Source organism: Hippocampus bargibanti, linkage group LG13 (genome assembly GCF_051943395.1).
Source record: "Hippocampus bargibanti isolate YZ-2025 linkage group LG13, ASM5194339v1, whole genome shotgun sequence".
Taxonomy (NCBI): domain Eukaryota; kingdom Metazoa; phylum Chordata; class Actinopteri; order Syngnathiformes; family Syngnathidae; genus Hippocampus; species Hippocampus bargibanti.
Genome location: NC_142746.1, coordinates 9,222,675 through 9,277,039, shown reverse-complemented (window position 1 = coordinate 9,277,039; position 54,365 = coordinate 9,222,675). Strand labels below are relative to the sequence as shown.

Sequence of the window (54,365 nt, the reverse complement as noted above, 5' to 3'; positions counted from 1 at the left end):
GGTGATAAAATAGCTGTTTTATGGCCCATGTAGTAATAATTAGTTCAGTGCAAAAATAAGTTAACCCCTATTCATGAAGTTGGTTAAAAAAAGAATAGTATTAAATAAAGTCGATGAATGGGTGATACAGTCCAGTTAAAAAGTTAGCAATGTTAATTGGTTTTGGTTGTAAAAAAAAGTGTAAAAATAAGTTAACATGTAAAAGAAACACTAAAAAAGCAATGTTAATTGGGTTTGGGCGGATAAAATGTCAGCAGTGATGAGTAGAATTTGACAAATTGGAAAAAACAATAAAATTATCATATTTTAACAGCACCTTCACCATCCAGCCATTTTCCAGACCGCTTTATCCTCATTAGGGCCGCGGAGGGTGCTGGATCCTATCCTAGCCATTTTCAGGCACGAGGCAGGGGGCACGTTGAATTGGTTGCCAGCCAATCGCATGGCACACAGAGACGAACAATCATCTGTGCGCACACTTACACCTAGGGACAATTAGGAATGTTCAATAAGCCTGCCATGCATGTTTTTGGAATGTGGGAGGAAACCGGAGGAACCGGATAAAACCCACACGGGGGGTCGAACGGGCCGGGTCTTGAACCCACACCTTCTGCACACTGTGAAGCCAGCGTGCTAACCACTCCAATACCGGGCCCCGTAACACCTTTACCTCCTCCCCTAAAAAAAGCTTGCCAAAATTCCAAAGAAAAGGCACACCTTGGATTGAAGTCTGGATTTTGTCTAAATGTAAGCTAATTTGTTGTGTAAGACTCTCAACTATGCATCTCCAGTATTTCTAGAATCACATATTGTATTATCCCCTCGTTCGTGACATCATCAGATTTGAAATGATTTGGTTCGTTTAAAAAACACAAAATGAGACAATATTTGGATGTAAGGTAGAAGAATTATTATTTTTTTTCTATTCACTTGGGTCTTCACATTCTTTACTGGACAAGCTGTGACTTTAAAGGCCTCGCCTGTTGAATGATATGTGTGCCAGTTCTTTGCTCAGCTCAGTCAGTCTAGCTCACGGGTACTGCTGCGCTACACCTTATCTACCTTACCTCCATACCTTTGTAGATGTAAAACAACCCAATTTTGGACATTCTCTGCCATTTACGGAGTATTGCCTTATGGCTTACCACCATAGCGGCAATATTTTTTGTATAAATAAAATAACATTTATCTGTGTGGAAAAATTGTTTTTGATGCTTATGTTTTTTTCACAGAATTTTATTCGAGCTCCACTTCATAGTGGGAAGAGAACTAAATTACAATCCAGTGATGTAGCGATTCAAATCCCCTTCAGTTTTGTGACGCTTTCGAAATTCCCCCCAAAATGCAAGAATTTAGAATTTTAAAAGCATGTGTCCCACCGTGCCATCTGCTCTGATGTGGATACTTGCAAATCAGGAAGTGTCTAACGTTCAACTTCCTGTCTTTTTTTGGGGGGGGAAACAGAAATTCAAGATCCGCATTGAGGACCCTCCCAGGCGGAAGCACATGGTCTTCCTTGGCGGGGCTGTACTAGCCGACATCATGAAGGACAAGGACACCTTCTGGCTCACCCGCGAGGAGTACCAAGAGAAGGGGGTGCGTGTTCTGCAAAAGCTGGGTGTCACTGTCAGATAAAAAACAAACAAACACACACACCAACACACAGGAAAACATACACTCACAAAAAATATATATCTATTTATCCTTCTTCTCTATCCCACTGTCGCCGTTCCCCTTTCCCGCTTTAACCTTTCCTAGCAAACGGTTCCATCTTTTTTTTTTTTGCACAATTCCCATATAGCGTAAAAAAGGTTGTCACTGTCAATTCACAGAGAAAGTCGGAGACATCTTGAAGGGAAGCCTACAAGTTTTTTTTATATATATATATATATCACAATCAGGGTCCACCCAGCAATTTTTTTTCCTGTAACTAATCACATTTTTATAAGCAACTTGTCTATTTTCTTTCGAGGGAGAGGAATGACTTTATTTTCTGTCATTACGTTTTTGCATTTTTTTTAGCCTCTCCTTTGTTGCAGTGCACTACTACCATTTTAAATGGAGTGTAACCTTGGTAACAGATGTTTGGTTTGAATGAAGTTGAACTGTCATCAAAGCAGCGTCCCCCCACCCCCCCGCAAGTTTGGGTCCTCTCTCAACCCAAATTTTATATGCAAGAACACACCCGTTGGAATTCCAAAAATGTATCTTGACATCATATGTTAAGACAAGAAAATGAAGTTGTCAGTATGTTGTATTGGATTAGTTCATCTGCCGCCATTCTTAACTTTGAAATATCCTGTTGTCGGACAGTCGTATATTGAGAAAGTCAATTCACCAATGAATTGATAATTTATGAATAACAGCAATAATAATACCACTACTAACAATTATAAATGAAAACTGAAGCTCTTGTCAGTGATTTGTTCAAAGCCTTTTGTTCACAGCACCATGCTTGTCGAGACTTAGATCATGAAAACTTCATCCTGAGTCTTGTTGACAAAGCAAATTAAATTACAGGTGCTGTGGTCTAAAATCATAATAATATTAAACAATAACAACGAAAGGATGTATGTACATGTTAATGGATCCCCAGTTACGACATTTTCGACATACAAGGCTTCGAGGTTACGCCTGTGCAACAAGCCACTGGTGGGCAACCATATTTAACCAAGCTATGCTAGTGCAGTTTTAAAGATGGCAATACAGTCTTGGTATAAATATACTTCTAGACCATAAACATCAAATCAAAAACTGTGTTGTTTCCATGTTGTTCATTGAGCAGTCATTCACCATCTCGGAACAACATTGACAGACTGCAATTTGTAGTATTCTTGCTAATTAACCATCAATTTTAACCATTCTACGACTGTCCTGACATCCAACATTTCGAGGTTAGAAATGAATATGCAGCGAAATAGTAGTGACCAACCAATGTAAAGATCCGAATTTGTAGGATCGGGCTGAAGTTTATCGCTCTGTTCTGCGAATGCAAGTAAATATTAGTACAGAAGCCGAGGGAGCTCCCGGAAAAAATAAAAGTCATATTCTTAACCTGCTGTGCTAACAAATCCTTTGACATGCCATTTAAATTACTACAGTCGGAAACCTAGAGCCCTCTGTACATTTTTTGAGCCAGCCTGCTTGAAAAATGTCTTGTTTGTATTTCCGTCACTGAAACAGGGCATTATGTTGTAGGCGGACAATAAGCAGAGCTGCATTGTTATTGGATGCACAGCTTGGTCACATAAACGCTACGGTGAGCCCTCGGTTTATAGTACCTTGAAGTGGTTTGCAAACCAGAACGTGGAGTCGTCTATCGTAGGACACCTTAATGCAGCTTTAGTGGCGGAACAAGAAGTACGGTTGTAACTGAGCATTCAGGCGGCCCTAGTTAGTTCCTCCTCCAATGAAATAAGATTGCGTTTCGGGAAACTATTGTCTTAAAGGAGCACACACACATAATGAAAGACAACAGAGAAGCTTGATTTGATTTATTTTGTGTGATGGTACTTTTCAGCGTGAGGGGGTTGTTAATTATGCCTTAGTGTTGATCAAAAAGGCCTGGTGTTGTATATTTCCTCGAAACACGGGAGGTGTAAATGGAAATGGCTTTTTTTCTTTCTTCGAGTCCCTTGGCGTGACCTAGAGGCACTTGACCATGTTATTTTTTTGAAATAATGATTTTTGGATTGTATATTTTTCTGTTCCTCCTTTTCCGTGGATGTCTTATCCAGTGCCAAGTGCAGTTCATGTTTTATTGTAAGTCTATGCTCTTTTTTTTCTTTTGTCGCCACCATTTTGTTTGGACACTTGTTCATAGCATAACTGCCTAACGCTGATTTAAATAAAGAAAAGTGATTTATAAGGATGCCTGGCTTGTTTATTAGCCCTCGTACGACTTTCCCCTTTTCCATCTGTCCACCATTCCTCTCTTCCAATTTTTACATGCACCCCCACCTTACAACAACATGTTTCATCCATCCTTCATCCACTCATTCACTTTCATCCCATCTGTGCCTGATTTGTTCTGATTGTCCTTCATCCACCTTTCTGTTCATCCACCAATCCCCTTTATTGCTCTATCTATCCTTCAGTCATCTATCATTCTATCCACCCATCCCTTCTGTTGTTGCATTATAAATGTAATGTTATATTTTTCCCGTTCTATTGATCCATCCAACCGTTATGCATCTATCCCTTGTAAATGTTTCATCCATAATCCATTTCGACATCTTCCTTATCTTTTGTTGTGGCCACCTTTCATCCAATCATCCGGTGATCCGTCTATGTATGTATGTACCTGTGTATATATCCACCCATTTCTTGCTAAATATTGAAAGTAAATAGGAGGAGGACGAACTGGAAGAGTGGCGCCACCAGAGGAAGAGGGTGTCTTTTCCGTGTCTGTAACAAAATAAAAAAAAACCCTCTCCGACCTTGGTTCCATTTTAATCCTTCCACTCCTACCGGCCACTTCCCCCAGCGGCCATGACCTCTTACCTCCCGTTTGAAGTTTTTTCTCTCCTCACAGACAGGAAGCTTGGAAGGTCATTTTGCAATGGAGCGAATTGACATCTATTTTCATTCTGCATGGCATCTTTTTTTCCCTTCCCAAAATCTGCAACACAAAAAGTCATAGCTGCGGGTAAGTGTTCCTCATTCAAGTTCAACAGAGCAAAGAAGAGAAAAAAACACTTTAAAAAAATATGGACGAATTCCGTGTTGCTAAAGCACATGACACGCTCCACTAACCTCAGAAACAAGTGACTCAATACTCGCTTGTCTTTATTTTTGTATCTTTATTTATTTATTAATTAAATAAATGCTTGCCGCAATGAGGCACATACAAGACATTTTTGTTTATAAAGCAGTGGTTCAAAAACTCCAAAAATGACGGTGGAGTGAACGTAACTTGCTAAAAAGCTGCGGCAGTGCATATGTATTTATTTATTCCAAAGAGGCCATCAGTATGAAAAACACGACATATACATAACATTAGGTAATGATTTAATATTTGGACAAAAAATGGTTCATTTCACGCTTCCACGAAAGCTCTTCAAAAACCAATGACGTCATGAATACGATGGAGAAAAAAAGGATTCCAGTATTTTTTGTTTTTTTTTTTTTTTCCTTAACCCTCCCTTCAAAACATGATAATGTTCATGAACAGTCGTCTTCACTAGGGTTGACATTTAAATGTAAAATGTAATTTATTTATTCCAATTTAGCTTTGTGGTATGACGCCATTTTACTTATTTGCGTCAGGTGACGTCCCTGATTGAGAAGTCTGGGCGATCAAAATTGAGAGTTCGTTTGTATAATATACACAAATAATTTACCCCGGTCACAGTTTAATTAACGAGTCACGTATTTCACAACTAATCCGGATTATTTCGGAGTCAATCCCTGGATGTCAAATTGCGGAATAAATGCCAATGAAGGAGAAAGGACGTCGACTTTACTTGAAGACATAAGCCTCTCCTCTGGTACGTTTGAGTTCAAACGGTCTCAGTGGCACTTTTTAGACATTTAAACCTCAGAAAAATACCTATTTTCTTTTGTATGTGTTTGTATGTATGCATTTTGATTTTTTTGTTTGCACTGTATTTCTCTTTCTACAATAACAAGTAGGTCCACTCATTTCCAATTACATGTCGTTTGTCGTTTTCCAACTGGTTCATTTATTCGTTGTCCTAATTTTAAATGGCTATTCCCCGTCTGCCCCCCACACATAGTATTGAGAACGTAAGGTAAAACACCATAAACTTTCATGAACGGCAATCAATTGAATATTCAAAATAACTACAATTAAGAAGATAAGGAAACCCTTATTTGTCCCACAATGAAGAAATTCGCAAACTGGAGGTGTCGTTGAATGCTCTTTAGTGAAAAATAACTGAGTTTACAAGGCTAAACAAAAAATATCTCGTGTTTTCTATTTTCGATTACATATAGATTGAACATGATTTTAAAAGCATTATATTCAGCTTCTTATACGAGCTTAAGACAATGTCTCAACTGCATTCAAATTGGGTTTTACAACAATAAAGTAAAACTACTCGTGCATTCACTCATTAAACGCAGACACACATTTTACCTGGTGTCATTCTCACCTTTTGCGTGTTAGGTCACAATGCTACATCCAACTTCACAGATGGCAAAATATTCTTTGTGCCTGTTGAAACTGCTGAAACTCCTGTAAAGTGGATTGTCCTTATATATTTGTATAAGTAATTATCTTTTAAAATGATCACATCTTGGCATGTAGTCAGATGGAATAATTGACAACGGTGTAAACCGAACGGGGCTTTTTAATCGCACACCTGGCGATGAAAATAAAAGATAGCGATGGAAGGAATGGTAGACCTCAAAGTACATGAGGATTTGTCACTATATTTTAAGGGGTTATGAAATAAATATAACCACTGTCATCCATTCCCCACTAAAATAAATATAATTGGCATAATCCATTCCATTCCGGCCTGCATTAAAACAATATTTAACAATCTGCAAAATTGTACTGTATAAACACATACAGTAATAGTTTAATGAAATACAGTAAAGTCTCGTTTTATCGATATTCTCGGGAGTCGGAAAAATATCGATGTAACCGGAGTATCGATATATCCGATCCTGCAGCATGTAAATTTTCTCCTTGCGTTCATAGAAATAGTATCGTAATAAGCAGTACTATCGATATAACCGATATCGATATAATGAGACTTTACTGTATGTCATAAAGAATTAAACAGCGTGTGTATCATGGGTTTATGCTTCAATACATTTTGTGGCTTCTTGTGATGTGTGTGTCCCAGTATAATGGCATTGTTTTTGGGTGGAAACATCCTATGTCCAAATTTGGTCATATTCATTTCTGGATTTGAATTTGGGTAGTAAACTCAGATCAGTCCTTCTCATCCTGTTTCGGCCAACAGAGAAGGCTTGAAAGCAGACTTAAGTCTTGTCTTGCTGATTTTAAAGTGTATTTTAAGGCACTGCCTATCTTTGGACATGCGGCAACGTGACGGAGAAACAAAGCGCTCGCAGAGGGGCCACGTTGACCCTGTTCTGAGTGCAGCTATCTTAAATGTTTGCACATGTGCGCCGCTGTTACTTTTTTTTTTGCATCCTCCAAGCTGGAGCAGGCCCACCAAAAGCCCTGTGGGACCTTGGCTACCCCCCCCCCCCTTCTCTTTTCTCTCTCCAGAGCCTCCTCACTCCGTCATTATCGCCCACATGCTTTTTGCAGAGACATCCTGAGTTTGAATGGCCTCTCGATGGCTATCACATGTTCCTACAAGAGGAGAGGAGGCAGCTGGGAAGGAGATTTTTTTTTTGGAGGGGGGGGGGGGGGTGGACACACAAAGAGTTATAGGAACTTGAACCTTCTTGAAACCTTTGGAAGAATAGTTTACTCCAGATTCGACATATAAAATTAAATCAATAAGACGTCTCCATTTACAGTGGTGCATTGAGTGTAGTTTTAGAGACCACACTTGAACATCAAATCACCTTTCCTAATTGAAGTGAATACAAATAGTGTTATTCTGTCCCAGGACTCTACTGTGCTTCACACCTGGAGATGGTCACAGCCCTTCGTAAAATGCAATATTAGTCATTCTTTACAGCTGACAAATATTGTATATACCTGTGAGTGGCGTTGTTGCACCATTTGTTTCATAATCCAAAAGAGTTATGACAATACGCTGACTGCTATTCCGCCTTTGCATTTTGTGCACTAAGCATTAAGAAATCCATACCAAAATGATTGCCACCTTGTTGGATTATCTGCCTTGTTTCATAACGTACCATAGACTTCAGCCCCTAGTTGAACGAGGAACCTTCTCGCACTAGGAGGTCAATGTTCTTTGAGTACTGATCCTGTAGTGCAACCTTATGATCCTCTTTCTCTTTTTAGCACCTAAGAGGAAGTAAGTACCTTCCGATTGACAATCAGCAGACAGTTAAGATGTGCTTTCAACGTTTTCTTTTCTTTTATTGTTTGCGGTTAGGCAAACACACACACACACACACACACACACACACACACACACACACACACATATATATATATATATATATATATATATATATATATATATATATATATATATATATATATATATATGTGTATATATATATATATATATATATATATATGTATATATATATATATATGTGTGTGTGTTATATTATATACATGTTTAATATAATGCTTTTATGTTTCTGTTTTTATTGATGTCAAAATACGAAGCGTATACAAATGAGTCTGATTCAAATACAGGGAGTCATTTGTTTTCTAATAACTTTTCAACTTTAATATGCGGCAGAAGAAACGATGTGTTCAGGCACTTGTAAATTGGCTCTGAAAGGACACACAAAAGAGTGGACGGAGAGTGGGAAAAAAAAGACAAATGCACACTTTCCTATTCTGATTGTCTCTCTCCCTGATGTGTGACACCACAAAGGGGAAATTTTTTTTAAATCACCGCAGATGCAATGTCAGGAGGTAAAAAAAAACACACCAAGGACGCAAAAACACAGGACGTGCGAGACGGACTCAAGGAAAAAGGACATCCTCAGCCGTTCTGGACTTCAACTATGGTAGGTGACATTTCCTTGGCACCACAATTGGGATGGGGGCTTTACTTCCTAGATTTTAGTTGAGTCGGAAAAAACACCACCCCCAAAATAAAACAACATCCATGTCCTTTTAAACACTATAGATATATACTATACTAAATATATTTAGGTGAAGCCTTTATGTCAAATTGATTCCAGCGTTATGTGTAAAAAATATTGCAATATCAATACAGTATAGGTATACCAATATCAGATATCAAATACAGTATCAATATACCAATATTGGCGCAGTACAGAAACACCAATACTACTGTATATCAGCGCTAAATTTAAACACCATTATCAGATATCGGTAGAGTAAATATCAGATACCAGTAAAATGAAGCTATGCCAACATTATGTATCAATTCAGTATGGATATGTAATATCAGATATTGTCCAGTATGGATCTCAGGCACCGGATTTTAATAAATATCAATACTGTATCGATGTATCAGTCAGGCATCCTACTGTATCTATATGCTCATGTCAAATTAGTCCAAATATGGCAAATACGCTAACAATAGTTATCAGTACTGCATCGACGTCGCCTAATAACACAGTATTCATACACAGCTCTCGGGACTGTGTTGGTAGGCCAATAATAGTAATGTTGTACGTGATTATTTTTTTCTGACACCAAGTGTCTTTTTTGTAATGGATGAAGTTAAAAATATGCTTTATTTTAATCAATATTTTTGGGGGATGTCTTCATGTGTTTCTGTAGCTTAAGTCACATAAGTGGCCAACGCAATTTATTCTTCCAATATGTTGATGAGTGCAGAATTGTGATGTGTATTTCATAATGGATGAAATTAAATCGCAATGGTTTGATATAATTTGGTAGCCTCAGTATTGCCTCTCTGCTTTTTGCAAACAATAGGGTGCTGTTCATTTTTTCAAGGTGCAATCTCCAACTATTGCAGCAGTATGTGGACACCATATACTTTTTTATGTACACTGAAAGCAATGCTAACACCTGACATAAATATTTCAATATTTTGCCACCTCCCAAGGTAAGTGGTGAAAATATACAGTATAAGTTAAGTTTGTTGGGATTTGTGGTTTTAAGTCGGTGCCATTCTCATCTGACCAGAGCCGATTGTACGTCGCAGATGATTCTTATTTTTCTAGATCAAAAATTGTTTTGACCAAGTTTGGCACCTCGTGTTACGACTTCTGCGAAGGATATCAGAAATATGCTCCGGATTGTTAAGGCAAGTGGCAGCAAAAAAAAGCCACACATTTCTAATGCTGAATTCCCAAGAATGGCAGAATTTCCAGATTTTGGTGGTTATATTTGAGGCACCTTTTGAAATAATAATCCGAACAATAATCGGCAAGTGTGACTGGAGGCACCACAAGTGAACCACAAAGCCAAATCCTCAATTTTTGTTCTGCTGGTGGATCAGTATCATGAGAACATAAATAAAATCTTTGGGATATTTTCAGTGGTAAAATATAGACTCGCATGTGAGGTGTAGTGTCTCGATCGCAACAGGGTTACCGGAATAGGGATGTAAATAATAGAACAAAGAGAGTACAGTATTCCCCCGCATGTCTTTGTTTTTGGAACCAATCATCTGTTGAAAAACTCACAATCATTGTTTTTGTGCTCAGGCCAAAGCCACGTTCGTTTCATATAAAAAATATTGCTTTGGTGCTAAAGAACTATGTTGAAGTGACGGGAAGCTTTATGTAGTCAAGCTATAGCCCTGTCTAATCAACAAGTAGTGCTTTAACGCCACCTCGTGGCATCAATAGGCGATTCTAAAGCTTTTTAGGGGTAAGTCAATTACTACGGACGTCAGCTTATTTGCAGCGGGGCTCGGTCCTCGTATCCACGGGGGAACACAACATTTCAAATATTCGGATGCCAAAGTCAGTGTACAAAGTATAAAGTACCTGCATATGTGATACATATATGTTCAGCTATAAAACAAAAACAGGAAATAAAAGGCCCCCTTGAAAAGGAGTACTGTCTCTCGCCCGGAAATAGAGCACGGAGAGACAAGACGAGTGTCTGCCTTTCGGGGGAGCTTATCTTCCCAGGCCTCTTAAAAAATGCACCAGTTTTTTCTTGACTTTTTGGCTTATTTCATTTTCTGGAATTGTCAGGTGATCAAGCAAAATCTCAGCGCTTTGTCCCCATCCTTCCCTGTGCTTGCGTTGGTTTGTTTTATGACATTCGTCCTTTCAGCTGAGGGCCTTGTGTCGGCCCCCGCAGCAACCGCACGCTAAGCCCGCCCGGTGACAGGCATTCAGCGGCGGATACAAGCAGAGGCAGGGTGCCACCAGAGACAAACCCAGCAGGGCCATCCAGCGCGTACCCAGCCGGCCTCCTTCACCCCCATCGCAGGAGCACGGATCCGAGTAGTCTCCTTCCGGGTCAGACATGCAGTGGTAGAGCATTGTGTCCGCCAGCCACATGCAGCTGACCCGCCGGACGCAGCCCCGCACAGGGTCCGGAGCGTCCTGGCACCGGCCCCGCCTATTCTCGGCCACCAAGAAGGCCTCGCCGCAGTGCTCGCAGTGGGCCCGCTGCGAACCGTCCTCCTTCCGGCCCTTCACTCCGTTGGTGGACAAGGACGAACTGGGCAGGAAGGACCGAGGCTGTGTGGAGACCACGGAAAAGCCCTGGCGGTAGGACCCACCGTGGTGGCCCTTCACGGCGAAAGGTCCGAGAGCCGGGTCCGAGTCTGAGGGCACCAGAGCGGGCGCCAGCGGGTACGTGTAGTCGTGCTTCTGTGCGTCTGTCTTGGCAAAGTGGACGTAGGATTCCGTGTCATCCACCTGGATGAACTTGTCACGCATGGTGGCGTGGCGGTAGTCCTCGTAGCCCGTGAGCCAGGAGCGGTCTGACGGACGCGCGTGAAGCCGCTCGCTGACGCGGTCACTCGAACGCTCCCAACTGCGCTCGCGCGGGTTAATGCGCACGATTTCCTCGTCCTCCTGAAAGGTGACATGGGGGAGCCGGGACAGAGGCTGTGGAAAGAGGCAATATTTCAACACGCTGATTCTCAACCGTTTGATCAAGACCCCAAATTGGGCCTTGGACAGAAGTCTAAAACAAGCTCTTCACTTTGTTCTGTTGAGGATTAACCCAAATTCCAACCTGGTCGAGCAGGTAGTGGTCCGAGAGCCGGTATGATTCATGGAGGTTGTGGTGATATCCCAGCATGCACCTGTGCCTGTGCGGAAGAGGTGAGGACTCGAGCGGCGGCAGGCAGCTTTCCAGCTTCTGGGAAGAGGAGTTGGACGAGCTGTCGGTGGTGTTCTAAGGAGGGGAGTGGTGGGGGGACATACAAACACAGGATTCGTCTGAGAAAAGCGGTGTCATTGGATGCAAAAAAAAAAAAACAACAACAAAAAACACAGTTGCTGGGTGGGAGGATGTCGCGATTTGACAAGCAAAAACAGGAAGGCTCCACTCTGATTGGGGAAAAACAGGAAAGGAGAGCTTTTGTTTTTCAGTCTTTGGCTTCCTCATTTGGAAACGGGGGCAAACTCTTCAACGCATCTGCCCACGAACAGAACCACGAAACCAAGGAGGTAGTTCTTAACGGCTCAGGGGGAGGACGGATGCACAACACTGATGGATGTGGTTACCATGGAGATTCAATTGTTTTTGTCCCTACCCTTTTGTCCTCACTCAGGTTGCATGTTAATAACTCGAAGAGTGACGTTCAACTAACGTTCCTTCACGCAGCACGAGCTGGCATTTATTTAAACCCCAGGTGTCAAGGGCCGAGGGCCAAATCTGGTCCATCACGTCATTTTATTCAGCCCGCAGTCATAAACTGTAGCAAACTATGGAATCTGTCCACAACTAGCAGCTACTTGAGGCTGAGTGGTGAGAATCCTCTCCTCGAATAAACTAATGCTTGCCAAATAAGACATACAAATAGCACTGTAACGAAATTGCAAATTCTGAATGAAAGGTGAACGGCTAGCAAAAACACCAAGTCACACCAAGCGCGAAACATAGACAGAGGAATGTAAATATAATTTTATTACCACGAGTCCTTTTTGCAAATTATTTTTGTATTTTTATAATTCTCGCAATCGCAAAATATTAGCGGCAAATTTAGTGTTTTGCCTTACACTTTTCTTTAAAAAAAAAAAGCTAATTTGCTCCATTTTTTACTCCAGGTAATGTTCTATCGCAAATTTACTAAAGAACAGAAAAAGGCAAGAAACATGTTTTATTCCCAGTGAAATAAGAGTTTATTCTTTCTTTTGGTATGTCCGATGATTCCGTTGCCAGAGAAGAAAATATCCCGTGGATTTGAAAAGATCTGTCATCATGCACTAATATGACTGCTGATATACAGTACGAGCAAAACTTTACTGCTAGCAGCGAATGAGTTAAATGCCTCTGTCAACAATGGTTAGTCCCTCTATTAGGAGCACATCCGATTTGGGGTCAAATCTCTTGGAAAAAAGGCAAAAAGCTCATTCGTTTGACAAATGGCTTTGGCTGGGATTAGCCGTGGTTGACATTCCACTCAGCTCTCTGGAGGATTGTTCTCATGATAGTTGCTCTGGAGGGGAATTCCCTACAGAAGCCTGTTGAGAAAGCCACGACGGTGCCTTGAGTCAATTAAAAAACAAAACAGCCCAAAATAAAGACGGAAACTTTTTTTTTCAAACACCATTCAACAGTCTCGACTCCTCAATTTCGTTGGGTTCGCATGTTCACATCACCGATGCCCTGACAGCTTTTCGGCCTTTCTGCCAAAAGACCACCAGGGCATCGCGCCAAATAAAAATGTTGGCCAGACAGCGCACATGTCTGGCCACGCAGCACGCGGACCGATTGATTTCAGACAGGCACACGAGAGGTCAGCCTCAGCAGTCACAGGCATGTAAGGGGGACCTCGCCATGTTCCAACTGACGGGCACGTGTTTTGAGATGCAGGTCATTTTGTGACGGTAATAAGGTCTAAGGATGTGTCCGTTTTAGGTTTTTGAGGTCAAAAACACCATGGAGTGCTAAGTTGTCCCGGTTTGTCATAGTTTTGCCTCAAGTTTTCTGGAATCTTTTCCAGAAAATGTGTGTGTGAGAAGTAAAATCCTTCCTAGCTTCAAAGTCAACTGTGTAATGATTTTTGAAAATCTCAAACCATAACAAAAAAATGTGATACATTTGTGACTGTTGAGGCTATTCGTGAGCTCGTCATGTGTTTTACAATTTGTGTTAGCGTTAAGATAGAGGAAAGCAAAGTTGTGGTTGTTTCAAAATGTGTAATTCTCTTTGTTTTATGTTTAATTGGACGTTGACCTTTAACTCATTCACTGCCATTTCCGAATTCATAAGGGAATTGAAAATATGACGTGGAGCGCCATTCCCAAATTTGTTCTGATTTTGTTTTCTCTTCCGGGGTTTGCCGATAAAGCACTGGTCGGACCTCTGGCAATGGTTTGTCACTTCCACGAGGGGGTAGCATTTCGTACAGCCGCCTCCATTCCAAGCTCAGATAACTCCAGACCCATATAACTTAGGAATGAACTATTTTTTTTCTGATGAAAGAAGAGAGTCTAAGGTTTCTAATGCTGAATTGAATGTTTATGTATTCCTAAAACTCAATATTCTGTGGGTCCTGGAATTTGAGTGAAAAATGATAAAAACTCTGGCACTTGAGTGGACAAATTTTGTCTGGCAGTGAAGGAGTTAACTTAGAGGCATCTAAATAGCTACAAGCCTAATTTACAAATAAAGTATTATTCACTATGCAGCAAATTGCCACTTTTGTGTTGATTTCAATGACCATTTAGTTTTCGTGTCTCAAATGTAACAAAATCGCCCGAACGATTAAGCACTGCAATTTTAGCGGGGCTTATTTGCGACGATCCAATAAAAGCGACTATCTTTAAAACAATGTTTCTCGCATGACACATCTGTTTTAGCCACGGTGTCATTTTCACCCCTTCGGAAGTTATTCCTAAGAATGATCATACGGACAAACTGTTCACCTCGAGCGCTTTGATCCCATCCATCTGGCACACGGTGAGGCCTGAACTCTATGAATTATTTGCCAGATTTATATGACCCAGTTATGTTTGTGTGCATGAAGCCATACCCGTTATATCCTGGACGCGTTCCTGAGCAGCGTTCCCCACACGGACACAGCCATGTTGAGAATCTCAGCCCCCACGCCCCCCAAACCCCCACTCCTTTGCTTTCTTACAAAGCCCTTGCAGAGCAGACGGCCAAAAATAACAAAACTTACTGCCTGTACTCTGGCCTGCGAGGCTACGGCTAATTCAAAACAGGATCGGAGTGCTTGCTCTGCGAGCAAGGTTTAAGAGTTTCTTTCTGGACTCTTTCCTCAAAATTCCAATTCTGGATACTTCCGAATGAGTTTCCAGGCTTTTGAGTTGCCCTGCTGAGACAAACCCGGAATTGACCCCCACCACCACCCCAACCCTGTCTGTCGCATCCACTGTTACAAACGAGACAAAATAGAGACGGCGAGACAGAGGAGACGTTCTGAAAGGGGGGAGGAGGAGGACGAGGAGAAATCTTTAGGGAAATATGCCCCCCAGCTCCTATCCTTCTGCTCCAATGACTGTAAATCTGCTGCCGAATTTTGCGCCATCCGCGACTGCACGCTTGCGTCCTTCCACCACGCCGCTAACTTTGGGAGAGAGGTCATTAATGGAGGCTAAAAGCAACAACACAAAATAGGTTAACAAAATTGAAAACCTCACATTATGGTGGTCCCGCGTGTTATCGAGGTTTGACGTTAGCAACCAGATGACATCACATTTGGGTCATAGCGATTAAAGATTTACAGACACTTAATCATCGATTACAATAATGCTAATTTCTATTAGCGTGTCTATGATGCTTTTGAGCTGTATATGCTACCAGAAACTGAAATTTTATTTGCATTTCTATTCTTTTTAACTCATTTACTGCCATTCCCAAACTTATTCGGGAATTGAAAAGCATATACATGGAGCGCCATTCCCGAATTAGTTCGGGTTTTGGTTTTTCTTGCGGGTTTGTTGTCGATAAAGCGCCGGTCAGACCTCTGGCAATGTTTTTCCCTCCCACGAGGGGGCAGCATTTGCATTTGTACAGCCACCCCCAATTCAAGCTCAAATAACTCCAGACCCATATAATTTAGGAATTAACTCTTTTTTTCAGATAAAAAAGAGAATCTAATGTTTCTTACGCGGCATTGAATGTTTATGTAGTCCTAAAACTCAATATTCTGTGGGTTCTGCAATTTGAGTGAAAATGACAAAAACCCTGGCAGTGGAGTGTATACATTTTTGCACACCGTCTGGCAGTGAATGGGTTAAATTCTTTTCTTTAAAGGAATCAACCGTTTGAATTTGTATTCATTTATATTGATTTGTTGAAAAGTTCGATGAAAAGGTTTCTTCAGCCGTCATCTGTACTTCTTTGAAGGTGTCGAACGTTTCGCTTCTCATCCAAGAGGCTTTGTCAGCTAACTAAAATTTTGCTGGTAGCTCTGGCCCTATATATATCCCTACTGTCCAGAGGTGGCGGCGCCAGACCTCTGCTATGCTACTCAAAGGTTGGGGGGAGCAGATGACTATTTCCTCATGCTACAATGATTATTTCTATTGTGCTGACTGATTATGTTCTATAACTGGCCTGATTGCCCCATTTGGGCCAAATTGATTTGCTGTGAGGAATTGTGCTTTCTCACAAAATGTCCCCTTTAAAAATAAAAACGCAGCCCAATCGTTAGAAGCATTGCGAATTTCTTTTTACCTAGTGTTGCAGGCTCCCTCGACAGCTCTGTCAAAAGCCTCTCTCGGCCTCTTTGGGTGTTTGTGTGCATCTCTGTGGTGGCAGTACACTCCCAGCAGAGCACCTATTAGTCTTGGCCGTCGTAGACAGCCAGAGTCCAAAAAATGAACCCACGAGGCACTTCCCCTCATAAATCAGCCTCCCCGCACTAAGCTGAGAAACAGCTGCGAGCCGCTCGTTTGCACGCTGCCGCTCTCTTTTTAAGCCACCTGAGCGGGTGGAGGGGAGGCATGAATGGTGGGGGTGGTGGTGGGACAGAGTAGGTTGGGGGCGGTAGGATGCAGGAAGTAACCTCCTGACCTTGCCTGCTGCTCTGTGTCAGGTTACAGGAAGGGGGGGGGGGGGGGGCCCCAAGCACGTTTTATTTTAAATACTCCAAGCAGCTCTGCCGTTTCCCCGAGTTAAATGAAAAGGAAACACTTACAGTGAAGACGTCGTCGTCGCCTAGCTCGCCTTCGTTCTGGAGTGCTGTCGAGGAGGTTGTGGAACCTTCAGGATAGGGGGGAGAAGAAAGGTCCTGAGTTTGACACGAGTCGTTCACGGCTTGCTGCAAAGGTTTGATTTGTAAACCTAGTTCCGATTAAGTTTGGATGCCACTTTTTTTGGGACAGTAGTCACAGGGCATATTACCATTTGAAGTCATAAAATCTCCTGGGAAAACTGTTTGCAATACAGCTACACGTATTGCATCATTGATGCAATACAGCAACATATAGCAATATACATTTTCTTTGATACTTGCACTATGTACAGTTTTTTATGAAACATTTTTGCACATTTACAGTATACATCTCAGTCTTCTGACATTTTTACTATGCCTAGATTATCTCGTTTTTTTTCCTTTTAACCCCCCACCCCCTTTCAAATTGCCAGTTCGTGACGTCACGCCAAGACGTCTTGCCTTGCTCGAGAATCAAAACAATGGCTTCAGATTCGGAAAAGATGCTTTCTTGTTACTCATCCAGTTATGAATGATTCAAATAGTTCTCAAGAGGAAAGCATACATGTTTGCAATCGATTGAAGAATTTATTCCAGTCATTTTGATGCATCTGGAGAGAAAGTGTGTGACAAACTCTTTACGTCTGTGTAAGCTCTCAGTCGTACAGGAGTGGTCCATCGATGAGAAGGTTTCTTCAGCCGTCATCTGTACAAAAGTGAAGGTTTCGGACGTTTCGCCTCCTATCCAAGAGGCTTCGTCAGCGAACTAAAGTCTGACTGGTCGTATCGGCCCCATTTATATATCCCTAATGTCCAGACCTGGTGGCGCCGGACACAGCTATGATAGGTCCCTACTCTTTAGTACTCACAGTACCCAAAAAAAGGCAGAAGATGGCGACAAAGCTCCGTGGAAAATGTCTCCTGGGAAGTTTTGTCAGCGAACATCAAATACACCGTAGAAGTCTTGGCGCAACACACAAAGATTCACCATCGCGTTATTTATGTTTTCCTTCTAATTTTGCCATCAACACGAAGTTTTCAGACCAAACAAAGTACCGCAAAATGCATTGAGGTGATGCAAGGTATTTCCTTTCTCAGTCAGGGGCGTTCCTTCAGTGACGTAGGGTGAGGACTCGTCACCAACTCAAAAACAAGACTTCCAGAATATTCAGTGCGAGTCTTAAAATGTAAAATATACCTATATGGAATCTTTGTAAAATACGCCCAGTAGAAGTCATTTGAAGCTATTTTACAAATTATGTCCTTTAAAGGTTTTCCTATTCTGATATATATATATATATATATATATATAGTAAAAATATATAAAAAAATACATACAATAACGATAGTACTGCTTATTACGATACTACTTCTATGAACGCAAGGAGAAAATTTACATGCCGCAGGATCGGATACATCGATAGTCCGGTTATATCGATATTTTTTCCGACTCCCGAGAGTATCGATATAACGAGACTTTACTGTATATATATATATATATATATATACACACACACACACACACATAGACGGATAGATATATGTATACTTCTGTAGCATATTTACACTTGTTGGAATTTTAATTGTTGACGCAGAACATAGGTAAGATGTCAAAATGGTGTCCTATTCGTGTGTGTGTGCGTTTTTTTTCCTTCAAAATTTCTCCTTTTCATCTGAGCATATCCAATTCTCATGATTTATTTTTTTCACCTTTATCACCTTCCCGTATATCCCAAATGGAGGGAGGGGGGAACGCCCAAACAAATACAAAACTTTTGAATTGCATCATTCAAACCATGCAATGTAATTCCGGCCTGAAGCACATCCAGTCAAATCTCTGCTTGATTAATTGATGAAGGCATCTTCCACTTTTACTCGACAACGCCAGCGTATCCTAAAAAAGTCTTAATTGCCTAATCGCTTTGGTCACTTTTGTTTTGGTTGCAGATATGCAAAAAGGCCACATGTGCCACATATCGAATGCTAAATGTTGTAAGCATGCGTTCGAGGTTAAGGCGCAACGTACCTTCCGCCAAGTCCTCAATGGCTTTCCGCACCCCCCGGTCGAAAGCCCTGGCGTCGGCGGGACCCTGGAAGGACAGACCACACCTCCGGTCCTCCACCTTCCAGTGGTGAAAGGTGGGTGTGGCAATGGTGTATACCAAGTCCTTCCTCAACGGACAGTCCATTATCACCTGTCAATCAGTCAGGAGTGCGGTTGAAGGGATTTTCATAGCTGACAAATTTTCATCGGAATTGTAGGTCGAGGGAGTAAACTCGGAAGTTAACTCATTCACTGCCTAAATGTGTCCACTCCGGTTCTAGGGTTTTTGTCATTTTCACTCAAATTGCAGGACCCACAGAATATTGTGTTTTACCACTACATAAACATTCAATGCAGCCTAAGAGACCTTAGACTCTCTTCTTTCATCGGAAAAAAATGAGTTAATTCCTAAGTTATACCTGGAGTTGTCTGAGCTTGAATTGTACAAATGCAAATGCTGCCCACACGTGGGACGGTAAAACATTGCCAGAGGTCTGACCACCGCCTTATCGGCACCCCGTGCAAGAAAACCCAAAACCGAACAAATTCAGGAATGGTGCGCCACTTGATGCTTTTCAATTACAGAATAAATTTGGAAATGGCAGTGAATGAGTTAAAGTGAAAGTTGCCTCTGAATTGGATTTTATGATTATAATTTCTAGATGGTTGAGCTGACCAAAATATAAGACAAAACTAAATTTAAAACCAAATGAAATGTACATATTTTGGCTGCATTTTTGCTTGTTATATACAGTAAAGTCTCGTTATGTCGATATAAACGTACTATTGATATATCCGTCCTGCGCCGAACTGCATTAAAAAAAAAGGGGGGGGGGGCAATACGTAAATGGGGATCTTTGATATGGCATGTAATTTTATCATTGGGTTCATGGATTGCATATCTAGCATGCTTTTTATACAGTAGTGAAGTGAAAAATAAACATGCATAAAATAAAAACGGCTTTACACTTTTTAATGACTATTTCCTTTCAAAAATGTAACCAATGCAAAATCCTCACATTGTTCTATACAAACGAAAGCACGAACGCCAGCATGTACAAACATATGAAAAACAGTGATTGTTGCAAGCGATAAATATATCTGAATACAACACAATTAAATACATGGATGGAAAACAAAAACTGCAACGTTTACATTATTTACGTTGCTGAAGTATTCTGCGGTACGTCGAACTCTTTCGCGATAGAGGATTTGCTCCTTGTTGGATTCTCCTCGACAGCCACTATTGCCTTGTACTTCGTTCCGAGGTCACAATTCTTACGTTTCCCATTGGTTTAAATTGGTGTTGAACAACAGTACTGTATATAAGCTCTGCTACGCCTTTTTTATTGTGCTCGCGTAAGACAGTTCAAAACACGGAAGCTGCTAGATAATGGCGTCTGCTACACTGCGCAAGACACGGGAGCTGGTCACGTGACCAACGGCGCGACCGATATAGATTTCGATAATGGTGGTACTGTATAGAAACCCCTAAGCAAATAACGATTCACCTTAAACTGCTTTTGTATCGATATAAACATAGCAAAATGGCCGGCGGGAGATGAACAAGAGCACCATAGTAACCGGATTATCATAATAACCGTGAATTGTAATAAACTGAACTAATTATACATAAAAAGATTAGAAATTTGACGGGAAATGAAAATAGTATCGGAATAAGCAGTATTATCAATATAACCAATATCGATATAATGAGACTTTACTGTAAAATGTGTTACACAATGAAAAAAAAAACGAAATAAAAATAACTTAATTGTCACTCGTGTATCTGTATTGAAACTTTTGGTAAATTTACCCGAAAATCTCCACAGCTTTGCAACCACTGTCAGGAGTCATTTTGTCTTCAAAATAATCGGCAAAGACATTTTGTCTTAAAAAATAACAAAATAAAAAACATTCGTCACCTGTTTGTCCCGTATCCGCTCGCCCCGGATGAGGAACTGGCAGCTGCCAGATGGTGGTAGCTGGGGCCGTTCGGGTGGCCGCAGGCGGCAGACCCCCACCCTACTGAGGGCGCCCCCATCCTGGGCCAGCCAGCCCCCACTCGAGTCGTCCCGTGTCATGACCACCGCTTTCACACGCACGATGTAGCTGTCACTGCAACATAACAAGGAAAATGGTTCGGCATCTCTCTCGGCTATACGGTCCCGTGAGGGTGTGCAAAAATACAAGAAACATTTCAGCCACTTGAAGAAGTTTATGAGCTCCTTAATTTGGTTTGTCAGAGCAAAAGTTTTTCAAGCAATTTCAGACTAACAAAACACATCAGACAATATGAGACAATACATGTTTTTTTATGTTCCTTCTGTACAAGCTATCAACATATTTAAACTTCTTCAAACAGCTCAAATCGAAAGTGGCGCTTTGTATTTTTGCACGCCCTTGAGGGACTGTCTGCACAAACCAATGTATGTGATAATCGACATCTTCAATATGACAAGTATTTCTTTTGCATTGATATTTTTTGGTCACAAGAATCAATAAATATTAATTACAAACTCCTCCTGATGGTGTTTGCGGCATAGTTGCATGCTTTTTGATTGTGCTTTTGTATAGTAGTGGCGTTTGCATTGATTGGGATGCGATGGCGCTAATATTGAAAGGGTGGTAGGACTGGTATGTCCCCACTGAAGGCTTAGGAAACAAATGTATAGTTACTTGATAATTCTGGACTACCACTATTACCGGTAAATAATTTCCTGTACAAGTAATTTACATTCGATGAATGTTTTTCAGAAAGTTGGAACAATGATGGAAGCCAACCGGCGTCAAAGAATCCATTTTGAAGATTCCACTGAAAATGGCAAAAAAAAAAAAAAAAAAAGGTGGGCGTTGTTTAACATACAAACGGAAGAACCTGCGACAGTTTAGTCTACAGAGTTGACCAGTACAAAACAAAAGAGTTGTCATGTTCCAATATATGACGGTCGCCACCCTCTGTGGGGACACAAAGAGCTTGGTGCACAGATCTGACAACAACAGGAAGGAGGCTTTGTGTGTGTGTGTGTGTGTGTGTGTGTGTGTGTGTGTGTGTGTGTGTGTGTGTGTGTGTGTGTGTGTGTGTGTGTGTGTGTGTGTGTGTGTGTGTGTGTGTGTGTGTGTGTGTGTGTGTGTGTGCGTGCGTGCGTGCGTGCGTGCGTGTGTGTGTGTGTGTGTTTTTTAAAATGAACATGTAAAGTGGTGGGTGGATCGGCGCTCCACAGTTTGTCTGTCGACACACCGTCAGCCAGCCTGTCATTCAGTCACTTTTATGAATGTGCGTGGGCGGGAGCGAGCGAGCTGCTCTACCGGTTTCGCCACCTGTGCTGTGCGTGTGTGCATAGATGCGTCAAATCCGCCGCACTGGCTGTAAGCTAATTATATAACATCACACACTGTTCAGAACCTCCCTTTCTCTCTTCATCGCTCGCCCGCCCGCAGACACATCTGTATTTCCATTCCCGTCCATTGACATATACAGTAGCATCCACCTCCTTGCTCCTGAAACCTTAACTGAGGCTGTTTTCAGTCATAACGACAGGTCGTATAAATAGCTGGGGACGGCTTAGCCAGAAAACACATTGGGTTATCGAATAAATGCTTCATGTATCTCTCTCTTTTTGTTGTTGTTGTAAGATCCATGTTAGTTACCGTATTTTCCAGTGTGAAAGGCGCACCCAAAAGCCTGAATTTTCCTCAAAAGATGACGCTGCGCTTTATACGCCGGTGCGCCTTATACAGTATGTGAAGTCATATTGAGCCACAAAAGGTCTCGCAACTACTGTGAGCAGCCATCAACTCCATTCCCCCGCCCTGTCGAAGAGGTCATGCGCGGTCCATGCTTAGATATATAAAACGGCAATTTATTTTAATAATCTTTTGAAAGTACTTTGCAAGGTGCAATTTGTTTTTCACGATTTTGGTATAATTTTCCGTTTTTGGCGTAACAATGAGAAATGGACAATTTTGTTTTTTGCTTGTTTTCAAGATTGGTAATCTCTGAAAATTTTATTTATTATTGTATTGTGATTTTTTTTCAAGCTCATAAAAATTGAAAAAAAATAGCACACATATTAGTCTGCAATTTCTATTGTCATGTTTGACAGAAAAAAAGCATATGATGGCGAAATCTGACTGCTATGTTGACATTCCCTTTAGAGCAGCACCGTTTTATAACGGCATTCATTGAAGGTGTGCCATATAGTCCTGTGCGCCTTATATATGGAAAAGGTTTGAAAATACACCATTTATTGGTGGTGCGGCTTATATTCCAGTGTGCCATATAGCAGTGTTTGAAATAACGTCTGCCCGGATGACAGAGGCGTGTAACTTTTACGCTGGGCGTACAACTCTCTGCCCAGATGGCCGACAACTTTTTCCAGGTGAAAAGAAAAAATTGAAATATTTTTTTTTTCTAATCAAACATTTGCTTTATTGCAATTTCGAAATATTCGTTCGGGTTGAAATTTTGGAATTTCGGTTCGTTTGGCAATTTTTAATTTCGGTTTGTTTGGCAATTGACATACTCGGCATCCAATCAGAAGCCTGCATCGAATAACTTCACGCCCGGATTTTCCCGAGTGTTATCAGGTCAGGCATATCATTTTCAAAAGTAGCCGCACAGAGAACACAAGAAAAATGCATAAATGGTTTGGAATCAAGCCAAAACCTCAGCCCCAGAAGAGAGACTCAAAAGAAGCTAACAGAATTTATGACGCTACAAAACGTAAACGTACATTGAGAGCATCGTGGAAAAAGGAGTTTACGTGGCTTGCAGCAGACGACGCACTGTGCAACCTGCCGGGAAGTGTATGGACAAACGACAACTGGAGCAAAATCATCAGCAAAGGATATTTACGATAAATTAAGCAAGGGAGCATTTGTGGTAGGTACATCAATTACTTAATTTTAAAGTGTTGTTCTGTTATATATTCTGATTATCGATCCTTAATACTTTGCAACAATGTTTTTTTTTAATTAGTCATCTTACTGTGTTTCAAATTGCAGAAAATAGGGCAGGCAACTTTATGGCCGGGCAGGCAACTTTTCAATGTTGTCTGCCCTGGTGTCCAGTAACTTTTTGTCATGAGTTTCAGACACTGCATATACACTGGAAAACACAGCAGTTCCAAGATGCTGTTTTCAGTCATTTATTGAACAGTACAACCCAAACGCAACTAATTTCACATTATACTGAAACCGGTTAGTGTGCATTTTCCAGGTAAAAAAAATAAAAATACCATGCCATTGGCTAAAACATGTACTGTATTTTCCGGTATATAAGGTGCACCAGAGTATAAGGCGCACCCCAATGAATGGTGTATTTTCAAATATTTTCCATATATATGGCGCACCGGACTATAAGGTGCACCTTAATTGTATGAAAAAATATTTTACAAATATATAAATATCTAAAGGTTTTCCAAATATAAGGCACACCACATTGTCAGGCGCTTGAGTTGAGGACACAAGCTTTTTACAGGGGAAGCTAAATGCAGCTGACTTTTGGTCGACTTGAAACACACGTGCGACAGTTTGACCCCCCACCACCTTGCACTGGCCACCCACATGCAGCAATAACAGCAAAAAATAAAAATCACACATGCTCCAAAATACACAATAGTAGCTATCAACGCTACCGGTGATGTGGAAATGTCACATTTCGGTTTAGTCTTGTGACCCGTGTTTAAGAGCCCCTGTCTGATGACAGGCCCTGTAATCTGTGGTGGGAAGAGCCACAAGCACTACTTTAATACGCACGGTGGCCACAGCATGTCCATGACCAACATGCAGACAAACATGACAAGGATGCACGCAAACTTTTGCAGAGCTGGAAACTTAATTCTTTCCAGACCAAATGTGATGAGCCTTTTGCGGAGTTTCTGGACCTTGTGCAATTTATGAAAAGCTACGGTCAGGTTACAAAATAGAAGTAATCCATTTCCGGCATCCAACTTTAGCCAGATAAGCAACTGTATTGCCAAAACTGTGCGGACTATTTTAATATACATACCATATATAAAATAGAGAAGTTTTGAATGACTGACATTTTTTTACATAAACAAAAGCAAAAGGGGAATTTGCGATTTCAAAAGAATATTTTTTCCTGAGTTTAACTTATTCACTGCCATTCCCAAATTTATTTGGGAATCTTTTTCCATGTTAGCAGTTTATTCCAGCTCCAGCTGTTGTTAAAGCGGTATATAGACCAATATGAATGTATTCCATTATATTTTGGACAGACACCCTCATTTCATGCTCAGATGACTCCAGACCCATATAATTTAGGAACCAACTCTTTTTTTTCTGATGAAAGAAGAGAGTCTAAGGTTTCTAATGCTGTATTGAATGTTTATATAGTCCTAAAATTCAATATTCTCTGGGTCCTCGAATTGAGTGACAATGACAAAAACCCTGGTACTGAAGTGGACACATTTTTGCACATCTGGCAGTAAATGAGTTAATACCCGTATGACCTCAGAGTAATACGAGAGAAAAAAAACAAACAAGAAAAAAGACAACAAACAACAGAAACGCTGCTCCAGAAGAAAACAATCTGAAAGAGAGGGCGTTACTCATGTGTTCACACTCTCGCATTGCTAGTTTGGGTTCGAGGAGCTTTTCTAAAACCATCGCAGAATATTCACCTACAAAAAAAAGGAATATGTGTGACTGACTCATTGACAGCCATGTTGATAAGAAAAAAGGTGATCTATGAATCACATCTTCTAATTTAATCAGCCTCACCCGTCATCAGTTTGAAGGTCACCCGGCATGAGGAATCTCTATGCCGCGAACAGCCCCTTGCACCAAGCCATGATATGCGCTTGCCATGACTTACGACCATTTGTTTGCACTAACATGAGTGAAATGTATTGACCTTTTGACATATATTGACAAATGAAAATTGTTAAAAGGAAATACTTAAATTGGGTGTGACATCTGACTCATGCATAACTGATGGTGACCATAAAATAAATAAAATAAGGTTTGTACTGTATACAAAGGGTGGCGACACTTCCTCTGAATGGTGATGACACTCCTTGGTGTAACGGACACAAACATGCATACGCACAAAAGGTAGGCCGATCACAGCACCGCCCAAAGTTCATGCCAGCACGTCGTGGTGGCAACATTTCCTGTTTGATGCGCTTGCATTGTTTCACACCGTTGCCAGGCCCACGTCTTAAACAATGAAGCGCACATTGGCTTTCTTGACACGCTAACTGATGTTCCAATTACAATATAGGAATTTTGAAGACAATGCACCGTTGGGCTTTCCCCAAATTTAATTCAACTCATTGAAAGGCAAAGATCTGCAAGCGTGTTCAAATCATAATAAAAAGTGTTACAAAAGACACACATGGCAAACACTCCTCTGACAAATCATAAAAAATAGAAAAAATAGGAAAAAGGGCATTTAAGGATGTTGCACCTACTCTCCATAATAAAAAAAATACAACCAAAGCCTTTTGGCAATGCGGGAATCATGAAAACATGGTTTCAAATTTGATTTCGAAAAGTTATCCCCCCCCCAAAAAAAACAGACCACACTATGCAGATTATATGATTTGACGCAGCCCTTGAGCCTTGGGGGTGGCGTACTCCTTTTTATATATTATACAGTAAATATGATTACCATAATTTCTAATTCCTAATCAAAAGCAGCGGCAGCTAAATTTAGACAATAAAAACACGTGTGATTTTCATTGGTCACTTTGTATTAATACCCGTGTGTCTGCACCTTATAACATGGAATATTTGCAACAAAAAAGGTCATGCAGTATGTGAAAAAAAAAAATCAGTACCTTAACTCATTCACTGCCAGATGTGCAAAAATGTAAAAATGTGTCCAGAGCCAGGGATTTTGTCATTTTTACTCAAATTGCAAGACCCACAGAATATTGACTTTTAGGACGACATAAACAGTCAATGCAGCGTAAGAAACCTTAGATTCTCTTCTTTCATCAGAAAAAAACAGTTAATTGCTAAATTATATGGGTCTGGTGTTATATGAGCTTGAAATGAGTGTGGCTGTCCAAAATACAATGCAATACATACATAGTGGTTTTTTAGCGCTTCAACAACAGCTGAAACTGGAACAAAGCGTAAACATGGAACAACAGGAAATGCTGCACCCTGTGGAAAAGGAAAACATTGCCAGAGGCCATGGCCAGCGCTTTAGTGGCACCCAAGCATGAAAAAAAACCTAACACCAAACAAATTCACGAATTACGCTCCACGCCAGTGACGTGCGGTGAGGTTCATGGCTGGTGAGGCACTGACGTCATCACAGTCAGATTTACAAACATATGAACTCCACAGAGTAGCTTATTCACCATTTAATTGGCAACAGTTACCGTGTTTTGCTTAAAATGTCATGTCAGCATTCTTTATATAGTGTATACGAATTGTAGCATAGAAAAAAAGAATTAAAAAAACGTGATTATCGTGTTACCTTTACTTTAAGTCTCTCTGTCTCAATGGAGATCACTGCATGTGAAGAAAGTCGTCCTTGATCAGTCCTGTTCCGACTGTATGTTTTCAGTCTTTTGTGCTGAGAATGAGCGCTCCACTGATGCTGTAGTAGCTGGAACAGTGAGCACGCTTCAGGAATAGTTTCAATGAGATCCTTCTTGGTCAAAAAGCTGAGAAGCTGTCCAGGAGATTTACATTCATCCCTCACCGTTTGTGAGCTATACAGCCCGGTGTTGGTCTTCCTTTAATTATTATCTCCTGCTTTGATTGAAAGTTCAGTTTAGAAAATTCTTTCAATTTAGATATGTAATCCACCATTCTTAAAATAAGGCCAAGTAACACGAAAAAATGACTAGATGGTTGCACTTAACTTCCTTACTGTTTACTGTAGCTTGCTGTCACTAATTCTATTATTCTGCAGCCGAGGAGTCGCGAGAAGAATCTGTAATCACCAGCGCCCCCTGTCATGAGGCAGGAGAACTGTGTGCCTCACCTATGAACACAGTTTTGATTAAAATAAAGTAAACACTGTAGTACAGTGTTTATAATGTACAGTGACTCTACATTATATACACCAGCTAAACTGTAGAAATTTAGTTCATATACTAAAAGCTTTTGAACACTTTAATAGCGATATGCAGAGGGACAGCAATGCGGTCTCACTGCAGAGCAAGCCAGCACAGTTAGCATAGTGATTGCGCAATCCTTGGTGAGGCTCAGCCGGCTGCTGCCTCACCGCTCGTCTCCACTTAGTATTTGAACGGTGAATGTGAAAATTCAGCGATTTTGAAAAAAAAATCCAAAAATGGTGAAGTTAAAAGTACAAATCACTAACTAAATATAACTGTAATTTATTTTGTCATTTGATATTTCCATGATGACAGGTGAGGCCCAGCCTCATCTGCCTGCCCTGACTGCACGTCACTCCTCCACGCCATGCTTTTCAATTCCCGAATAAATGTGTGAATGGCTGTGAATGAGTTAAACATCAATAGACAACACACACACATTTCTCTTTCTGTAATTGGCCAGCTGTAACGCAACTGGGTTAAATCTATTGCCTGGTACGATGCTGAAATTTGTCAATTAACCGGTAAAATCAAAAAGTCACACACTGATAACAGAAAATTAAGTAAATGAAAAGCTGCCGTATTCTCTCTGCAAACAGGAAAGAAACAGAGAAATTAAGAAAAAAGAGAGGGAGAGAGGACAGAGAGTGAGAGAGAGAGTGATGGGGAAAGGAGGAGATAGAGAGAGGTGAAACGAGTTTGTTCCCAACTATTGACATGCACTGATGCCTCCCGGGGGAAGCTGTGATCGGCTTCCTGCCAATCAGAAGCCCTAAATGGAACTGGCTCACATGTTTTAAGCAGAGCAGTCGCTCAGCCACTCATTCAGTTGGTCAGTCAGATGCGTTTGCCGTCGACATGCACGACAGGGGCTTGCATTGACGCTCTATGAGGAGACCCTACAATGGTTTTTAAAAAACATTTTTAGGGGCCCTGGTCCCACTTCTCAAGTCATAAACGCATAGTTTTCATCGCCGCCTTTTAAAGATGGATTCCTTGGCGAAAAAAATCTGACAGTTTTCACTCGAGAGAAAAAAAAGTCGTTTTGGCTCAAAAAATAAAAAATGGCTTTTGTTCCAAAAAAACTTCATTTAATTGGGCCAAAGCTAATTGGTTTTTTAAACTGTTATGACATAAAAATTGACTGCAAATAATTTTGTGGATGACCAAACGAATGAAGCTCATTTTGAAATTACTCAACGTCAATTTAATAAAGGCGGGTGAGCGTGTCAAACAGGAAATTGCGTTTGTTTGTTTTTTATGTCTGCAATGTTACACTATATCTGATCCGTTGAAATCAAGGTGGAAATATAAGCTGATTGCCGATAAAGCTCTTACAAGTAAAACTCCCAATGATGCTTGTTATCCTCTTGGAATTGAGCGGGTAATAAGTTCAGTCCAGCTACGTTGTTTTTAAATGGAAATCAATGAAAAGTGAGAAGCATTGGAGATTCAAAATATAAACATCAAAGACAGTTACAAAACAAAATGCCACATGATTTATTTAGTTATTTTCCCAGCAAGCTGAAATATCGAAAAAGAATCCTACAAGATCAGTTTTGGAATGCACTCCCAAAACATTAACGGTATTGTATAGCGCACATGTGTCGAAGTCAAGGCCTGGGGTCCAAACCTGGCCCGCTACATTGTTTTATTCGGTCTGCAAAAGCAAATGAAGCATGTCAAGTTGATCACTCAAGTCTGAACCAAAATTTGAAATTGTCCCATGTAGACCACAATACCAAAGCTACAGTGTGGCCCGCGGCAAAAAACGAGTTTGACACTCTTGGTATAGCGTATGCTAACAAATTATTTTTTTAACGTTAAATTTTAAATCCACACACAAGGCTCAGCGAGAATTTCTTTGCTCGCATGTGGACATGCAAACGTAGCTTCATGAGAGCATTTTAAATTGTCATTCAAGTGTCCCTGTGTACAGAGTTGAGTTTTGATCTTTGTAAGATGTTTTTTTAGTGAAATGTTGGACATTAGTGTCACAGTAGCGTTTATTTGAGTATTTATAATTTCTTTGAGGTGAATGTTTGTAGTTTCGCTCGGTTTGTGAAGGTTAAAAAAAATGCTGAGAGGTGATTTTGATGAGGACGTTGACCCATAACTCATTGACTGCCAGACGGTGTGCAAAACTGTGGCCACTCCAGTGCCAGGGTTTTTGTCATTTTTACTCAAACCCACAGAATATTGAGTTTTAGGACTACATAAACATTCAATGCAGTTTAAGAACACTGAGACTGTCTTCTTTCATCAGAAAAAGAGTTAATTCCTAAATTAGATGAGTCTGGAGTTATCTGAGCTTGAAAAGGGGGCAGCCGTACAAAAGGATGCCCCTTGGTGGGAGGGGAAAACATTGCCAGAGGTCTGACCAGCGCTTGATCCACACCCCACCCCTCCACCCTCCCGCATGAAAAACCAAAACCTGAAGAAATACGGGAATGGCGTTCCACGTCATGATTTTCTATTCTAGAATAAATTGGGATATAGCAGTGAATGAGTTAATTGACAGCATTTTTAAAACTCTTATTCTTCTGCTTTTCCTTTCGGCTTTTCCCGTCAGGGGTCACCACAGCGAATCAGTCCTCCATCTTCAGAGGTTTGATCCGCATGTTTGTTTTGGCCAAGCTTTTACATCGGATGCCCTTCCTGACACAACCCTCTGTATTTATCCGGGCTTAGGACCGGCACAATAAGACACTGGCTTGTGTCCCCTTGTGGCTTATTAAAAACTTTTTTTGTCCAAGTGTAAAAAAATAACTCCAGTGATACTTTTTGTCACCTCAACACAACACAACATTGTCCTCCTTGCATTTTATAACTTGTCAAGTTTGTTTACATAAACAGTCGGAAGTTGCGGTTTTAGCTTGTGGTGGCACTTTTGGACATAAGTAAGCCATCTGATATTCAATGTGATTTCCGGCTGTGCACTTATATAACCCAGAGTGATTGCGCGCGTGTTCTACTAACTGACAGTTTGAAAAAAATACTGCAAAAAAATCCTCAAGGAGTAATTTTGAGGCAAGAAATGCAAAGCGCATGATACACGTACTTTGCGACGCAGCTAACCACGTTTTTTTCTCATTGTCGTCCTAGCAAGCCACCAAAGCCAGCAAAATGAAAGCTGACGCAAACTTAGAGCTATTGATATGATCCTGTCAGCTGATGAGCAAGGTTGATTTTTTTTAAATCTATTTATTTTTATGAGAAAGAACAATCAGGCTCCGTTGTTTGCTTTTGAGATATAAACAGCTCAGGCTATTATATAAAAGCTGTGATGAGTACAACACAGGAAACACTGTTACCATGGATCCGTTCCACATGATAGTGTGTGTGCAGAAACACTAAGGGTGTGTGTGTTGGTGCGGTATCCTTAAATTGTTCGTTCAAAGGCCTTTATTGCGCTGAAACCATTGAAAACGACACAGCGATCATTTGGGGGGGAAATCCGTGGAAAACATTAGTTGACTTTGTTACGTAGCTGGTCGTCAGTATACAAGGGCATCTGTATCAGCCAATTTTCTTAAAATGTTGTCATTTCCGATCAAAGTGATATAAGCCCAACATATGCACAGCTAGCTGAAAGCACTTTGCTTTAACAGTTGGTGCATGAATTTGCCGGTGCTATGGCAAAAAGCTTTGTATTTTTGGCCCCTTTCTGTCCGTGAAATTTTCTAAAACGTTGCTACTACATGAACATGAACTAGCTAGCTATGCTAGTCAATAAGACATGTATTTTGTTTAGAGTACAGTCAAACTTGTTTACGAACTTCTCTGTTATCGACCAAATCGGATTTCGACCAGAAAATTCTAAATTTTTATGTCTCAGATTATGACCGAAAAACAGTTTTCGACAAAATTGAGCAAACTTGAAAACGCCACTCGACTTCTCTCTTACATAAGGAAGTGACGCCTCCTCGTGTCACGTCCATTAAGAGCAGACATGCTTGTTGTTATTTATGCAAATCTGACTTTGTTTTTGTATTTACAGTATGAACAGTGCATTAGCTCCTAATTATGGGCTAATAAAATAGTTTCGGATTCAGAACAAATGGCTATTCAAACAGCCTTCTGGAACGGATTATCGCCAAAAACCGAGGTTTGACTGTATCCTGATGCTTGGAGATTGGTTTTTGACATCTGTGCATAAAATGTTACCAAAGCATTCTTACTACAAATGCTGACCAATAGAAACATGAGGAACATAACAATCTTAGCGAGGCAGTTGTGGTGCGGTTGATCAACAGGACCGTCTGCTATGTGATGAGTGCTTATTTTGTTTGGTGGGTCGGGGGTGATTGATTTCCTTTCCGTGGGATTCAGACTGACCTCAGATGAATGTCAATGGGCACCTTGGTGACAAATTACAGTCAAAGAAACAAAAAAAACAGTAATTGCAGCTGTATTTGTAGTATGTTACATGATTTCTTAATGGTCCTGAATCAATTAGGGCTTTGAAATCTAATAATCAGGTGCTATTTTTGTTGTATATTTAGAAATGTGGTCACACACCCATGTCTTAGAGCCTACATGTTTGCTGTTTTAGCTCAGCAGTTAATGCCCCCCCTAAAAAAAACACAGTTAGCATGTACGCTATACAAACTAGAATTATACAAACAGGATGGGTAGCCAGCCAATCGCAGGACTATTTCCACTCATATTCACACCGATGGATGATTTAGTCTGCAGTTAACCCTAGCATACATGTTTTTAGAAGGTGCAAAGAAACCAGTGTGTATATGTAGAAAAACTCACACAGGCATGGAGAGAACATGCAAAGGCCGCACAGGAAGGCCAAAGCTTTAAGGCAGATGTGCGAAGCAGTTGGCCACCACGATGCCAGAAATAACTCGCGAAACGTATGCGGCCAGTGTTAATACACAAGGACACGTTGTAGAACTTCACGTTTAAACAGTTTGCGAGCATTTTCTACGTTTACAAGCATGAAAACTTTCTAGTATGCTAGCTAACAAAATAGCTTGATATCTGAGGTGATTTTGACTTAATATGTTAAAATTTTCTGTTTATTAGCTTAAAATACATAATTTGAAGCCTTGACGTTTGTGTGTTTGAATTTACATTCCGTTTACACGCATTTTATGTAACTTAACATTTAAACATTAAAAAAGGCTCACTTGACATTTTCCAGCTAGCTCACAAGTGAAGCCACTTTAGTAAACGTTCCATGATAACTTTATTAATACGCTGTACAAAACCTTTTTAATTTTGCATGACAGTGGGATCAGACGTATGACAGTGGGATGTTGTGCAACTTCACATCTTAAACGAAACAAAAAATGTTTTTGTTAAGTGTCCAGGATATCAAATGGCAAATAAGAATGATCAAACACGCATTTTCGAATATGCGTTAGAAATAGAATACAGTATAGATTTTTTTTATTTTGACAGAAATGTATGAATGATTTAGTTCGGTCAAACCTATGGTTGTGCTAATAATTTAGCACCGGGCTACGAGGCTAAAGTCCCTTTCCACGGAAGGGTCGCTCTTTCACCGTTACACCCGCGGAGCCGATTGTGGCCGTCGGGCATGAATGGCGAGACGGATCAGGAAGGTTTAGAGGGCATTTATGAATGAGGCAGGCGTCACGCTACCGCAGCTCAAACATCCTCAACCGATGGCCTTCGGCCCCTTTGACAGCGCCCCCTGCCCCCACACACACTAACGGGTAGTTGGTTCCCACAAACACACGCGCGTGCACACGCACACTCACGCAGGCACACGTATCGACACTGCAGGGCCAAAATGGCGAACCAGCACAACAAACGTTTCCATGTTGGCTCGTCAGAGAAGCCTCATGGATGGTCGATGAAACGAGGCGTTACAAGCATAGTGACGTTATTTCAAATAACACAAGCATGCTTAATGTGGGCTTGGTACCAGAAAGTGGGCTATTTTTTCTACCGTTTTTTTTGTGAATGGGGGTATGCAAATGAAGTACGATTGAGAAAGACATGGCGGATGAGGCGTATCGGATATCTCATATCCTGTGAGACTTCCCCTTTCGGCTAGAGGCACCACGCACACACAGATTCACGCACACACGAAGCTAAAAAGCAAAAAAAAAAAAAAAAAAAAAAAAACACACACACACACGAGCTGATAGGATCACACTGCGGCCTTTTCTAGCTTTTGTTTTATTTGACGTAGCGAGAGTTCCAAGCACGCTCAGCCGAAGGAAGTATTTGGAAAACGGGAGGTAGGGAGAAGTGCTGGACGATGATCCTTTCACAAAATGTTTCCGATCCACCCACGCTTCCCCTTCTCCTCCCCTACCTCCACTACCTCCTCGTCGTTTTTTCTCCAAACACAACATGTCCCTTTTGAGCTACCCACGCAGCCAGTATTAAAATCTATTGTCTTAACACCGCGGACAGAAGGTATTTATAAAAGTAGTCGAGACCAAGTTGAACACGAGAGGGGGTGTAGTGCGAGACCGCAAAGGGGGGTAAAATGGAGAGGTGGTGGAGGGGGTGTTAAACGGTTACTTACTCGTTTGGGTGTGTTTCTTCTTCTATCATGTTTCCTAGCTTCACCTCAGGTCATATAGCGCGGCGGGTGCGTTCTTCTTCGGCCTCGTCATCGCGTCGATCCCCGCTACAAATCCGCATTTATTACCAAAGTATCCGACTGGAAGTCTTTTGTGTGCAATGCGAGCCGCCCCACTTCACCTCCCTACTCTTCTCCCTCGTCAGCCAGCTGCTTTTCGATTGCAAATGTTGGGCCCCTCTCCTCGCGATGTGCTCCAACTTTTCAGAGGGCCAGCAGGTAGTGTTCGCCCGACCAAAGCTCCCCCCCCCCACTCAACCCCCCGCCTCGCAGGACAATATGGACTCGCCCTCAGGTGCTGGGTCGTTGTCGTTTTTTGCCCCTCTTGCTCCCCCCAAAATATCCTCCACACGACGGTAGTTGTGATTATAATCGCGTCGTAGTCGCCGTGGGGTGGCCCCGCCAGAGCCCCATCCCTTGCGCTGCTACTCCATGTTGGTTTGCAAGGGAGCCAGGCAAGCAGGCAGACAGCCCGAGTGTCTCCGGCGATGCCGGGGGAGGAGAGAGGGAGTTGGAGGAGGGAGCAGGGCGGAAGTTGTGACGTCGGTCTCCAGTTTGGTGTAGGCAGGGGCTGCAAGCCACATGTCCCTCCACCCCCATTCAATAGCGACCCATTTTACGTCCACGAACCCCAATATAGATGACTTTGTAGCTCATCGTACATAAATTATAATTTGATTCTCTTATTACATGCACAGTACTTATCTTGAGAAAAAGAAGAGGAGTAAGAAAGTCACTGGAAACATGTTCAACAAAAGTGATCCCTTAGCTTTGCTGGCGTAATGACCTGCTTCACATAAAAATGCTCAATTACCTTATGGAAATTGTAAATAAACTACTGTCAAACGTTTCTTTAGATCAGATATTTTTTAATGCCAGAGGCTGCTAGTTTTTAGGATGGCACAATACAATCGTTCTCAGAACTGACAACATCAAACAATTTTCCTAAATAAACCATTCGAGCAGAATGTCTTGCTTTTCCGAATGTGTTGTATCATCCTTGTCATCACTCTGTGGTTTACATTCCTCAATGTTGCTATGGTCTTTGTTTTTTTCTCCTTCGCCCATTAAAAAAAACCTGTGAAATCCCAACGAAGGTTAGGTACCTGTTTGTAGTTTTGCATTCCTTTTACAGTTGGTCATCAGCTGCAACGATTGAAAAATAATGAGCCTATTTGCATGAAGTAAAAAGTATAAAGTCCAGAGACTGTTGTCATGTAAACATGTAGGCAGTGAATATAAAACGTTATCATCAAAATAGAAATCAACGAAAACACAGGATTTTTTTCAATTATTTGCATGTTTGTGTTTACATTGATATTTTGTTGGAAATTTACTGTAATTTTGAAATACTTTTTTCAGCTACAAATTCAGGCCTACCGGACCCAAAGTCGAACGTTTTAAGCCTTGGCGGAGGTCTATGATCCTCTCACCTTTGTGTGGCAACATGCAGTTCCAAACTCCACATGCTTGATTATGCAAAACCCAGATTAAAGAGGTTTAGTTTTAGTGAGACAATCGTTGTGGATTGATCTTTTTCACACCTATTGACCCGCCTAAAGTGTGTGCAAATCAGATCAAAGTCAACAAGTCAAAGTCAGCTTTATTGTCAAATATGCTAATATGCATGACATACAGCACAGAGGAAATTACTGTCCTCTCGGACCCTCGGAGATGATTTAGTGCCTCTGTTTACACCACCACTAAACACTAGACTGCATTGTTTGTTTTTGTAAAGAGGGGCTCATGTCTGGACTAATCCCCAGACAAAGTTTCGTTCGAAAGCGCTATGTTGCAGCGTCCTCTACTGGTCATCCTTACCTCTGTAAAGTGGAATGGAACGTGACTGGAGATATTTGTACTGTAAATGTGTCTCAAATCATTTTCTTCCTAGAAATAAATAGAAATGCCATTAATGTGATCCAATCACCCCAAAAACCCCTGTCAACATTTTTTCATGAAATAAATAGCAATCACATGTATTGTCATCGGAAACACCTATATAGATTGATTAAATCTTCTTTTCCTTTCGACTTTTCCCTTCAGGGTTAAATACTATGTAAATTATAACAAATGTTGTGCATTATAATTCATCAAAACAGTGATCCTTTTGCTGCATGTCATGTGCCCACCATCGGGTTAGCATGATACACTCATATATCTGTAATTCACAATGAAAACAATTCCACAGCTCAGTGCGCTGAATAAGAAATGGTTACATTTGTCGCTTTTAGCAGTAGATACAAATATGTTATGCGTTCCGTCTACGTGTGTCGATGTCAAGTTTGCGCTCGATTAGCCATTCTGTCAGTTGTTGGTTATTACCACTGCATCATCAACTCTAGTTTTATGAGCGCATTTATTGTGTTTTGGACCATATTAGCATTAAGATAACGATTTTTTGTTGAGTTTTAGTATTTGGCTAACTTGCACAGTGTGTAGTTAATATCGTAACATGTTTAATCTGGGCAGCCCGGTAGTCGAGTGGTTAGCACACAGTGTAGAGGTCGTGAGTTCAAGACCCGGTACGGCCTCCTTGTGTGGAGTTTGCATGTTCTCCCCGGGCCCACGTGGGTTTCCTCCAGGTCCTCCACTTCCCTCCCACATTCCAAAAACATGGAAGATTGAACACTTCAAATTGTCCTTAAGTGTGAGTGCGGGTGGTTGTTTGTCTCTGTGTTGCCTCGTGCCCGAAGACGGCTGAGATAAGCTCCAGCACCCCTCGCGATCCTCATGAGGATAAAATGGTCTGGAGAATGAATGGATGGATGTTTAATCTGGGAATGCCACTAACCACCTTGAAGCAAGCACATGGCCTACTTTTCTTTGAAGAATTGTTCTGCTTTCTGTGTGCAGCTTGCTGCTGGCATTGAGGTCTCCCCCTCCCCTCCCCAAAAACAAAACGCCCACACTATGAAAATATCCCCAATAAACAAAAATATTCTTGTTTAAAAAAAAAAAATACATATTTTTATTGTATGTTTATTTTTTTTAAGAAACAAATGTTAAATATCTGTGCTTTTTTTCTTGTGTGTTTCAGTCATTAGATTGAAACAATTTAATTTGACAATGAGCTCATAAGTAAAAAGAAAACACATGTTAATGCACAAACATTTACTTATTCGTGTTACTTTTCCTCTAATCTGACTTTTTTCCACATAGCTAACAGGTGACCACTAAATGAGAGCCAACACTGGCACCATGTGGTTCAAATGGGGAAAAATCCTCAAGTAAAACTCGGGAGACACGAATAAACATACGTACACGCACTTCTGTTTGGGATCCATCTCTTTATGCTTCTTATTAGTTACATCCATCGTTTTTAAAACGTGGTCTGCGTTATCTCCATGCATTGGAGGCTCAATTGATCCAAAATTTCTCTCCTGTGTGTGCATGCATGTACAGAAAGTCTTTATATGTGAGAAGACCACGTATTATACATCATCGTCCGAATAAACTTCAGTGAGTGTTTTGCACTGTCTGCCATGGTGATGTATCGAGTAACACAGTTGTAGATTTTGGGACCACACTGCCTGTTATGACTTAATATTTAATTATTATTTGACTAGTAAAAACACATTTGGAAAAGAAGGCCATGGATCCAGAATGTTTTGACAGAATTGTTGGTATGTTTAAAAACAACTTGGTGGCAGAGGAAGGGGGGGGGGGTCAATTCTAAGTGAAAAAAGTAACGTAAAAACGTTGTTAAAAAGATAAAACAATTGTAATTACAAAATCTTAGACAAAAAACATTATACAATTATAGTAAAAAATCAATGAAGCTAAAAGAAAGATGGAATAAAACTAACTAAAGAATAATCCCATAATACAATAACTTTTATCTGAAACATTCTTAGAAATCTTATTTTAATCAGATCATTTCTTATCCCAAATCATAAACCCTTGTAAATGTGGAGAACCTGAATTGAAAATACTCAGTAAAGTTGATAAATGGTCATCATTTCAAATAATTCCCCCCAAAATAGGGAAAGGTATGCTTTGTGGTAGAAACACTTCACATGCTTCTGCTCTTCTCAGTTTCTGCTCACTGAACTGAGCTCTCTATATCAGGTTTTGAGCCCCCATCACACAAAATATGCACTGAAATGGACCTAATTTGTCTTTAATTCAAACCACACTGTGAAACCAGAACACATTCATCAGCTCTGACTCCATGACCTTTCTCCATCCCCATGTGCAGCCCCCACGGACCCTTCCACCTCCTCAGCCAATCGGAAGCTATCCAGCCAGCGTCTCCATGTCTGTAACTTTTGTACGCTTATGAAGCCCCAAGAAGCCCCCTCTCTCCCCATCCGTACCCTTTTAAAATCAACACACACGCACACACAGACGCATGCCTGTCCTACATATCACAACAGCCCACATCCAGGTGATAAATGAGGCCGCCCCCGCTTCCTACCCCAAGTGTGTGGTATGAGTTCAAAGGTCACCGTAACTGTGCTTGTGGGGTTCGAGGGCACGGAAAAGTCAGCGGGAGCCCATTTCCCTGATTAGCCAGTTCCATCCACCAGGGGGAGACAGACACTCATTTTAAAATCTGCACCCTTTCCGACCAATTTCGTTTAACTGGAACATTCACACAGTAAAAATCATCACAAAAAAGAACTGTAATTAAAATCAGAGGGAAAATGTGATTTGTTCATAGCTGACCTCACATGTCTTCTTTTAAGTAACAGCACCTCTGCTGGTTTCTGATCAGCAACACAGTGACCTTTGTTCCTCATTGGCTTAGATCTATTAATTCCTTACCATGTGCTAATTTATGTCTTTGCTGGAATCCTTCATCCCAATCATACACACCCTGGAAGTTAAATACATTTTCAAACTGTATTTATTTTACCAATTCTAAACTGATTTTTACTAGGATAAAATGATTAAATAAGAACAGCTTTTCTGAAATGCTTAGTCATTTTGAACATTGTATGACATTAGTCAATAAGAATACATTTTGCACAAGTTTTTTTTTTGGGCAGAGGCTGGATATGTGCATCAAAGGCACATTTGTCTCATAGTGAAAAGGCTCTCGAGCTAAATCATTTTGACATCTCCAGGAAATGGATCTAAGTCAATGTCCTCTGAAGTGATATGGAAGCGAGTGTGTGTGTGTGTGTGTGTGTGTGTGTGTGTGTGTGTGTGTGTGTGTGTGTGTGTGTGTGTGTGTGTGTGTTCTACAGGTCAGTCCTGAGGTCATCAGTGTTTAGTCTGTGTTTTTTGCCCGAGTGGCGACTCCACTTTTCCGTTCGCCTTGCTGAGATTTATTGCCAAACTGTCTCAACTTTGGCCTTTTTTTCTTAAGGGCACTGTACATGTTGTGTGTGTGTTTATTTTTCCTTTCCAAGTGATTATTCTCAACTCTTAAATTGTTTCAGAAATGTTATCCCAAAAGAAACGGAGAATAGTAGCGCGAAAACGGGACTGCTGCAGCAAAGTGGAGACTGCGGAGGCAGACGTGATAGCACAGAAGAAGCTCTAGTAATGAACTCAAGCTTGTCAGAAAGTGAGTCCAAAATAGAATAGATCCATCCAAATGAGTTTAAAAACATCTTAAGGCTGACTCGGTGGGCTCTTTGAGTACATCAAATGCAATAAACAAATAGAACCATTTGAACCATCCCCCATGCCGCCGCCCTCGTTCCCTCACCCCATGTGGGCCCGATAGCTATTTGACCGGACTGTACATCATACTCTTGGATGGCTTCTAATTGCAAGTGACGGCTGTTTTTCTGTAGTGGTCAGTGTGGATTCTTTTGTGGAGGGGGAGTCTGGAGTCAGAACCTGGACAGAGTCTGAACCCCCCCCCCCCTCCCATTTCCCCCGCCCTAGCCTCCTCAGGGCCATTATAGGACACCACTTCTGCTGCTTAGTGTTTTCTTAATTCAAGGTTGAAAGATTTCTTCAAAAGTTCAAAGACAATATATTTTTTTCAACCATTGGCCCTGTGCGACATCCACTCTCCCAGTAGCAGGGCCATACGCTAATGACACTCTGCGCCTGCTGCACTCTACTCCACAGTCTCCACTTTGCTGCAGACAGCCCGGATCTGCTCTCAAATGTAATTAAAGTATCGTTTTTGAGAATTGTTTAGAAATGTGATAGTTGGATCGCATTTTCACGTTAGATTTGTGACAGCCGTCCAACACAACTGTGTTCTACTCCACGGCCTTCACTTGGTTGCAGCAGCCCATTTTCCTTCTTCCCTTTGTCTCCCTTTTCACAAAATGGCTGCATCTTTTAAACATCTTCGGGTAAAAGGTTGGGGGGAGGGGCTTCGCTATTAGGCTACCCTTTCACTGGTGTATCACACTCCACATTCTCCACTTCGCTGCAAATTGCCCTTTGACTCCACTCTCACCAAGATGGCTTCCTGATCAACATTATGACAGTTATTCTTCTCCATTGTTTGGTTGTATGGTAGCGTGTTTCTGTACTAAGCCCATTTCTCTATATATTCAAACTACAGGAACCACTATTAATTAGCCATTTTTTTCAGTTGCACTTTTAAGTTTTCATCAAAGTTGTTGTAAGTTGTAAGCTGCCGATCTCTGTCCGTCCGCCTTGAACGCTGTTTTCTTTGAACACATTCTAAAAGTTCAGCCAGCGTGTCTTGTGTACGCCACACTTGACAAGTCCCCAAATATTTGCAATTGCTCATGAAAGATTTGACATAAACAGCTTCTCATCTGCCTGATCCGGAGCTAAACAAATTCGCTGCTGATCAACCAACCTGACTCAATCTTCCTGTTAGATTTTCAAACACAACACACACACACACACACACACACACACACACACACACACACACACACACACACACACACACACACACACACACACACACACACACACACACACACACACATTGTCATTCTGCACAAACAAAATTGCCTCACAGATCTCATACGGCCATCAGTTTCCCAGATTAGCTGTTCGGCATCAACTATCACAGCTAACAAGTGTGTGCTCAAATTGACCTCCATCCCCTGCCCTCTAAATTGGCCTTCTTTTGTTGGCGGGTTGTTCCAGCAGAGCGTTTGGATGGAGTCGCATCGATGTTCGGATTAAGGCACGCGTCCGTGATCAAGTGCTCAAACACTAGATAAGAGCAGAGGGAACACTCTTTAATCCTGTTAAAGAATAGCATCTCCAATGGACGGATGGACGGGCCTCTGTCACATGCGTTTTACTGTCAAATATCAAAGACACAAGTAGAATTGAACTCAGGAGAGGGCTTACGTTCGGCAAGGTTGAGGCATCAACACAAATCTTGGCATTTCAACCATGCCGGAGGTCTACATGCAGTTTCGTTCCAACTAATTTCAGAAGAAAATGTACGGGGTGAAAATGCGTCATGTCTTTTTGTTATTATTGATAATACACTACCTAAGACAACATGGCTGTAACCAAACTGAATGACTGGGTGACGACCTAATTGACCCAAATAGCTAGTTAGCCAGCTAGCTAGCAAGCAAAATAACCATCTAAGTGTTTGACTCACAACCTCATTGTCTGTTTGGTTAGCTAAATAAAGAACAAACGGAATGCTTTACCAATTCTACCCGATTCCAGCCACCTGGCAAAATAGCTGAAAAGCTAACTGAGAGACAAACACAATGACGGACTAACTCACTTGTCAAACTGACAGTCATACCAACTGAGCAGCGTGCTAACCTCACTGCGTAGCTGACATGTTTCACAAACTACCCAAGGCTAACCAACTAACTATCAAACTAATCTGTCAACTAAAGTCACTGATAAGCTAATTGAACAACTAACCGGATAGACGACAACCAAACTAAATTGATAAACAAAGTATTTAACAAAGTGAAATGCTAAAAAACGGACAATTAACAGCAGTCAGAACCGCACCTTGACTGAGGACATTTATATAATGGTAGAGTGTATATCAAGGGAGTACAGGATAGTCCTTTCTTTGTCCTCTGAATATGGGATTTAAAAATGTAGTTTATATCTGTCACACGTCTATGAATGTATTATGAGCCATATATATATACAGTAAAGTCTCGTTATATCGATATCGGATATATCGATAGTCCCGGTTATATCGATACTATTTCTATGCACGCACGGAGAAAATTACATGCAAACAGGGTCGGATATATCGATAGTCCCGGTTATATCGATATTTTTTCGGACTCCCTTGAATATCGATATAACGAGACTTTACTATATATATATATATATTTATATATATATATATATATATATATATATATATATATATATATATATATATATATATATATATATATATATATATATATTGTATAGTGTATAGTGGCTAGCAGGTAGTGGCTCTTGTGTAGAACAAAAGAAAGAACAGCTAGAGGCGAAAAAAGATAGGTGTCCATTCACAAGTTTTATCTCCACATGGCTTTTCATTTTCACCCTGACTTGCGCGAGTGTGCTGCAAAACTGTTGAAATTGGCTGCTGGGATGGCTTTGCTTTCGCGGCCTGTCAGCCTGAAGTAGATGTGTGAAAAGGTAATACAAGCTAAGCTTTTATTCTCACTCTCAACCCCTCTACCCCCATTCCACTTTTCATACCCATTTTCATCCGTTCTTTTATTCTACCACTCACTACCATGTTGACTTATCTGCTTTGTCCTTGTCCACGACACTTTCAAGACAATTCCTGCTACAGTTGCTTTTAAAGTCCTTCTTTGCCCAAAGGGATAAAATGACAGACTATTAAATGGGTGGTGGACGGGGGGTGTGCGGGTTGAAATCATATAATTTTTCGTCCCTCTGGCATTTCTTAATTTCTGTCAATCATCTGTTGATTAAACTGAAGCACACTCTTTCTTTATGTACAACCTTGTTTCCATTGTGCTCTAATGTTTGCCTGTTGGTCGGACAAAGGAAGTAGAGCAAAGTGTCTTTTGAAAACGCTAAGTTTCGGGCTGTACAGCAACCAAGTCGTCGTCAGTAAAAATCAGGATGCACATACAAGGTCAGTGAAAAGTAACCAAGCATTAAAATTAGAAAATGTTGCATCAGAAATTCAGTAAAACGAATGCTACCTGTTCTTTATTCCGTATAAAAATGAAAGTAAATCTTCACATTTCAGTGTAAATAGGACCAAACCAACAAACAGTTAAGTGAATGGCCATCTGGAAAATATTAAGATAAGAAAATACGAATCAAGCAAGAAATCCTCATGAGTGGCTTCTGTTGAAAAAAAAAATGTTTTTGTAATGACTCCAGTGATGCTTAAAAGTTCATGGGACTTAAACAAGAACCCTGAACTGGTCACCAGCCAATCGCAGATTACTGATGAAGGCATGTTCACACTTATTTTTTGAGGAATCTTTAAATGACCAAAGACGAAAACTGACGCGAGCACAGGAAGAACATGTAAACTCTACACAGGGAGGCCGAGAGCCGAGATTCAAACCTCGAACTTCACAACCATGAGGATGATGTTTCGCGCTGATGAAAAAAGTATTTATATCCCATCAGGTCAAAAGCAAGACTTGTTGACTCTCTGCTGACAAGTTCTTACACGTCAAGACGTGCCGATCCCGCCGCCGTGTGGAGATTAAAAACACCTGTTGATAAACAAAACAAGAATCCCACCGAGGCCGCCGCTAATCACACGCACATCCTCCCGTGTCACGAGGCAACCCGATATCCCCCTGCCAAATCCTCGCTGATTAACTCCTGACTGTTTAACATTCACAGAGAAGCGCGTGCGTAAAAAAAGCAGGCAATCCCAGTTGCAATTAGCTCTTAAATAAAGTGCCTGCCACGCCGCGTTTTAGCAACATTTTAATTAGACAAACCTGCTAGAAGTGCACCAACCCCGCCTCTTTTTTTGGGTCAGATAAACAGGCATGTTTGCCTAGAAAGAGCTCCCTGGGGGAGACACTCCGCGATGAGGGTGCTCATGGCAGGAAATAGAGAGTTTACCCGAGGAGATAATGGCTGTTTGTTTCTTTTGAAGGAGATCCAACGCTTCCTTAAGCCACTCGAGAGCCCAACACTCAGCTGCTCCATTGCCTACCATGCTCTGTAAGGATAGACCATTCACACCCTTTAAATGGAGGATAGTGACCCCCCTTTATCGTAGAGTATATGTTCCAGACTAACCCAAGATAACAGAAATCTGTCCCGTAGAAAAAAAATAATACAAAATATTGTTATAGCTCTCTACTATATTTTTAAATACACTTCAACTACGCAAAAATTTTTTGGAAGACAATTAATGCGTTTGGGTGCGTCTTATAGTCCAGAAAATACGGAACATGGGAAATGGTTGTTGGTTTTTGTAAGGGAGCACGGGGGTGTCTGTTGACTTGCTTCGGTCTCCTCTTCAGCTGATAAAATGTATGTGCTCTGTCGGGTTTAAGTCTAGGGATTGGCTTGTACTTTTCAATGAATGATGACAATTCAGAGCCATGCAAGAATGCAGTGACGTGCAGTCAGGGGAGGCAGGTGAGGCCGTGCCTCACCTGTCATAATGGAAATATCAAATGAAAAATAAATTAATCAGTTATATTTATTTGGTGATTTGTACTTTAAAGTTCTTTTCCATTTAACGTCACCATTGTTGGATTTTATTTTCAAACTCGCTGAATTTTCACATTTACCGTTCAAATACTAAGTAGAGACGAGCGGTGAGGCAGCAGCCGGCTGAGCCTCACCATGGATTGCGCAATGACTATGCTAACTGTGCTGGCTTGCTCTGCAGTGAGACCGCATTGCTGTCTCTCTGCATATCGCTAATAAAGTTTTCAAACACTTTTTGTATATGAACTACATTTCTATGGTTTAGCTGGTGTATATAATGTACAGTCACTGTACATTATAAACACTGCACAACAGTGTTTTTTTTTTTTTTTATCAAAACTCTGTGCATAGGTGAGGCACACAGTTCTCCTGCCTCATGACAGGGGGCGCTGGTGATTACAGATTCTTCTTGCGACTCCTCGGCTGCAGAATAATAGAATTAGTGACAGCAAGCTACAGTAAACAGTAAGGAAGTTAGGTGCCACCATCCAGTCATTTTTTTCGTGTTGCTTGGTCTTATTTTCAGAATGGAGGATTACTTATCTAATTTGAAAGAATTTTCTAAACTGGACTTTCAATCGAAGCAGGAGATAATAATTAAAGGAAGACCAACACCGGACTGTATAGCTCACAAACGGTGAGGGATGGATGTAAATCTCCTGGACAGCTTCTCAGCTTTTTGGCCCAGAAGGATCTCATTGAAACTATTCGTGAGGTGACAAAGTTGCTCCAGTTCGTGATAACTGTTCCAGCTACTACAGCATCAGTGGAGCGGTCATTCTCAGCACTGAAAAGACTGAAAACATAGTTGGAACAGGACTGATCAAGGCCGACTTTCTTCACTGGCAGTGATCTCCATTGAGACAGAGAGACTTAAAAAAACTTTGGAAAGATAAGGAGGGCTTCTACAAAGAAGTTATCGATTCCTTTCTTCAGAAGGAGCGGCGCATGGACTTCATCTATAAGTAAAGGTAACACGATAACATAAAAAAAAATCTATGCAAGTTTGTATATATAAAGAATGCTGACGTGACATGCTGACACGTTAACTGTTGCCAATCAAATGGTGTATAAGCTACTCTGTAGAGTTCATGTTTGTACATCTGACTGTGATGACGTCAGTGCCTCACCAGCCATGAACCTCACCGCACGTCACTGCAAGAATGGAGCTGACCACCATGGAAACGGATTATTTGAGAAATTTATTCAAATTCCAAACAAATCGCAGGTCAATCTGCACTCCGACTGAACAGCCTTTAAGATCAGAAACCGTTGTTCAGTTTTACTTTCTTCTACACTATTCTCTTCACACAAAATAGTTTTGCAAGATCTGTTGTGGCTCAATACTACTTCACATATCAGGTGCACCTGCGTATAAGGCGCAGGGGCATCTTTTGAAAAAAAATAAGGCTTTTGGGTTTGCCTTATACACCGGAAAATACAGTGCTCGGGGCTCATCGGTGATGTTTTCACATGATGTTATGTTAGCATTTAGCTACTTTTTATCTTTTGTTTTTTTGTAAGCGAGAGACTGTTTACTTTAACTGATTTGACTGTCGATTAAGATTTTTACAGCGGTGACAGACATCGGTCCTGAATATTGAATTTTTTATGTAACCTACGACAGTACTATTTTTGCTTCATCCATTGTGAAAATTCATCCTGAACTGTTTCTTTTTCAGTGGAAATCCCGTCCTCAATGATGTTATGTTATGTTCATTCTGAACATGCAAATAATAAATAAACTTCATTTATTTCGACAAATTGGCATAAAAAATACATTTTTGCACAAAATATACAACACAGGCAGAAAACATAAATGACACCCAAACACATACTCTAAAAATTAGATCATCATGAATATTGTTTGTATTATTGTTTTTCTTGGTACTAATTTTTACTGGAGTCCCCCCACATCGATGCCTGCATATTTTGACCACCCCAGGCCAAATTCTCCCAACCTGGATGTTTTTTTGTCCTCATCTCGATTGTGTTATTATTCTATTGGCCTCACGAGGGCAGTGTAACCCCAGTGCTGAATAACTGGTCAGCAAACTTTCATTTGGACCTTGTTGAAGTGCCCTCTGAGCCTTTGAATTTCCGAGTACTTTGGCCCCCTTAGATTCCTTCCCCCTAGTTTGACTTAATTAATTCATTTACCTTTTTGTAATTGGCTTTTTGTTTGTTTTCCCCCCTCACACCTCAAAACTGAACATAATGGCTCTGATATTATACGTGTTATGTCATTCTACCATTTCTGTCTTTGACCATCATCCCATCTGAAAGTTTAAGCCCCGCAACCAATCCTCCGCTTTATTTTCTATGTATTTCTTTCTTTACTTTTAATTCAAAAAGTGCTCGTTTACTCGCTTTCAGCAAGCCGGAAAGTTTCCTTTTGTTTTCTTGTCATCAGCTTGTGTCTCAAGATAAACTCCTTTGACAGAGCAATCTCTCATCTCCTCGCCGCCTCTTCTTAGGCACGCCAATCAAGACATATTCACAGTGAAGGGCCAATGACTTATTTTCTTAGATTCTATGATTAACTTGGAAAAAGTTTATCGACCTTGAAAGGCTTTGTTTTTCATCACCCTCTGTTTTTCCCCTCGTGTTTCTGCAATGGGAATTAAAGCAAAGTTGGGAGTGAACCTTCCCAGATATGATTTCTGACCTTCTAAAGAGGAACAGGAAATTCACAAGTCTCTGCGTTTTTCCACTTTAATCGTTTTTGATTGATTTCCAGCTTTATTTCCATGCTTGGAAGCTGGCAGCAATATGGGGAAAAGGACTTTAGGGGTAACTTGTAGCTGGAGTTCCAGGAACTTTTGTGTGTGTGACGACAAGCTCTTATCCAGTTAGATATATTCAATGCATTAAGTCCCGCCAAAAATACAGTTAGACTTGTCAAAACTACGCACCCTTGGACAAATGGTTGAATCCAGTGATGGAAATTGACTCTCTTAGCAGCTTACCCAAGATCTAAATTTAGGCAATAGTTACTTCAATATACATACAGTACACACACTTTCCTCCATTATAGTTTTTAGTTCCAAGATAAAGTACCTATGACCAAAACGTGTTTTTGGAAAGAGGTCTCAGTAGACAACACCCGTTTTTCGAGATGGCTCAAGAACAACGAGCCTCTCTGATAGAGGCTAAAAAGAAAACACCACCAGGTGACAGATATTGTTTTTTTGATATATAGCTGACAGAGAAAGAGAGAGAAGATACTTGGTCAGTCCAAACAGAGCTGTAAAGTGCCGCATGGTTAAGCCTGATGAATTAATAACAGGGAGGCAGATGGGTCCCAGGGGCACACTGGGAGCGCGGCAGCATGGCTGACGGAGTGCATGCACCTACACACACACACACACACACACACACACACACACACACACACACACACACACACACACACACACACACACACACACACACACACACACACACACACACACACACACACACGCGCATATCAGTAAAAAGTGATACATTTGCATAAAGTGAATCACAGGACAAAGAGAAACATCTCACAGAGCGCGCACACTTCAGTTTTCTAACTCATTACCTCATTAGTTTCCTTTGCTAATGTACAAATGTGGCTGAGTTGGGTCATTGGCACACCTAATGAAAGCTTTGCCCAGCCGAAAATCACCAACGAAGGCGCATCAGCATTTTAGCTCGGATACTCAATCAATTGTGCCACCTTTTTTTTCAACGTGTAATTGTATAGCGGGGCTTCTCAAGTTTAACAATCATCAGCTATCTGGCTATCTATCTAGATAGCTAGGTAGCTACATAACTAGATAGATGTCTATCTATCTAGTTATCTAGCTAGCTAGCTATATAATAATAAAATGATCTAGCTAGCTAGCTATCCAGATAGAGTATTATTATTATACTTTAAATAGCTATGTAGCTATTTAAATGTTTGAAATTGCAACACAGGGATGCAGTTTGGTGGTAGTTTTTTTCGATTAGCTGGCCTGCTACCATCTTTCAGAAATTGCGGTCACTGCAAGACGCAAACCTTTTTTTGGTTACATTTGGGCTGGGCAATAAAATGAAAATCTATAAAAAACAAAATCAAATCAAATAAATCATCCATGCATGCGTCTGTCCTCTGTCTACATGTACGAGGGCATGCAAACACCACACAGGAAAGCCAGAAACTGGATTTGAACCTGTGACCTCACAACTGTGAGGCAGGTCATTGAGGTTTTTCAAATGAAAAAAAAAAACACAATAACCAAACAATTAATTTCTGATCATGTCAGCCTCCCCTTTGTCTTTCTCCGCTAACCTTTTCTTTTCACAAACATTTACACATATTCTTATCCCTAGAAATAAAAGAACCACAACAAATCAGTCAAGCTTTACCGAACTAACCAATGAGGACACAGCACTTGAAAAAAAATCTCCGAATGTGTTTGTCTACTCAGAGGTCGAGCTTCCTGATCGTATTCTGCTTTCCGTCTTCAAGTGATGACATTTGTTGGTAATGTCGCATCCCTCTCGTGTGATTGCAGATGTGGGTGACAAGCCAGAATGCGACGTCGGCATCATTTACGATGGGCAAGACAGGTCAAGGTTGTCGTGTAATCTTCTCTCTGCTGTGAAGCGGGAGCAGGGTGAGAACATGATTATGGTATCCTGTTTGTCGGATTATAGTCTACGCAGGAGAGTATTGGATTTTTGATTGCTATGGCTGAATAACGGAACTTCCCCAGAACTTTCTATTTGGTTAGTGTGAAACTCTCATGGCACTCCACAAAGGTAATTAAGACTTTAATACTTCACAAAAACAAACTGAGTTGGCAAGATCATCTTCCCATAGTCTTTTTCAAAGATCCTAAATCACAGGTGTCAAAGTCAAGGCCCCGGGGCCAAATCCGGCCCGCCACATCATTTTATTCGGGCTGCAAAAGCAGATCAAGCATGTCAAGTGCCATGATGCTTACTAAAGTCCGAACCAAAATTTCTAATTGTCTCATGTAAACCACAATAATAGACATTATTTTTTACTTCAAATTGGAAAACTGGTGATTGATTCGTTTTTGTGTGTTCTACATGTAATCTCAGGAGGAGATGAAACATTCTAATTGCTTCCCCAAATTTATAACGGCCGCCGAGAGGTATCCATAACTATAATTTGGCCCACCGCAAAAAATGACTTTGACACCCTTAGTCTAAGAGGAGAGTCACGTTATAAATAAGACAATGAGTAAAACTCATCAACACAATAGATAGAAATACATTCTCATGGCCACTTTGGTTTATTGTTCCCAGGTTCTTTGTCAGCAAAGAATTATGGTTACCCATTTTGAACAAAATAGGCTAAACCAACTTTGAATCTTGAGGCAACCTAATTGCCCAATTAGCCCAATTGCGGACACCTTTTTGTCGTGTTGTTGTCCTTTCCCCATCGAACGGCGTGACGCCGTCAAACGGATCCTCTCGTCAACAAAACAAAATATCCATATTTCATTGGGCGATGGCGAAGGCCGTTTAGAAATGTCACATCGACTCACGCATGAAAAGGTCTCAGCGCCATCGTTGTCATCCCGATCGGCCCATGATAAATAATTGAGAGCGTTCTCTCAGCATGTCCGTCAGTGAATTCATCCCGGGCGTCGATTTCACCTTGCGCCGAAGCCTCGTAGCGGTCCCGCTGCTGCGAGGCCTCCTTTCCAAAAAGTGTGTGAAGGCCTTGAATCAAGAAGGACTGAGGGGAAGCCAAACACACCGCAGATGGCTGCCCACACCTGTACATACGCACACACAATCCCCTGAACCCGAGGCTGTATCATGCGCCTGTCAGGCCGATGGTGCTCACGCGTGTTTGACTTTTTGTGCGCCGATGCCAAATATGGAGTTGCTGGAAGAAGGCAAAGGAGAAGATGAGGGTAAATGGTTGGAGGGGCTGTTTCTTTATTCATTACCCAGCGGCCAAAGGGGGTTTTCATGGGAGACCTGGCAACGCCGCTTCTCCCGAGCCCTTCGGTGGTGTCATTCAGAGGCCTCCCAAGCTACAAACCTGCAGCCACCCTGTTCCTTTTCCTGGGATGCTAACCTTTGGATGTTTGGCCTTCAAAAATATAGTGTTGGAAATTTGACTGAAATGGCAGAAGTGACTCGGAAAGAGAAGGTTCAAAGGAAAATAGCGGACGTTCAAACCAAACGTGACAACAATACTTATTTTGTGATACTTTGTTCACGGAGGAGATCAATTTGGATTACTCAGAAGATAATTCAAGGTGTTCCCAATTCACAGAGTTTGCTCCTTTTTCACACTGTGCATGCATTGTGCACCTCTTACCAAAAACTCGTTTTTTGCCGCTCGAGGCCGTCAGGGGTCGTCATGAATTTGGGGAAGCCATTAAAATGTTACACCCCATCCACATATTGCATCCAGAGTGCACAAAAAATAATGAATAATCAGTCTTCAAATTTGAAGTAAAAAATAATGACTGTTGTTGTGGTTTACATGGGACAATTTGACATTTTGGTTCGGACTTTAGAGAAAATTACAAACATATTCTTGTTGAATAAATCGTTATTCTTGGCCTTTTAAAATTTTGGTTTCAGCCATAGCGGCCCTCCATGACAAAAATTAGTTTGACACCCCGTCACAACTTAGGATATGACACAAAGCATGGGAATGTTTGGTTTTTTTTTTTCACGAGAGAGGAGTGGTCTTTGAAATGGCACCCTCCTTCAGGCAATGCTTCTTATTTCTTTATTTCTGAGTATGCTCATGATCAAACCAACCAAATTTCACACAGATGAGTTCAACTTCAATAAGATGACAGAGTTTCATGCCTGAGATCCCTTGAAAAAAAGTTCACCACCATGTCCTAGCCAGAATAATTTCCCGGCCTCTCCCTCTGAAGAGAGAGCATCGATTACCGCAACATCACACATCTCACTCCTGACCCTTTCCGCCTCACACAAACAGCTCCCCCTCCAAATTGATCAATGGCAATGCTGCGGGATCAATTTCTCCGGCTTTGGGGGTGTCAGATGCGGTAGGACACGAATATTGACGCTTCAAACAATTCAAATTGAAGGCTGCCATTGATATAAGAGATGAGAGGCACGCATCTTGCCCCCCTTTTTATGTGTGTTTTATTTTGCTTTTCAATTGTTCTTGAGCCATGTGGTGCATGAGGAGAAGTGATTTGAAAGTACTTTGGACGTGCCCCGTCCTTCACCTTGCAGCGGTCACTTACTGGGGGGTCCTGTTCCAACAGCAGAAGCTGTTCCATATGGACGCAGACATACAAATGATTTCCATTGTACGCTGCTTCCACTCTTGATTAATGTTTGTAAAATGTAAGCGCCTGCATTTCTTCAGGAAAAAACATGAAGAAATGTCACATAAGGAACTGTAGAGGAGAAAACAGCAACACTTAGAAGAAAGGACGGAAACACAAAAGCATAAAAATTTAATTGAAAAATAAAAAGGATGCCATCCCATGAAAAAACATCTAAAATGGGTCTTGTGTGTGGCAGGGAGCGGCACGATGTACCTGAGGCACTGCAAAGTGTTAACACGGAAAACACATCAGAGGAGGAAGCGGACCCGACGCCCTATTTAGGCTTGTTTGGGGGGAGGGGGGGGGGGTGTATGCATAGAAACGCGAATGATACGTCCCACTTTGCAAGTTATCTGCATGATGAGACTGCATGGGGCTCTCAGGTGGGCTACGCTACTTCAGCTAGTATGCTAGGTCATCGTTATGTTCGGAGTAGAGAGAAAATTTGGTGAAACACCCTGAAAATTTGTCCAGTGTCAGATTTCAGCAATTGTTGTCTAATTAACTCAAACACTCACAAATTCACCGATCGCCAAGTTAAATCACTCAACATTAAACAAGCCAATGGATCATCCATCGAGCAACAAATAGTGCAACAAACTTAGCAACGAATAAAATCACACCTTTCTCACCAAAAAACCAACGGCCAATCAATTTAGCTGTTTTCCAAGAAACATATAGGACTGTTGTCTGTTTTGAAAATAAAGTAAATGTCAATGTGTGGTCTGGTCTGCGCAGTAACATTTCCTCTTCGCTTTAGGAAACTTAGTTAGTCAACGTCCTTGAGGACTCGTTGAAGAGTCTTGGTGGAGAAATAATGCACCCGTGGCAATGTTTGAATATAAGGATGCATCTATAGAGGCGCATGTATGTTTCGCCGTATTTCCCAGTTTGTCTTCTTCACACAGTATATTCATTTTGTTTGAATGCGTGTTTATTTTCTGTGTCCATTTGGGACGTGGAGATTTCTCCCGAACGCCCCACATTTTGATCGATGCTGTGAAAGTGAAGGAATAGCCCGTTAAAGATCTCCAAAGACGTACAGTCTTCCTCAGAGTATCCCCATCAAATTACAAGTTTGAAGGAGGCCACACAGGAACCAACATCAAAAGTCCAAACTCACACAAATACCCTCAAACTCTTCACACTTCAGCTCGCTTTTGATTGCACACACGCGTTCTGTACACACAAAAAAACCCTCATCCCTCAAACTGCCTTTCATTGCTGCAAATAATGGCAAAGAGGAGGGTGGTCAGGGACCTACTTGGTTAAAATTGTAACTAGCTAATCAACTATTCAACTTACTATGCCGCAAAAACTTAATAAAGCCAAACACAATTAAGCAACTAGTCAACAAACCTACCAAGCTACTACCTAAAAAATTAACCGTAACAAAGTCACCCCAACCATGAACCAAACCAACCAAGTCACGAACAAACTCACCAGCCACTAACTTCAAATCAACATCCACCATTTGGCTATTATTTGGTGCAAAAACCCCAAAGAATATTAAGCTTCCGTGCTTGTATTTATATCTCATCGCTAACATCCATATCAATACGCAGTTCATCTGTTGTTTATTTATTTATTTATTTATTTATTTCCCCGCATAAACACGTTTATGGCTTCCTGATGCGTTATTATTATTCAGACCTTTACCAACGGTTACGATACCTATATATACGTAATGGCCTTGCAAGTCAAAGCAATGGTTTTTATTTATTTATTTATTTTTAAATCCCAATCATCGATCGCAGGAGTGACGTTTCTCTGAGTTCACATCTATTCCGGCGTGGCACATTTAATTGCCTGAAACATTTCAAGCTGCCGGCGTTAAGACGAGAGCTCTCAGGTGACTTCTCAAGAGGAAGGCTGATGAGAGGCTATATTAAGTCTGTTAAACAGAGGAAAGGGGGGCTAACATCTCACGGCAGCCCCGAAGAGACAAGAACCTTTATTGGAAATGTAATTTTT

At 41.1% G+C, this 54,365-nt stretch overlaps 2 protein-coding genes across 2 annotated transcripts in view; one reads left to right on the top strand and one right to left on the bottom strand.

Moving 5' to 3' along the window:
- The window catches only part of LOC148889249 (actin-related protein 2-A), a 13,199-nt gene extending 9,328 nt beyond the window's left edge, over positions 1 to 3,871 (top strand). The window contains exon 9 of the mRNA XM_089012312.1: positions 1,465 to 3,871. Coding sequence (XP_088868438.1) covers positions 1,465 to 1,635 — 171 coding nt within the window. The 3' untranslated portion in view covers positions 1,636 to 3,871. The remainder of the gene's footprint in view (positions 1 to 1,464) is intronic.
- Positions 3,872 to 8,216: 4,345 nt separating this feature from the next.
- On the bottom strand, positions 8,217 to 35,000 carry spred2b (sprouty related EVH1 domain containing 2b). The gene is made up of 6 exons (XM_089012158.1): positions 34,468 to 35,000; positions 20,826 to 21,018; positions 18,883 to 19,051; positions 16,842 to 16,906; positions 11,741 to 11,902; positions 8,217 to 11,610 (listed from the first exon to the last, which is right to left on the bottom strand). Exons 1-6 carry the CDS (start codon positions 34,494 to 34,496, stop codon positions 10,822 to 10,824), a joined length of 1,407 nt encoding a protein of 468 aa, XP_088868284.1. The 5' UTR covers positions 34,497 to 35,000; the 3' UTR covers positions 8,217 to 10,821.
- Positions 35,001 to 54,365: the final 19,365 nt, after the last annotated feature.

Coding starts and splice junctions, on each gene's coding strand:
- spred2b (XM_089012158.1), bottom strand. CDS start 34,496: ATGATAGAAGAAGAAACACACCCAAACGA. Junction 19,052..20,825: donor AGCGGATACGGGACAAACAG/GTGACGAATGTT, acceptor ACTGATTGACAG/GTGATAATGGACTGTCCGTT. Junction 16,907..18,882: donor CATTGAGGACTTGGCGGAAG/GTACGTTGCGCC, acceptor CCTATCCTGAAG/GTTCCACAACCTCCTCGACA.